Genomic DNA, 72,089 nt, shown 5'->3' on the forward strand with positions numbered 1-72,089 from the left:
ATCAGTCGTCAGTTCTAGCCGTGGTAGGGGCCAGCGAATGCGTCTGATATATTTTATGAAGCTGTGAATTTCCAGAAAAAATACTGTATCGAAATCGGAATAGCTCGACTCAGTAACTTTTGTTAATGGTCATAGATCTTGGCTTTCTGACTGCCAAGCGGCTTCGCAATACCAGCGTCTCTGAAGAAATTCGAATCGACCATCAGCGATACGAATTTCAATATTGTTCTTCACTTAAGACTCAGGGGCAACGGCCTTGCCGCAGTGGATACACAGTCACGACAGGGAGAGCGGTGTGCTGACCGCGCGCCCCTCCTATCTGCATCCTCAACTGAGGACAACACGGCGGTCGGATGATCCCGATGGGCCACTTGTGGCCTGAAGACGGAGAGCCAACTTCAGACTCACATGCAAGGGTGATAAGTATGAAGGAAATGAACCTCTTGATTAGTATAGGGCCTCTATGCTAAATTTCCACAGTAGCAATTCGGAACTCCCTGCAGACGTTTGCTGATAGCGGCTCTAGCAACTTACTTATTCTCTGGGTAGTTCCAAATATGGGCAATTTAGTCGCCTTAAATCCAATTGAATATTTTAAATATCACTTGTGACCAGCGTTCACTTTGCCATTAATTAAGGAATAGACCTCAAACCAAGGAATTTGCGTGAATAGCTATAGAGCAAGTTCTGATGGGTATTGACACAATCTTTTGCGTCCATTTACAATAGTTAATCAAAGAAAGAAATCAAACACATTACATTGCATTTACTCTCTGTGCTTGAATAACACATATGAATCCATGACAATAATAAATATTTAGGAACCTTCCGTGAAAGAAAAAAGAACAGAATGTGTCTCTTTAATTGTAGTGCACTGGATCAGAAACAATGAAATTAATTCTGTGCCACATTGATGTATTGCATTCTAGTGTAATAAAATAGTTATCAAATAAAAACGGTTTTTTGCCTCCTTTGCTATCAAGAGTGAAACACAAATCGTAGACAGATTTTATGGGTCATCACTCAACAACATTACAGCATTTTACACGGTCGAGAGTGCGGAGTGGAGCAGACGTTGTCGGCAAAAGGCGAGACAATGCAGTGCCTCAGCTCCCGCCGGTAGGCAGTAAACGAGTCCCAGAGATCTCAGACACATGCGGTGCTCAGAGGCAGATGAGCGGCAAAGAAATCTTTCGCTAAAACATTGTTGGACCAAACTATTATTACCAGTGTGACAGTAAGCGAAATCTATTGTAGATTAGCTTGAATTACACTCATAACGTCAGCACCGAGAGGAGAGGGCGGATAAAAACTTTGTCGACGTGTGCCTTTAGTTACCAGACGTCGTATTAGCTAGTCTCGCGTTTTACCTGAAGACTACGGTCATAGTCAAGAATAAAGTTCTAAGACTGAAGTCAAGACTTCCTCTGGGAAGTTTCGCAGTCTACAATGTTGCCAGATAGAGCATATTGCCGGACATAGGATTCTGACAGGAGCACGACTGTATTGCCCACCTTACATGAACGACTCGGCGGTCAATTTTTTGCTCTAAGACTGTATCTGCAACACATATTGCACGCTGAAGACCCAGAAGAATTAAAAAACAAAAGTAGTTTATGAGAGCAAAGTTAACTACGGCGTTCAAAGTATTCATAGTATTGTATACGTGTGTGTAAACGCCTTCCAATGCCCACTCAAGGAAGACAGGGATACACAGTCTAGCTTCAATATTATAAATTAGCCTCAGATTGTGTATGAACTCAGACTTAGGTTGATAATCATTCTGAATATTTAGCAGTACTGTACCCATTGGTATTAAACTCGTTTTCAACCAATGATTCCAATAGCTACAGGAACACTACTTGTGATACCTCATAGACAAAACACTTACGAAGTGCAATCTGACGAAAAGATCAACCTTCCACAAACTGTGGGAAGTTTGTTTTACAACCTTCGTACCTGGATAATGGGCTTTTTACTATTTGAGATGTCTGTGAACATTGCTCCTTTAGACGATTTAAGACGAAACTAAATTCCTTCAGCTTCGACAATCTTTAAAGAAATCGTCTTAATGGTACAAAATCTTGGTTTGTGAATCGTTTACCGGCCGTACTATGCTGTATTTCGCTGGTTGGAAGGCAGAAAGCTTACTGACAAATTTCAGAAAAGGAAAAAGGGGAAGAGACGTCTCCTACTGGAAGGTCATGTTGTTTTATTTAAATGATTACAAAATCAGGTAATACGAACAGTCAGGTTGTCAGTATAAGCACATTACTGTTGTCAGTATGATGTTGCACTGCCCAGGGCCTGTAGTGATAGTTCAAATGGCTCTGAGCACTATGGGACTTAACATCTATGGTCATTAGTCCCCTAGAACTTAGAACTACTTAAACGTAACTAACCTAAGGACAGCACACAACACCCAGCCATCACGAGGCAAAGAAAATCCCTCACCCCGCCGCGAATCGAGCCCGGGAACCCGGGCGTGGGAAGCGTGGGCCTGTAGTGATAAAGGGCCCGGTTAGGTCAGGCATATTGTATACAGAAGTGGAAGAGAGAGCACCACTAAATTCTAATCCGTATGCATTGCATACACACAGAAATTACGGTTACAGTGTACTTATGGAGCCCAATGAGTGAATTGCGTATTTTCCGATGAGAAAGAGCACTAGCAAACAGTCTTCGCTACAGTAGGTTACTCAATGTGGCGTAACTCTGAGCTAGAATTTATGGTCAGCGACTAAGTGTAAGGTCAATGAGTCGGATGCGAATTTGCCACTTTGAAATACTTTCCTACATTATAGAAGCGAATACCAAATTTCAACTAATGTTGCGAAAATTTTGTACTTGGATAGCTTAGAATGCAAATCCTTGGTTTATTGCAAAGGAAAACAATTGATTTTCGAAAACGTTGCCTGTCATACACAACTAGAAACAGGTCATGTCGACCAAATCATATGGAAGAACTGACAGCCACGTATATCGGAAGGCAGTAAGATCCCTAGAATTTTGGTTTGGCAGCATTCGACTGCCATTTCTAGACGCAAGTAAATGAAGAAAGACAGCGCGTTTTTACTATCTAGTAACGGCTTCATCAATTACTTTAGTTTTAATTAACATGAAAAAGATTCCGTAGACAGGGAAAGAACCTGTCCTTGAGAAATTACTTCTATAGTGACCAAAGGCATCAAATGATTTTCAAGTACAGTGTTCCAGCAGCGGTATGAAGAAAATGATAGTAATAATGACGGTAATAATCGAATTATCTTGTAATTTCACACTTCCCAGTGGATTTTCTCTAAGAAATTTGATAAATTTGTGAATTTAGTTAACAATCCGATTACGTGTTGGGTTCGTGTCTCTGTCACAGAACTTCACATCATGTACTTCATGTTTAAATGCATGCACACTTTGTTACTTCAGAATAGAGGTATATCAGACATCTTTCGTGGTTAGTTAACAGGGGCGGAAGGGTCTTGATAGAAGCCCCGGTTTATTACAAAAACTGTCGTCTTATATTTTCAAGTTTAGATTTGGTTACTGGTATTAGCAAAACTTTCGGTTATTCATGACCCTTCTTGGGTAATCACACCACACACACACACACACACACACACACACACACACACACACACACTTTCCTTTTTTATTTTTATTTGTTTGTTGTGCTCGACTGTCTGCGAGGCACGAAAACGTCTCTGAATGAGTTTCTTAGTTTTGAGTACACTTACGAAAGAAATATAAAAAACATTTATGAGAATTACTGCTTTATGACACTTAGTTTGCCGTCAGTTACGAGTATCATTAGCTATTATGCCCCAGTCCCTGAACCTAGTTACAGAAATGAGAATCAGACGCATTACGAATTATAGGCCAGAGAAGCCGTGACTTGGAGACACCAGCTATGCTGGCTTCCCAGCCCGCTGTAAGATCACATCGATTCATCTTCTTCCTGCTGGTATTGCGACTGAGATTTGGCAACAAGGCAATGTATGTTTGGCAATTCTGTGATCGACGAGTTACTTCCTGGTGTGCACGGAATTAAGTCTTAAAGTTCACTTGATTTTACCTGTCATTTCCATTGAATAATCTGATGTGTAACAAAAGATTGTAAATTTACGGTTTTGCAGCCCAGGAAAGTCGTTGCACTTGGAAATCCCAACTAATCTCGTCCTTCAAATAGCGGTTTACGAGTTCTAGCCACTATTGATCTCGTAGGAGGAAGCTAAAGCACATACGTCTCCGCCAACTCTGTGGTTACGTGCTGACATGTGAAAAATCGTCTGTTATGGTTTGCAGTGACAGTCTCAGTGAGTGTAGCGTTTTTATCCCTTCTGTGAAATAGCTACAAACAGTCAGATCATACATCGATAAGGAAATCGCAAGAAAATACTTTCGGCTCATAGTGCAATGGTGAAAAACTTACAATGCTGCACAACAGGTAACGCCTCTTTCCGCTGCTGACAAGCAAATTTTCGGTTTCTAGGTACACATTACTTTATTTATGAAATGCCACATTTGCATACCTCTTGAGTATGACACAGCATACCAATTAAACACAGACCTAATCAAAATCTAAGTGAGTAGTATTTTACCAATTTCTGACGATAGAGGCACGATTGTGAACCGATACTCAGTTTTATTAATACAGACTTTCGTCGTAAGGTTGTCGTGGGTGGTTGTATTTCATTTTTTATAATACAGTTCACGATTTTCGTAAAGTTTCCTTTATTGGTGTTAAAACAATAGTAAACATGAGAGAGAAATTAATCGTCAGTGATATATGCGAATTATCTGGTGTTATCTATCACCGTCTGAAAATGCACGTGAAGTTAATTGATTACATGCATGTAGAAAACTTGTTCTGAGTTAAAGCTGTCAAACATAGTTTCAAGAAGAATAAAATGCCACTACCAGACGACAGCTAATGTAGAAAATACTTTTCCAACGTATTTTGGCACGATGCGCTCTCCCCTAACGTAATACAAAAGTTTCGAGATGCATCTACTGTCTGGCTGTCGGTTAAACATGAAATGAACAAAATGTCGCAGAACCTAGTCCTTTTTCCACATACGACTATTTTGGGTTGAGAAGTGAAGGGAATTATGTTACAAGTTCCATTACATTGATAACTTTAGTAGACAGCAGAACTGCGTTTTAAAAAATATAGTAGTGGTTGTACTCGAACTCGAGATATATAAACTACAGTGCGCGATACTTAGAATTATCCATCTAGCTGACACATAGCTACAAAAGCTGCAGATGTCAACAACTATTCGCTCAGAACTTCGGCATTCCACAGCGCTGTGGGATAATGCATATGGCCAGGTCAATACTTATGAGAGACAAACGGATATACCTTTTCTTTTGCAATGCACGAAGTTTTCAACAAACAGATAGCGCAATAGAGTAGCTCAAGTGGAAAGGAACACTACCTATTTAAATTTCTGCATCCTACACTACTGGCAGTTACATGATTTTATTTTGGTGATTACAAAATAAAGTTTAATGTATGCAGTGGGTAGCCGAGGCATCTAGTTCATGGTGATTTGGTCAACCAAGTAAATGAATTTACTGAACATGCTGCAAATTGATACAGGGAGCCTGTGTGTCAGAATTCTGAGCCAGTGTGCCAAAACGACGTTATGACAGAAAAATGAATCACTGAGAAGAGGATTTGGTGGTCTATTGGGCTGATGATAGGTTCATATATCTATGGTCTGGGTTCAAATCCAACTTTAGTCAGTGATTTTAGATAGTTAGATACAGATCCCATTCTCTTCTGGCTACACCAAGTGAAGAAGATAAAATGGCACTATGGTCTGAAATTCACTTAAAAATGATATTCCTTCTCTACCAAGTAGACGTTAGGTTGAACCACAATAAAGTCTGGAGTGGCGACGTGTAGGAACCCTATCACCAGTAACCCTTCTTATACTAATTATTTATCTCTAATTATGTAGGATCACAGGACACTTATTCCATCTTTTATCCGAGCTTCGGTATGTCGACAGAATTGGTTCTGAACTGGGAATGCAACGCAGACCGCATTTAACGCGGAATTTGTTCCCTTCGTGATAATACAGCTCGGCTACAATTTGTTGTTTGTTCAAAACTGCATATTCTTCAACATCTCCACATACTGCGCGTGCGTGGGTTCGAATCCTGGACCGAGATTAAAGATTTCATTATGTATTATGAAGCTCTACCATAAGAACACCTATCTGCTGGTGGATAAAACTTCCGATGTTTAATATATTTTCATTCGTTGTCAACACTAACGACATTTGACGTTTTTGAATGTCAGTGAGACACAGAACAATTTACGGGATCACTGTAAGTTCAAGATGTTATTCCGAGCTGCTGGTGAGGAAAAATTCGGTAGGTGATGTCTCTTTGTGTGTAGTCAACAACGATATGTGTGGGGCTCTATTCCCAGTCAGCACTGAACTCTTCGTCATATTATTTCTAGTTCAAACATGCCCGCATGTCGCTGCTGGTGCAGCAAAACTATATTTAACGTTCGTTTTCTCTAGAATAAAACAGCGATAGGTGCCGGGTTGGAGTCCTGGGAAGGAAAAAATTGATGTTTCGTCTCGTCATTTCTGTTAAAACAGCTAGCTACTGCCGAGAAAATGCGATATGTCACTGTTGCCTGTGGTTCGATATCTATCTTATTAGGTTCTGGGTTCGAACCCCTGTCCAGCTCAAAGGTTTAGCTCATGGAGTTTCAAATAAGTTACTTGTTAAGAAGCAATATTTAACATCTCTCGTAATTCGTTAACAGGGACAACAGGTGCTGGGTAGGGATTCGCGTCCCTTAAAAATGTTTGCGTTATGTAATTTAAAGTTGATATTTGCTAATTGATACTGTCTAAAATCGAGGTATATTACTCTCTGTATGCCTAATCAGGAATGACTGTTAGTTTCCGTCAGTCGCGTAATCTTTAGTACGAGACGGTTCGTCGTGTCATTCGAAGTTCATATATATTCTCAACTAGCTGCTCGTGAATAACTTAAATTGTTAATGGAATTTTGTGTAAAATAATAAGTACGGTATGTTACTTTGAATAGGAAATCATGAATACGACGAACTTACTACGTGCATTACCTATCTGACGTAATTATGAGAGTGGTAACATTTCAGTTATGTCATTTATTGTAATAAATGTGAGCTTACAAGCCTTAAGGACAGTCTTATCTGTGATAAGGTGTTCCCTGATATTTGTAGTATCGTAGTATTACTTTACATCTTGAGTTATTTCGATACAGAGTAGTGTTTTCTAGTGGTGACTTGCTGGAACCATTTTCAATTGTCAAACGACTGTACCAAGGAGCGATTAGATTACCTGCTAGACAGCTGCGAATCAGGTGAAATGCAATTCAGGTCGTTCGGATATTTTTGAGTATGATTGTACCTGCAATGACTTACCTTGCGTTTAGATTAACCTGTGATCTTGCAATATTCTTCATTTAAATATGTCACCTAGACAAATATATTCCAGAAATTTCATTAATCTACATTAATTATTTTCTGATGTGTCTATTTTTTCTCTTCCGTATATGATACATAATTCATTTCCCTCTTAGAAGGTATCTGGTAAATGTTTTGTGGATAAATTTTGCATTGAAGTGAAGCAGACGCGATTCCAGAACGAATTCATAAACTCAGAAATTAATACTGAGTGGTAAGTGAAGAAAGAAGCGTATTACAGTCGAAATGATTGAAGATACACTCCTGGAAATGGAAAAAAGAAAACATTGACACCGGTGTGTCAGACCCACCATACATGCTCCGGAAACTGCGAGAGGGCTGTACAAGCAATGATCACACGCACGGCACAGCGGACACACCAGGAACCGCGGTATTGGCCGCCGAAAGGCGCTAGCTGCGCAGCATTTGTGCACCGCCGCCGTCAGTGTCAGCCAGTTTGCCCTGGCATACGGAGCTCCATCGCAGTCTTTAACACTGGTAGCATGCCGCGACAGCGTGGACGTGAACCGTATGTGAAGTTGACGGACTTTGAGCGAGGGCGTATAGTGGGCATGCGGGAGGCCGGGTGGACGTACCACCGAATTGCTCAACACGTGGGGCGTGAGGTCTCCACAGTACATCGATGTTGTCGCCAGTGGTCGGCGGTAGGTGCACGTGCCCGTCGACCTGGGAACGGACCGAACCGACGCACGGATTCACGCCAAGACCGTAGGATCCTACGCAGTGCCGTAGGGGACCGCACCGCCACTTCCCAGCAAATTAGGGACACTGTAGCTCCTGGGGTATCGTCGAGGACCATTCGCAACCGTCTCCATGAAGCTGGGCTACGGTCCCGCACACCGTTAGGCCGTCTCCCGCTCACGCCCCAACATCGTCTAGCCCGCCTCCAGTGGTGTCGCGACAGGCGTGAATGGAGGGACGAATGGAGACGTGTCGTCTTCAGCGATGAGAGTCGCTTCTGCCTTGGTGCCAATGATGGTCGTATGCGTGTTTGGCGCCGTGCAGGTGAGCGCCACAATCAGGACTGCATACGACTGAGGCACACAGGGCCAACACCCGGCATCATGGTGTGGGGAGCGATCTCCAAACTGGCCGTACACCTCTGGTGATCGTCGAGGGGACACTGAATAGTGCACGGTACATCCAAACCGTCATCGAACCCATCGCTCTACCATTCCTAGACCGGCAAGGGAACTTGCTGTTCCAACAGGACAATGCACGTCCGCATGTATCCCGTGCCACCCAACGTGCTCTAGAAGGTGTAAGTCAACTACCCTGGCCAGCAAGATCTCCGGATCTGTCCCCCAATTGAGCATGTTTGGGACTGGATGAAGCGTCGTCTCACGCGGTCTGCACGTCCAGCACGAACGCTGGTCCAACTGAGGCGCCAGGTGGAAATGGCATGGCAAGCCGTTCCACAGGACTACATCCAGCATCTCTACGATCGTCTCCGTGGGAGAATAGCAGCCACATTGCTGCGAAAGGTGGATATACACTCTACTAGTGCCGTCATTGTGCATGCTCTGTTGCCTGTGTCTATGTGCCTGTGGTTCTGTGAGTGTGATCATGTGATGTATCTGACCCCAGGAATGTGTCAATAAAGTTTCCCCTTCCTGGGACAATGAATTCACGGTGTTCTTATTTCAATTTCCAGGAGTGTAATTTAGGCATAGGAGCTTGAGGAGAGGAGAGAAGATGGGGGTGTAAGGGCGGTTTGTGATGATTTATGTAATGGAGATAATGAAACTGAAAGGGTAGCTACAATCAATGTCTATGATATAAATGTTGAAAGTCATGAAATAGAGCAAGGAGCGAATTCAGTCCGGAATTGATTGAAACTAACGGTACCACGAATTGCGAAGAAGCACCTTGGAGAAGAAAGGACGATTTGGGCGTAAGTGAAAATATAGTATCAAACAATGTACGTGAAGGCGCTGCAGCTACAGTCTCATCAGCTGGAGATAGGAAAGTAAGTGAATTGTTCTTGGAGGAAAAGGGAAAAGGCCTATATAAATGATGAGGTGTTACGTATGGAGGCTAGAGCAACTCAGAGCCATGCGATGGAGTAGGACACTGATACCTTCTATAGCATTGAGGTAGATGCGGTGCAGGCTTTGAATCATAATATCGATTTAGATTAGAGGACAGAGGATTTAGACGATTACAGTATAGTGTACAGGAGGTTGCGTGGTAAAAGTTACAGATGTCATACGGTTTTGCGGGGATATGAAAAGATCGAGATATGTAGAGAACCTAGAATAGAGAACAAGTGAACCAGGAGTGATTGAAGTGTTCGATGAATTATTTGAAGGAGACCAAGAGATTGAAGGCTGTTCTACAGACAAGATACATGTATAGGAAGCGGAAGAAAGAGATGGGGATATCGAAAATAATCTAATAAGATACGAATTTTTGTAGAGGGATGGAGATGAAATGGTATAACCAATTATAGACATCTGGATCCACATGTATTACGAAAAGTCTGTGCTATTCTCTACTCAGGAAGCTACGTGTCTGCGGCTTCAGAAGAGTTTCTAAATAATCACAAAAATATGAATTCAATAATCTTTCCACTAAAATGTTGAAAACCCAAACTGCCACTAGTGAGCTAAGTATGTCAATAAAAAATGAAATGTTGTTAGAATTTAAGTGTGGAAGCATAATTTTAATTTGAGGTGTCTCATAGTAATTGGACTAATAAAAAATGTTTGACTGCGTATTGATATCTTGTGAAAATACAAGCGCTCACTTAATTGTGAATCAAAGTATTTTGAATTTTAGCTGGAGAATAAGAAACAGAAATTAAAATTGAAGGATATTCTAACAGGGGACGACGTGTCAACCGCACGGAATAGGTTAAAAGCTGGGATAATATGTAATTGTTGAACGTGCAGACAAAAAAAATTATTGACCCGATTGAAAATATTTCAGTTGCAGAAGAGGTAGAATTATGTAATTTATTAAATCAGTATAATAAGATCTCCCAAGACCAGTCTGATAGGGCGACTAGATTTGAGTACGTTATTAAAATGGGAATGTATGAACCAAGTTAAGTAAAGCCATTTAAAATTACAGCTGCCGATAGAGAGACTGTCAGAGCTGGTCTAGAGCAGATGTGGAAATGGATTATAGTGGGGGAGATGTACAAGTGACCACTGGAATCCCAATGTAATTATGAAGAAAAAAGATAATTCTGTAACAATGATCTTGGATGCGCGCAAACTAAATCAGATAAGTATTGGAGGATATGTTCAGTTGGTCAATATGGCAAAATTGCTGCAAAATTTTAGGCCGGTGGAACTGATTTCGAACTGGCGGGAGAAATTAAATTATATAAGTTTTGCTATTTGAAGGTTGTACCATTAGGGAGGACATGTGTCTGTAGCTGTGTCTGTGAGAGTATTCAGTCGTGTATTAGGAACACAACTAATGCTCAAGTTGTTATATAAGTTTTGCTATTTGAAGGCTGTAGCATTAGGGATGACGTGTGTCTGTTGCTGTGTCTGTGAGAGTGTTCAGTCGTGTATTAGGAACACAAATAATGCTCAAGTTGTTTGTCAATGTAGACGACCTTCTAATTGCAACTAGTTCATAGCGTGAGCACTGCGAACTATTGAAGGAAATGCTCATGGCCATCAGGTGATGGAGCATGACATTCAAGCTGTCGAAATGCAGGTTTGTCAGGGTCAAGATACAATTCTTGCGGCTTTCTTTCAGACAGAAGGTAGACTCCCGGAAGATGAAAAGTTAAAGCAATAACCGACTGTAAGCGACCTTCGACAAGAAAAATGTTGAAAACGAATTTAGAATTGTACGGGCACTATCGTAAATTCATGGGTGATGGGATCATGAACACTCCTTGCTTGTAAACCTTCTAGAAGAAGAGCACAGTGTGAAAACGGAGCGAAGAGTGCGAACGGGAATTCAAGCGAATTAAAGGCAGTTTGTGCAAGAGCAAACTACTGTGTTACCGAGATATGTCCTTGCCGTTCTGTCTTGCGACAGACAGATCAGAATAAGGTAGGGTAAGTCAGCTGTTCCAGAAAAAAGTGGTGGATGGAAAGCTGAAACATCGCAGCGGGGCTTTTGCGAGTCGGATGCTAAACAGTCACGATAGTGGATATAGTATTTCTTAGGGGACTCTGATCATAATGTGCTTGGGTACTTGTAAAACCGTAGACGGCTAAACAGCACTCATGCGATGCGAGAAGTTTCTTCAAACGTTTAAATATAAACGATCGGAAAGAAACAGTACATCTGAAAAGAGGACGTTGATTTTGATGCCAGGACGGTATATGCTACCTGGGTGATAATAGTTGCAACGTCTTCCGCCAACAGATAGCGTAGTAGCATAACTACTAGAGCGCCATCTGTGTCTACCTTTTGATAGGGAATGTTCACAGTCAGAAGGATTAGTGTGGTGCAGATGTGTGCTTCCTACAGCCACCTCAGCGACTTTGAAAAGGGTCCGAGTGGCGGTATAATCCTTTCGGAGAACTGCCACACAAGTTGGAAGTCTTGCGTCGGTTGGGCCACGATTCTAGTACCAGTCATCTCTTGAACATTCTTACACCACAGAAAAGGTTCTGGATGTCCACGCAGCGCAGACGCACGCCAGGACCGTCGTATTGTAAGGTCAGCAGTGTCAGAAGGTATAGCACCTCAACACAGGGAGCTTGTGAGCAAAGAAGTGAAAACACGATCTGTTGCGAACCGTTTATTAGCGGAAGGACTTCAGTCCTTATGGCCTGTGGTGCGGTAAGTTACCGCTCTCTTCCACCTTTGGTGTTTCTGAAGGGGACTCTGACCAAAGACTGGTATGTGCAAATGTTGTGAGACATATTAATTTGTCTTTCTTGCAACAGGAAGGAGATGCATTCTTTCAGCAGGATAATGCTGGCCCACATACTGCCCGAGAAACCCAACGTGCTCTGCAACACGTGCAGCAACTTCCCTGGCCAACACGATCTCCCGACTTGTCTCCAGTCAGGCGCCTTCGAGACATGACGGGACGAGAAGTGACAAGTGCGACTGATCATCAAATACCTCTTGCAGACCTACGTTAACACGTAGAGCAGGCGTGGCATAACTTATCACTGGACAGTATTCGCCAATTGCACGATCACCTGGATACCATAATCAGCACCAGCTCATCCGCCCGTGGATTCCACACGACATACTGATGTTGGTGTTTCGTCATTGGTCGATATCTGATACCTCAGAACCGCCTGTGTCATTGATCTGTAAATGCAGTCATTTCATTAAATCCGTATTCACTGTTGCAACAATAAGTCTTGAGTGAATTAGAAACCTGTAAAAGGGTGTAATAATTCTTTCGGTGATGGTACCAATAAATGAAAGGCTACAGCGCTATTTCATTTACCTGTTAATGAAGAGGACATTGATCAGGAGGAAGAATGCGAAGAATTCCAGCTTCTGAACATGACAGTAGCCAATCTGGAAGGCTAACAGCAAAACCTTGATTGCCAAACAGGAGTAGGACTACTTCTCTAAGATGTTAAAATCCGAGACACTGTTGTCTGACAGAGCATTGCAGTTTACTTGAGTCATGCGGAAGGAATTCATGAACAGACAAGGGATCAAGCATATCAAAATCCCATCCTCAAAATGACCTCTGCCAGCCGTATATGCATGAGGATGGACGTCTGTGCTGAAACTACACAAGAATTAAGCATTCAAGATGGACGGAATATGTCCACTCGTTTGAAGATGTCTTGAACATTGTAAAAAGCAATGCTACAAGTTACTTGCCATATGAAGTGGTGATGGTTACGAAGGCTTAGTTAACGTGGATCATTAGTTTTTCATCCAGCATAAAAATCACTTCAGAGGAAAGGGAGATATGTAGAAGAGTGTGGACGAAGAAAATGACAGCCGTCAGGGACCAGGTGTTAGTGAGGACCAAGGAAAAATCAGTTGAGGAGGACGGTGAAATTAAAGAGTTACTTGACTTGTATTATGATTCATTCGTTGTTCCAGATTATCCACAGCCGAAAGCTTACCAGCTAAGGCATCCAAAACCGAGAAAACGTCTCTGTTTGAGGACTAAGGTCGCACATAGAAAAAATTAGAGCTCGAGATATTGATATATGATTATGTATATGTGTTTTGAGTAGATAAAGATTTATTATATTGTGTAATGAGTGCAATTTGTAGGTAGTACATGTTAACAGAAGCACAAAACCCACTAATCTGTGTGCAAGGATGGATGACAATTTTGAGTCGATGCCTGCGACCTAGGTGCTTGAAAAACGGAAAATCGTGAAGAATTATTTTGAGTAGGAGTTAAATGGGATATTGTGTGCTTAATTCTTTTTGAATAATGTATTATGTCTTTTAGTGCCATATTTAGAGGGTCAGAAGTTACTGAAGTACATAAATCCTCAATTCAATAAAATTTTGTATGACTTCAAGACAGACAAAATTTTGCCTTACATTAAGAAGTTAATTATAGTTTCTTACTGGATGAACTGATATTAATATGGTGTTCTTATGAACAAATGAAAAGGGATGCTGAGAAAGTTTCACATAATCAAGCATTTACGCCAGGTAATTATGCCATTTGCATTGCCACTTATGTATATGTAATTTCACTAGGGATGGCGTTCTGTGCCTGAAATAAGGGAATTCGTTGTAATGTAATTTATTGGTAGTTACACTTTGGTCACTTTTCGACAGGTCTCACGTCTTCATTGTTGACATCTACAAGTCAGAGATATGGAGCTACAATTAATCTAATTTATATGTTTAAAATAATTGCATACTGAATGTAAACGTTACTGAATATGCCTGGGCTGAAGCACTGTAATGTCTTTAGGTGACTGATACTACCTCACACCACCTCAAGTTGTTTACGCTGTTGGTTAAGACACCAATAGTGGGTACGCTCAATGTCACTAGTTATGACAGGTGCTACTTAATATGCCATCCAGTAATCTTTAGATTATTTAGATGAGGTGGACGTATTGTAACTTAACGACTCTAGGGAGAAGCCCTTGTTGGAACTGGACGTAAGAAATTGTTAATACCTGTTGAGCAGACGAGGACGCGCTTACAATAGAAGACTATAGTTTGACGAGGCTTGGGAGAATACTGAGACTGCAGAGATACCTAACAGAGAGTTAACTGGGCCTTGAGACTGAGTAAATATGAACAGAGCTAGATTCCCGAAAATGATTTCCGATGAGTTGGTATGGAGAAGGCCTACGCTCAATGACCAGATCAGCGCGAGCGAACGACTGGGTTTTACCAGCAGGACGATTACAGGCTGGACAGCCACGATGGACTGCGGTAGTTGGACCCTAAAGTATACGACTGGCTAACGGTAGACACGTTATACGTTTAAATAACATTAAATGAGGCAGAAAAGAGTAATATAGTAAATTCAAAAACATCAACTCAATAAAGAGACGTCAAAACAGTGTATAAAATTTGGCAACTGCAATCATAACATATGTACAATTACACCATTCATTACAGCACCGATGTTTCCACTTACTGAGTGATAAATAATTTTATGTTACACAATAAATCATATGATCTGTAATGGCACTGGACCGTCGTCATCATCGGGACAAACAACGAATATTACATTTTTCTCAAATATTCTGTAATATTAAGTTTATATGTGCAAGGATGTCGAAGCAGTTCGGTCTCCATAATTAACTTGAGTAAATAGACAGTACGTAGCTATTAGTGTATCGGTTTATTAGTTCATGATGAATGATGATTATTATCTCAGTGAGGGTGCACTAGAAGCACAAGTGCAAATGGAAATAAAACCCCACGCTTCTTGACAGAGTGTAAGGGCACGATGCGGGAGACCCGTAGCGCCGTACTGCGCTGGGTCCTAATGGAGGTGGTTTGCCGTTGGCTTCCTCCGACCGTAATGGGGATGAATGATGATGATGAAGACGACACAACAGTACCCAGTCATCTCGGGGCAGGTGAAAATCCCTGAAACCGCCGGGAATCGAACTCGGGACCCCGTGCTCGGGAAGCGAGCACGGTAACGCGAGATCACCAGCGGCGGACAGGAACAGAAGTAGACCAATGTAGATAAGATACATAACTGGTTTTAGCAGACGTGTCATGACATAACCGATCAATTAGAATATGGATTTGAGTTGTATGACCACTTGTGTGGGAATGGTGGCCCATTTGCATGTAAATCAAGAACTGTATGAAGTGTCTAACTTGGTGGAGAGCTGCTCGGGCTTTCATTGACTGAAGTGTCTTGAGACTGATTAATTTTGTTAGTTGAAGAGATGCTCTCGGAAGTGGGATGGACGAAGTGCAAGGGGAACAGTTCGGGGCTCGACGGAGAAGCTAGTTTTCAGGCGTCAGAAAGCACAGCACAGTGGTGTGACTGAATTTATGTAAGGGTATCTAAGAATACAGGTGAAGTAATTTACGTCTTGAAAAAATTTGTATTTTGATCTGAGTGGGGATTCCATCACCATTCATCAGTCTAGAAAATCCAAGGGTTTTGATATATTTCAATAATTAACATTAATCAACTTAATTTACTGAGAACCTACTTGTAGGACCACCATTCGGTAGGAATTTGGAACTTGCTGAATAAACCGTCAGTTCTTAAGAGTCAAATTCTCAGCGTAACCTATGTTTATTACACGTGTTTCCCTGTTTTTTCATTAATTTACAATTAGCATAACTTGTTTTGTCTCGGTTATTCGCTCGCACGAGCACCATTTAGTTGATTACTTTGCCAATAAAGCAACTGGGAGTGAAGTAGATGACTATGACTTGTCCGTAGGACTTCTACAAGACAAGCTTTGGTTAGCATCGTACATTTGCTCCTGTGTCTTTTTAAATACAGAGCAATAACGACGCACCCCAAACATCTATAGGTTACACTGTACTTTTAAGATAATATCCTTATTACAGCAAACTGTACAGAAACTGTAAAAAACCACTATGTTGCAGTGGAAACATAAAAAATTAACCAACATTACAGCAAACATTGTGAGAATCTGCCTCATGTTACGTCGACTGTGTAACATTGTCCAGTGTTAAGCAAGGATCACCGATTCCCTGCAAGTAGTAGAATCCTACAAGAGCTCTAAGGTGGATCACAGACCGCACACAACAGATCGTTACAAGTTCTGCATCACTAATATATCAACTGTGCTGAAATGGAATCTGTTAGTAGATGAAATGTCATAGCTTTCAGAAGTACCCTGTGCTTTTACCAAAGACCTCATACCTTCAACAGCGATATCCTACTGGATTTTTCATAAGTGTCAGGTACTGTAAGGGTTGTAGGATCTATTTATAGCTCACAAGCATTCTGTCCTTGATGCGGTCAGCATGGTTGTTAGATGTCACACTGGAAGTACCAAGTTTTGGCACAAATATGGAATCACCATGCAGAATGCGTTCTTCAACATACTTTGAGGCGAGAAAGTCATGGGATACCTCTCACTATCATGTCGGATTTCCTTTTACACTGCGTAATGCTGCAACTCGATGTGGTGTGGTCTCAATAAGTTGTTCAAAGTCCCGTTCATAAATATTGCGTCACGCTACTTTTATAATCGTCTATAACTACGAACAAGTTACTGGTGCAGAACTTTGTGCACAAACTGGCCTCTCGATTATGTTCTGTATTTTCGATGAGAATCACTTCAGGCGATCTGAGAGGAGAAATCATTCGCTGTTACCGTGCAGAATGATCTTCGTATGAATCGCTAACAGTTGTGGCCTGATGACATGGCTCATTGTCATCCACAAAAATTCAATGTTTCTTATGTTGAAAACGGTACCCATGTGGCCAAACAAAATCATATCCCGTCAATGATCGGTACAGCAGGGCCAGAGGACTCAGTCCACTCCATGTAAGCACCTTGTGTCCATGGCTTCGTGGGGTGCGCTGCACACGAGAACCCTATCATTACCTCTTACCATCTGAAATTTGGACTCATCCGACCAGGTCACGGTTTTCCAGCCGTCTGGAATCCAACCAATATATTCACGAGCCCTGGAGAGGCGCTGCAGGTGATTCGTGCTATTAGAAAAGTCAATCGCGATGATTCCCTGCTACCGTAGCGCACACTGATCCCTGTGGTTACTTCAGGCAGTGTTGCTTGTATGTTAGCCCTGACAACTCTACGCAGACGCCGTTGATCTCGGTCGTTAAGTGAATGCTGTCCTCCACTTTGATTTCCGTAGAGATGGACTAGCACATTGCATTCAAAGTCTGTGAAATCCCAGTGTTTTGCATGCATCACGTAAGTTCAAATGATAGCTACATCAATACATCACCCGTTTGTACCTTGTGTACGCGATACTACCGTCTTCTGCATATGTGCTCATCACCATTCCATGACTTTTTCCACATCAGTGTTAATGCACATGCTAACCAATCCTGTAGGTCGCTGTCTTTTATTTGCTCACGGACAGTAGCTGTACACTTGTATGGAAATGCTGAAAATATTAGTCTTGGGGAGAACAATGTTAGATGATGTTGTGAGTACGTTATGTCGGAGCTAAGTAATGTCGAACATCGGCAAATTGCTGGTGCTCTTATGGTTGGTCCTTCGGCAAGCAAGGCTGCCAAAGCTTTTGGTGTTTCAAGAATTACCATATCAAAGTTTTGTACCTGGCACAGCAAAGCAGAAGACCACGATGCGCTAAGTTACGCTGCAGAAGCTAGTTTGTGATCTCATCTCGTGAATCCTACCAGCGCCATAAAGCATTAAGGGAGCTCTGTATACTGAGAACTGCAGGCAGAGCTGGAATCGTGATCATTTTGGTTGATCTAATCAATCACATGTTACAACGTTCGTTCCGCAATGGTCGTACTATGTTGCAACAGGATGGAGTCCCTATTCACACAGCTTGCATCGTCAAGGGCTGTTTTTTTTGAGGATGGAGATGAAATGCATCTTCCCTGGCCGCAACAGTCATCAAATCTCAGTATTATTAAGTCTTGGTGGTCTACTTCGGGGAGATATATGCATAATCGTTATAAGTCTCTGTCATAGTTACGCAAATTTGTCGTTGCAAATACTGGTGAAGTTCAGTATCTTATGCCTTCCTTTTCTTTTCATCATTCACTCACCAGGTAAAGTCGATAGTCATGTTCAGTACACCCTAACGAATGCTTTATAATCATGAAGCATCCTCCGACATCTGCCTCTTCCAGACGGAAAAAACTTACTTACACTCGTGAGTGTAAGTGGTAACCACATCCAAAAGCTTATTATTATTATTAATATTGTGGTACGGTACAGAGACTGCGCTACCATAGGAAAGTTGGCAACGCGAATCGATATCACAGAAACTAGCGAGGACTGACTGCAACCTGCAATACAAGTGGGACACCCTGTTGAAGACCACGCCTCCTCCCTCAGAGTAGCAGCACCCTCATGACAAGGTCAATATAGTGTCGAGCAAGCAAGAGCTCTGTCCCAGGTCGAGAACTCAGCCACAACAATCTGCATCACTAAGTAGCACAATGACAGTTAAAGTTTCTGAACTTATAATGTGGTCAATACCGAATACTGGACCTCAAGAGAACAGTTTGGTAATTAGTGCGTCAAGTGAAGCTTTTTTAGACAATGACAGTTGTAAATTATCGACTACTCCTGTGCCAAAGAAGTGCGCCAGAGTTAAGTAAATTCATTTATGAGGTAAACAGAACAATTATTTCATATGTTCTTGTATGATGAGACTTCTTCAAGAGTAATCAAATAACCCACAGCTTTGGCTTGACGAGTGTAGTTTCGCTTGGTCACAACAATTACTGTTATTAATATTATTATCATAGAGCAAAACGAGGATAATGGAATGTAGTCGAATTAAGTCTGGTGATGCTGAGGGAATTAGATTAGGAAATGAGACACTTAAAGTAGTAAAGGAATTTTGCTATTTGGGGAGCAAAATAACTGATGATGGTCGAAGTAGAGAGGATATAAAATGCAAGGAAAGCGTTTCTGAAGAAGAGATATTTGTTAACATCGAGTCTAGATTTAAGTGTCAGGATGAAGTAGAGAGGATATAAAATGCAAGGAAAGCGTTTCTGAAGAAGAGAAATTTGTTAACATCGAGTCTAGATTTAAGTGTCAGGAAGTTATTTCTGAAAGTATTTGTATGGAGTGTAGCCATGTATTGAAGTGAAACATGGACGATAAATAGTTTGGACAAGAAGAGAATAGAAGCTTTCGAAATGTGGTGCTACAGAAGAATGCTGAAGATTAGATGGGTAGATCACATAACTAATGAGGAAGTATTGAATAGGATTGGGGAGAAGAGAAGTTTGTGGCACAACTTGACCAGAAGAAGGGATCGGTTGGTAGGACATGTTCTGAGGCATCAAGGGATCACCAATTTAGTATTGGAGGGCAGCGTAGAGGGTAAAAATCGTAGAGGGAGACCAACAGATGACTACACGAAGCAGATTCAGAAGGATGTGGGTTGCAGTGGTTTCTAGGAAACGAAGAAGCTTGCACAGGATAGAGTAGCATGGAGAGCTGCATCAAACCAGTCTTAGGACTGAAGACCACAACAACAACAACAACAACAACATTATTATTTTTATTTCTATAATTAATTGAGTGTATGTATGTGCTTTGTATGATTTTCATTTATATCTCCCTCAGTGCAAGATCTCTCTGACATAACAGATGCAGCGTCTGTTATCTGAGCATCAACAGAAATCAAGTCAGCACGCTGAAATGTTTCCAGACTTCGAATTTCCACTACCATCATCAACTACACTGCTCATAAAATTGCTAGCGTTACATGGTGCACCTATGAATGTTGTGTTATTCCCTACAATGTACCAGCTGAGTGTGAGTTAGAGTAAAAGGATTGTTGCATGCATGGCGTCAGATCACGTGTTCAATGTAGTGCAGTCTCGTATCCTCCTACAGATATTTTGTATGGTTTAAGTGTTGAATATTAATTTATTGAGCAGTCATATTCCACACACATTTGGCTGATCTAACAATGAACTGGTGAGCCCAACAATAACTCGAAAACGTACGAACTGTTAACCCATTAAGTACCAGCGTCCTATTTTGAGGACAGAGCACATATTTATTTATATATTTGCAAATATTACTGTTCTACGCCATTTGTTGATGCTTTTTATAGCAAATGTATCCTAACAGGAAATTAAAATCAATAAATCCTACCATTAATTGATTATTGAATACTAAGGCACACTTTGAGTTATTACAGGTATTTACTTTAGCGACAATTTAGTAATATTTGAAATATGTGGCAATGTTCTTTTTGTGATTATTTATAGTCAACAATGAGTCTTTTAAACTACTTGCATTATTAGCTCAATTGGAGTTATATTCATTGTTTTCCATTGTTATAAAAATTGGTGTACTCGAAATAGGACACTTGGCTATAAGTTGTGGTCTCTTTGTGGAGAATGTGGCTACTGTTTCAAATTTGATTGACTCTGTGGAAAGGATCCAGAAGATACTGCAAGGGATGACCTACTGTTGGGATCAAGAGTAGTCCTGAACATTCTGGGCTGCATTGAGAAACCTGAGAATCATTGTGTGTACTTTGACAATTTCTTCACTAGTAGAGATCTTCTAATTCATCTGAGAAATTTGCGTTTTCGAGCAACTGGGACCGTTAGGGAGAATCGATTTGGTGACTGTCCACTACTGAGCAGCAACGAACTGAAAAAGACAGTTCGAGGAAACTATGACTACCAGTTCGGCAGGAATGGTGAAGTCTTATTTGTTCGATGGCACGACAACAGATGCGTTACAATTGGCACAAATTGTGACAAAGTTGAACCTTTGGGAGCAGCTACGCGGTACAGTAGACAAGCAAGTAAGAAGACACAAGTACAACAACCTGCCGTTTTGAAGTCGTGTAACGCGTACATGGGAGGTGTTGACCACCATGACTGGTTAGCTGGAAAATATGCGACGGTAATTAGAGGGAAAAAATGGTGCTGGGTCCTATTTACACGTATGCTGGAAATGGCCCTCGTAAATGCCTGGCTCTTCTACAGACTAGTACATGGGGAAAATGCACTGGATTTACGACGTGCTGTTACAGTTACATACCTGAAATTGGACCTAGAAGACCGAATATTGGACATCCAATGGAATACCCATCAAGTCAGTTGAGAGTGTACAAGACATTAGGATTGATGGAATTGGTCACATGATTGGCAAAAGAAGCACGCAAAGAAGATGTGTAAGAGCTAAATGCAACGGGAAACCCAAAACATATTGTGTTAAATGACGTGTAACACTGTGTGTGAAATGTTTTGTACCATTTCACAAGAAATAAATAGTTAAGACTTGAATCCAGTTTAGTATGCTATACGATACTGTTAGATCCCAGCGTCCTACTTTGTGGTTGGCCATTATTATCAGCATGTATAAATATTCTTCGGCTATTTTTGTACTTATTGTGGTTCATACACTATGTACATTATAATTAAGGAATAAAAAATTCAATTTAAGAAAAATAATTTGGGACTTAATGGGTTAAATCTCTTACTCTCTCTCACATTGGATCAACTGAAGTTTCATTTTATGTAAAAATGTACCCCTTGATAAAGCAATGACTTTGACTATAAAGAGGTATATTCTTTTGCTTTTACACTTGTTTAGCAGTGGATGTCTGAGGCTCTCTTCCACAATCTCGGGAAGCAACCGTTCTTTAGGCAGTTGGTGTATAAAGCGGTAATACAGTTGGGAAAGACAGTATAAAATCGACGAAGGATCTTACTAGTAACACTATTTTCACCAGAAGTCTTCTTTGCTGTCAAGTTCGTTATTATTTCCTCTATTTCTGTCAGTATAAAAGCTACGTCATCTACCGTTCCGTTGGGTCGTAGTGTTTGAGATCTTGTTCTTTTACGGTATTCCGTGTGTTGTGTCTGATCGTCCTCAGTCAGTCGAACATACAGGTGGTAGTTTCAGTTAAATCCGTTGTTGTCGTATTGTCACTTTTCCTTGGAGTTGTCATGAGAGTAACATTTCAGATACGATTCGACGAACTGCGTTCTAAGTTCTAATTGAATAGGGCAAGCTGAAGTATTGCTTCGTGGACTGAGATTTGATTTCTGTACAGCTGCGCTGTATTCGTTCTCTTTGCAATATTGTTGCCTACGTAACTCTATCCGCTGCTATCTGTCCTTTGTACTTTGATAAATTCGCCTTAATCCACTTTTTTTCGCAGTGCTGTTAATTCAGATGTCCTCCAGGGGATAGATTTTTTCCCAGTTGTGTACTTCACCTGGTATTATATCTGGAACACCTTAGTGCATGGGCGTATCTATAACTTCTTCAAATTCTGTGATCAGAGATCCAGGATATGTTAAAGCTTCAATTTATCTTGCCAAATTCTGGCCTATTTCTTTTGAGAAGTGTAAGTCGTTGTTTGGTAAATGGATTTGCGTTAGTTCTTCCAACAAGTACTAGGTCAAAGTCTCTCAGCTTTTTGTCTCTAACAATAAATTATTTAGTTTGAATTATACTTCCAGCATATACCTTTCGGCACACTCCTATCTTTAATGTAATAATATTGTGGTCGAAGCAACGCTCTTCTTCACCACGCGTCCATTGGCTTAGCATCAACAGTATATGAGAGGTGGTCACAGTTAAGAAATATTGGTCTTTCCTTTACTATTTTGAAAAGTTGGTCCATGATCCCCTCGATCAGTAGGTACAGATTACTGGAAACCAAAAATTCTTCCACATCCTGTCCTCTGGAGTTTGTTACTGTATTATGCCCCATGCCAGATCTTGCTTTGCTGTCCATAGCAATTACGAAACCAACTCCATTATTGAGGGTAATCATGTCGTCAGTTTGTCTCAGGACACCTTTGATGGATTCTGTTATTTCAAAATACACGCGAGATATGAAGAATCGCAAGTTTTCTTTTCCTAAATCTTCGTCGGACAAGTGGCAGAACATTACGGTAACACTATCTTTGCTGATTATCAGTATTGCTGCCCTTTTGTTTGTGTCACCTGCGCTAAATATCTTGTAGCCTCTAATGATTAAACCTATGTTCTGCCGACAACAATATGGTTCCTATATGAAAGCAATGCCACTCTGATATTGCACAATAAGCCGCATTAGATTAGTTGCTGCTGCTATGGAGTGCTGTAGATTTATTTACATATACTTGATTGTTTTCAAAGAGACCAGGTGTTTGGCTTATTTGCTGTGGGCGCTAGTAATAATCAGTGTTCAGTTTCGTCGTGTACTGTTTACTTCGGACGTATCCACCCTACTGCACTGGTATTGCCCGATCACAAAGGTGACGAAAACGTATCTCATTTAGCGGCTGTTTCTTTTCTTAACTCGCCGTAGGTGACAATGTTCGTCGATCGCTTGAGTTTCTGTAAGCGATTTATCAATTAATTGTGTCACAGCTACACAGCATTATTTCCTTAATTCTGGTCGGTTTCGAAAAGGCTTTGAATTCTTTTGGAGACATTAGGTAATCTTTAGGGCTATCTTCTGCCAGATGCGCACCGCTCATTGAGGAATCAAATACTGACGACTCACATTCAGATTCCGTATTTATCATGTCATCTTTTTGTTGTATATCATCAGATGCAGGCAGTGAATCAGTAGAAGCTGCTGCACCTCACACTATGTAAGCTTTAGTATTAGATTCAGCAGTCTAACTAAATTCACATAAGTTGTCATTTAGGAAGGACACTGACAGTTTCATTTCAGAGATTTTTAACGTAGTTTTCATTGGAAGAAATATTGTTATTAGTGACGATGAACTGTTGATAGTATCCTTATTAAATATGTAAATCAAATAGACATCTTTTAGTGTGTTTAGGAGATATTTCTGGGAAAGTAGCTCCATAGATAGATGTATGTTGTTGCTCTTTTCTAGACCGTGTGGTAGGAAGAGGAATTTTAGGAACTACTTCTTTTACCAATTGTGACATTTGTATTACTGCAGTTGAAGTGTCAGATGTATGTTGCTCTTTTCCACAGTGTGCTTGAGCCTGAGGAATTTTTAGAGCCGATTTTTAAAACAGTGGTACGGACTTTTGTGTAGCAGAATTATATACGTTAGCAGGAATTTTACTTTCGCGATTCGGTATAGTCAGTAACTGGGAGCAATATTTCTTGATATGACCACCACCATTGCACTGACGACATACAACGTCATCCATTGTAATATACACAGTGAAATAATTTCCTTCATAGGGAATCTGTATCATGGATGGTACGCTGCTTAAATCGTCGAATATGTATTGAGCAGTACGACAAAATCATTTTACACGAGAGCATCCCTGAACCATGGGGTAAGGTTTGAATATCTCTGACATGTCTAAGTATACGTCCCGATTTATTCATTTTGTTAACTATTACAACATAACTAATAAATGGAAATACATTAGAAAAACAACTCGTACACGCACATTACCTTTTTAACACAGAAATTATCCTATTATACTATAAGCGAGAGCAATGCGTAGTATTCATACAAGAAACTGGGTCAGCTTCTTCTGGTGAGATCTCAGTTTCAGGACAACCAGAAGATTGCAATTTTGCTGGCGCAGCTGGTGTCTGCTGAGACGATTCAGTTGTGGAAGTTTCAGTAGTGTGTCCATTTCCCCCCACATTCTTAGCTACGGAAGTAGACAACTGACAGTAGCTGCGCGCTGTAACCGTTCGAGGAGCTCACCATGCCGACGAAGCTGCCCTGTTTACCTCGACTACACAGGAATCGCATCCACCGTGCTGAAACGAATTAGGCTACAGTGATTCTTGTAAATTAGATTGCACCACAGCAAAGATCAGGAACTGAAACAGTTGTTTTAAAGCACTCTTCGAAAGATTTTTCCAACAACAAACATTCTCTCTTCTTTACGATATCTATTTGATTTACAGTACCTCACACGCTAGTGCTACACTCTCTACTCATAACTATATTAAAATAAATAGCTAATTTTATGATTCATGATGATATTTTGCTACAGTTAGTAATAAGTAATTTAGGTCAAAGTAAATTTTATACAAAAAATAACGAAACGGATTTGTCAATTATTGATTCCTGGGTATAAATTCGAAGACAATTTTTTTATGATAAGTCATGGGAGCATTTTCAACTACGGAACAGAGAAGTGAAAAAACAAGAATTGACACAACACGACGTGGCATGGACTCAACTAATGTCCGAAGCAGCGCTGGAGGGAACTGACACCATGAAACCTGCAGGGCTGTCTATAAATTCGTAACAATACGAAGGTGTGGAGATCTCTTCTGAACAGCACGTTGCAAGGCATCCCATATATGCTCAATAATGTTCATTTATGGGGAGCCTGGTGGCCAGCGGAAGTGTTTAAACTCAGAAGAGTGATCCTCGTGCCACTCTGTAGCAATTATGTAAGTATGGGATGTCGATTGTCCTGCTGGAGTTGCCCTAGTCCGTCGGAATGCACAATGGACATGAATGGATGCAGATGATCAGGTACGGTTCCTACGTACGTGCCAACTGTCAGAGTCGTATCTAGACGTATTAGGAGTCCTAATCACTCCAACAGCAAACTCCCCACTCCATTACAGAACCTCCACCAGCTTGAACAGTCCCCTGCTGACATGAAGGGTCCATACGAATAGATTTATGAGGTTGCCTCCATACACAAACACATCCATCCGCTCGATACAATATGAAACGAGACTCCTCCGACCAGACAACATGTTTCCATTCGTCAACAGTGGCCTTCGGTTGCGAAAGCCCATATCGATGATGTTTGATGTTTCGTTGAATGGTTCTCACGCTGACACTTGTTGATGACCCAGCATCGAAATCAGCAGCAATTTGCGGAAGGTTTGCACCTCTGTCATGTTGAACGATTCTCTTCAGTCGTCATTGGTCCCGTTCTTGCAGAACATTTTTGTGACCGTAACGATGTCTGAGATTTAATGTTTTACCGGATTCCTGATATTCATGGTACACTCGTGGAATGGTCGTATTGGAAAATCCGCACTTCACCGCTACCTTGGAGATGCTGTGTCCCATCACTCGTGCACCGACTATAACACAAAGTTCAAACTCACTTAAATCTTGATAACCGCCCAGTTTAGCAGCATTAACCGATCTAAAAACTGCCCAGACACTTGTTATCTCGGTGTTGCCAAGCACAGGGCCGTACTCTGCCTGTTTACAGATCTCGATATTGGAATACGGATTCTTGTACCAGTTTCTTTGACGCTTCAGTGTAAGATCATTTTAACACTATGTAGAAGTCGACACAGTGGTGCATGCAACTGTTAATAACTAGTTACTGAATTTAGTACTCCAGAGGCTTTGATTATGAACCTACTTAATGTTTGACCTAATGAAGCAATGTTGTATTTTGCTTCTAATTCTTTAATTAAAAACAAACCCACTGGGAAATAGATAAACAGAATGAGTTCACCAAACCATAAAGAATATCACGAGTCACTATGTGATAAGTCATCATAATGACGGGGATATTCTATTAACTTACGTTGTTGCAGCTTAGGACTCGAAGACTGATGAGAACAAAGGTTCATCACCATAGAATTTAGAATATCTGTGGTAGACACCATCACCATTAGAGATAGTGAAACACAGTTTGGGTAAAAACAGGAAATCAATACAGAATAACATGAAGATTTTAAAGATTCTGTGGTTCCAATAGAAAACTCAAATACAACGCTTCTGGAACGATGGGAGGAAAAGGGTCAATGGAATACTAAGTTAACCAAATTTGGTATAGTGTAGCAGATGATGCTGACGAGCGCTAACACCTCAAAAGGTGAATTTTTTTGCACAGTCATCCGTGTTTGGGGTATGTGAACCTTTCAGGGCACACTTGAGGCTTTGCCACTATCACTGGCGTCAGTCCCAACAACGGGGGAAGAAGGAAGCAAAGATGACACAGCAGAGTGAGCAAGCAGGTCGTGTGTAGCCTATGTGTGTATTATAATATGCGTTAAGACCTAGAGTTAAACCAGTGTAAAGAAGAGAAATGGAGAGAGATGTAAAAGTCATAAACAGAGAGACAGAATAATTATAGTTTAAGAGCTCGAACAGTCCATGGGTGTACTGCCGGTCCATAGTGCCCATTGGACACTATGAACTGGCAGTACACCCGTGGACTAATCGAGCAAGAAATACGCCTGGAGAAACTGAAGGACCACACAATTTAAGAGGATTAAATTTGACTGAAGGAACAGCAGTAAGATCTGTATCCTTATAGCTCACTCAATAGGAAACATAAGTTATTGAGTAGGAAGAAGGAAGCTCTAAGTTGCTTGTTTTGTATACAGCTGAATCTGTAATTAACTGTTGGAAAATTGCACCATGACTGATCAGGGGAGTAACACAGCTGTACTTCGTGAAGAAACGTTAATGCAAGGAATAAATTCTGGATGGAAAATGTTGTATTTTAGGGTAATTATGTAAGTTGTGGATTTAGATGGAACAATGGTAAGGAAACTAACCCCCAGTTTGCGTGCCGTGTAGCACTGAAGAGCCTGTGGTAGTTGAATGGTCCAGGTGATTTTTGCATGTGTTCTTTTCAGAGCAGAGCAGACAGATATTCGAGCTTCATCGTTATGTAGTCACCAGAACAGCTGTAATTATGGTAGAGGAATAAATTTACAATACGCCCCTCCATGGTAGTCCAAACTCTCAGTGGGATATGCGAGGTTTGACTGTTCCTAGTGTGAAAAGGCACAGGAGGATGTTCACGGGACGTCGACACAATCAGTCCATATTTTCGTAACATAGGACTACATTGAAGGTACCCAGTGTAAGACACACTTGTAGTTGTCGTAACGTGTTATGTGCAGTGACACTAAGGAGGTATGTATTGACTGAAATTACAGAACAGCGGGATACTACTAAAAGTGTCGCAATGTGTAATCTTGGGACAAACATCTCAGATTCCAGCAACAATAACACAATTTACATATTTGAATTTAATGTATAATATGGTGTATCAACCCAATAATCATTACAAAATTCTGCCACCCAAGATGATAACCTACCAGAATAATATCCTTGGCACCATCATATATACGAGGGTCACTCCAAAAGAAATGCACACAATTTTTTTTAATCAAACTTTTATTCTACAGGTTTAAAAGTTGTACAGTGTTTAGATACATCCGTTGGAACAATATTTTCATTTTTCTACACAATTGCCATCCCTCTCAACTGCCTTACGCCATCTTGGATCCAGCACCTGTATACACGCACGGTAAAATTCTGGACCAATCTGTTGGAGACAGTGTTTGGCAGCGTGCACAAGGGAGTCACCATCTTCAAACCTTGTTCCACGAAGGGAGTATTTCAGTTTCCTAAAGAGATGATAGTCTCATGGAGCCAGGTTAGGATTGTAAGGCGGGTGTTTCAGTGTTGTCTATCCACGTTTTGTGATCGCTTCCATGGTTTTTTGACTGACATGTGGCCGTGCATAGTCGTGCAACAGCAAAACATCCTACTTTTGCCGATGTGGTCGAACAAGACTCAGTGGAGCTTGAAGTTTCTTCAGCGTCGTCACATATATGAGAATTTAAGGTGGTTCCACTTGGCATGATGTCCACAAGCAAGAGTCCTTCGGAATCGAAAAACACCGTAGCCATAACTTTTCCAGCAGAAGGCGTGGTTTTGAAATTTTTTTCTTGGGTGAATTTGCATGATGCCACTCTTCGACTCTAGTGAAAAATGATGGAGCCATGTTTCATCACCTGTCACAATTCTTCCAAGAAATTCATATCCACCGTTCTCGTACTGTTCCAAAAGTACGCTGCGTACCGTTTTTCTTGTTTCTTTGTGACCCACCGTCAACATCCTGGGAACCCACCTGGCGCAAACCTTTTTTAACGCCAACACTTTCAGTATTCTGCAAACACTTGCTTCCCCTATCCCAACGTATCGTGACAATTCGTTCACTGTGATGTGTCTGACAGCAGTCACCAATTCGTTAACTCTCTGCACATTGTCTGGAGTGTGGTACTGTGATAGACAGCAGCATCTCCATACACATTTTTCTACCTCTTGTGGATGTGTCTCACTGTCTCGTTTTCACAGCTCAGGAATTCTATGACAGCACGTTGCTTCTACCGAACGTCAAGTGTAGCAGCCATCTTGAAAACATGCTGTGACGGCGCCACTTACGGTAACAGATTGAACTAAGTTTGAAAACAAGCGGGAGGGATGTATCTACACACTGTAAAACTTTCACATATGCAGAATGAAAATTGTATTTTTACAAAAATAGTGTGCATTTCTATTGGAGTAACCCTCGTAGTTCTCTCAATAAGCTCATATCGACACAGAATGCGTACGTCAGGGCACAGCAGATGTTACAGCACATTCGAAAATACCGTAGTGGGTACCAGCATCGGTATATGGTAATGGGAATTTCGTACTTATGCCACAAGGATCTAGACCAGGATTAAGAAATTTGCTATATCCATCATCGGTGCAGAGCTGTCCCCCCTCCCAGCTGTCCTCCCAGTCCATTCCCTACCAACCAGTGGACTGGCAACAAAGTTTGAACATTTTGCGTTTGCCAGTCTCCGGTTACCGTGTGATGGAGTATGCTGGGGAAATGAATAACCAATGTAAAAATTGTGAATAAGGGTGCAAGATGGAAGGCACCACAGGAGCAGGGAAGAATGTAGACGAATATAGACTCACCAACATCATGGAGTTTTAATGGCTCATTATATCAGCAGTAGCCTGCAATTTGAAGAACTGAACTCTACTCAGGAGAAAGAAAATATTGTGGCATTAGCAACAAGCATGACTTTGCAACCAGCTGAGGGGTGTGCAGGGTCACCACCGACAATATCCTACAGCTGGGTGCTAAAATAACTATTACTAGCATTCTTTAACACGACAGAAATGGACTGAGTTACTTTATGCCGTGGCACAACGCTGTACTTCCACAGAGATCTATATGATGGGAAATGTGCTCCTGGCCAAGCGTCAATGCTCCCTACTCAGCCGTTAGCAGCAGTTGATCTGAACTTCTGACGTCTACATGCACAGTGACGATCTTCACATCCATCGACTAATGTGTGGCCCAGCCGCCACACCCTCACCGAGCAGCGTGTTCAGCTGGATAAAACTACTAGTCATCAGCTAGATCCAAGGTAGTGGGGCTCGAACTGTTACCGCCGATAGCAGGCCTCTCCCTGGGTGTCATCGTCCGACACTCCAGGTGACAGTAAGAGTCCAAGGTTTCATACGAAGTTCTTGCTCTCTCTTGTAGGGCGTCTCTGGCTGTCTACAGTAAATGCAGAGCCGAGCTCCAAGCTTGTGAACCGCCAACCTGACTCTAGTCTGGCGCCATCAAGGCCACGACGTCGCTTGCCGTGTTTTGCTGTGGCAGCAACCCACTACTTCGGAGTACATACTCGCCGCCGTTGAGCCACGGCAGGTTTCCGGATGCGGACATAGACTTCTTGTACGGAAGCAGTGCTTACTTGAGAATGATGTCATCCACTGCGCATAATTAACTCCTTACTCTTCGATGTACTGGAAAATCACATCCAACAATTCTACAGACGCCCTTCTGTGACATATGTGGCAGTCCTGGCCAGTACTGACGTCGTCTATGGGAGTCGCTTCACCACGCCTTTCCAGTCAGAGAACTATTGCATACAGGATATCTCTTACTCTTCGCAATATCGCTACATCTACAGGCTATGTGCCATCTACGTAAAATGTTTCATGATCTCGCCTTCCCCGCCCCTACACACGCGCTTCGAAATGCACGCTCACGAAGTTCTGCCCTCACTGCCTTACTCTGGTGCTAATTGTTAAGCGACATTGCATATTCATGTTTAACATTTATCGTCACAATTCAGCATTCTATTATTTATTTATTTATCTGTAGGTTCCTTGGGATCATGTGATCCAAAGATACATGGTTTTTGCACGAGTCAGTAAATAGTAAACAAAATAATGTTTAGAAAGTTTGTAAACAAATGAAATAATAAATTACGAAAAAATTGTGAGAGTATGGTAGTAAATAGCAGCTTGATCTTGAGTATATGGTGCTCTGCAGTGGCGTGACACAATGCCTACCAGTCTTGCATATTGCCGTAAACTGTAGCTTAGTAAATACTCTAGGAAAAATAGAAATGTTTACTTGTAAAACATTCAGACATTATATTGAACCAACAGGCAGAGCTAAAAACAAAAAATTCGTTAAAAATTAGGCTTATATAATGATTTTCTTTGTTCTGCTAACAGCTACTGTATCTAAATCATATAATTATATGATTACATGATTATTATGTAATATTGTCACTAGCATACACTAGAGAGAGTTAAATGAAAATCAAGTCACATAACGGTGAATTGAGAAATCTTATATGAGTAAGACATTACAATGTGAGTCACATATTGTAAGAAATATTTGTCATTTTTTGAATTACAGATACTATGATGATGGGCAATCCCCAAAACTATTACGATAAAATAAAATACTACCAACAAAATGTTTCTTTCAAACACTTAATTACTACTGTGACATATCTATAATAAATAACCCATAGAAGAGAAAGTTTCTCATCTGTTATGTAAAACTCCTGTAGATATTTGGATTCTGCCACAAGGAAAACGTCCAGGTTACATACGAATATTTGGTATTTATCATTCAGTTCTATCAGTTCTGTTCGAAACATGTCAAAATGAAACCTGCTGAATAATGCACAAATCTTTCTGTAAAATTTTTATGGAAGTGTTTTTCAAGGGTCCGCAGCTCGTGGTATAGGCACGAGTAATGAAATACAGAAATATGTAAACAGGCAGAATAGTTGTCAGATCGGTTAGTACTGCTACACAGGGAGGTAATCAAGATTTAAGTGAGTTTGGACGAAGTGTTATAGTCGGTGCACGAGCGATGGGACACAGCATCTCTGAGGTAACTATGAAGTGGGGATTTTCCATTTCATGAGTGTACCATGAATATCAGGAACCCTCTAGAACAGCAAATCTCCGACATCGTTGCAGCCGGAAAAAGATCCTGAAAGAACGGGACCAATGACGAATGAAGTGAATCGTTAAACGTGTCAGAAGTACAACCCTGCCCGAAATTTGTGCAGATTTCGATGCTTGGGCCAGTGTCAGCGTGCGAACCATTCAACAAAACATCATCGATACAGGCTTTTGGAGCTGAAGGCCCACACGTCTACCCTTCATGACTGCACGACACAAAGCTTGACGCCTCGCCTGACCCAGTCAATACCGAAATTGGACTGTTGATGACTGGAAACACGCTGTGTGGTCGGACAACTGCTAGCTTCCATCTATCAATTGCAAGCAAGTCTTTAATAAAAATGGCAAAGGTAATGTTCATCAGAACATTGAGGAGTTGTGGTCTAAGTAACAATTGATTTATTCATTCTTAACATTGCTTGACAAAAGATGGCTAAAGAAACGCCACACAAACATTTTTTATTTGACAAATGCTTTCAATGTTATGGGGTCTATGGTGTACAAAGTGATCAGCTGGGGATCAACACACGGCACTAACCAGAACTGATCGCTTTACATGACTTCATACATTTTGAATCCGTGGTATGGCCCAAAAACTACGCTACTATCAAGCATCTATCCTCTACTGTTCCATAAAAAAATACGGTTCCAAAGAACAGGGTGCTCAGAAGGATGTATTGGAGCTCCACGCTGTAGCAGCGAATACTTCATCCTTCTGCTGGTCTGGGCGGCACACGACGAGGCGCTCGCCGACAGCGACAATCTGTTATTAAAAGCACGCGCCAGGAAGTATGCAAATACGCGGTCTCGCTTTCGGCTAATTCGGAACGCAGGTACTTCCCTATGAGCCTTTGAAACCCCGGTGGATTCCAGTGCGCAGGTGGACCCGTTTGCTGGTCCGCCAAACCAATTTGACTCCGAGACACGACTATGCATGACGGAATATGTCAAATGTTTAGACGGCAGACTCAAAACATACAAGTACACACACGCAATACTCGTTGTGTGCGTGATGCAAGAAGCAGTACCTCTGACGGTTCACAGAGTGACTGGCACAGGCTCTAAGTGGCACACTAGCAAAGGACTCAAGTATCACCAGTTAAGTGCTGTTTTTGTACTAACAAAGCGCCTGTACCAGAGTGTCTTCTTCCCTTTCTCTCAGTTTTCTTTGCCAGCTCGGTAGCATAGCACATTTACATCTGAGACTACTCCTAATTTATCACAAGCTGGAGCACAATATTCGAAGCTGGGAGACCGCCCCTGCTCTGCATACACAGAATTGACCAACCAATTACTTTAAAAATTAACTGGCAGAAAAGGAAAAAAGATTCACCTTCGCGGCCTCCTTCCCACGCATTTACGCCATGTCTTTACCAAAAGCATGATCTGGATGGAACCAAAGCCCCCCATAAATATCGTTATCTCCCCTGTTGCGTCCATTTCGAACTTTCCAAAGAATGGCCATTTCCTGGACTTCCTACCTAAGAAGGGGCCCTCCTCTGCTTTGTCGCCAGTCATCAATGCTCTGCCTATAGCTGCAGCGACTCCTCGGCACTAGTCAGTCTACCTGGGCGTGGCCAAAGACTGACCGGCGCCATCCAATGAGTCTGCACAATGAGACTGAGGCAACGGGCAGTCCACAAACGTTTTCACCCAGGTTCCGCAGTAAAAAGGCTCTCCTCGTCCCTCAGCCACCGTACACTTTTACTGCAGTCAATTGACCCGGCATCCTCCTCCTTTGAGCGCAGGTAAAGCCTACCCTATTCCTTCACTACAGCATACAAACGTTAACTACTGCCAACCATTTCTTCATATGAATGAAGTCAGATCATATCCAGTATACCAATCAAGTAATAAAGAACATCTTCCCTAAGAACATTATGTAGCATAAGACCGTGTCAGAAGTGAGAGTACCCTGCAATCTCTCACAACCTCATAAATCCATGGACCCGGCATGTCAGCTGGGGACTGTTCGAGCTGGTGGAGACTCTGTAATGGTGTGGGGCGTGTGCATTTGGAGTGATATGGGACCATTGAAACGTCTGGATACGACTCTGACAGGTGACATGCACGTAAGCATTGTGTCTGATCACCTGGATCCATTCATGTCCATTTTGCAATACGACGGATCTAGGCAATTGCAGCAGTACCATGCGACATCTCACTGTCCAGAATTGCTACAGAGTGGTTCCAGGAACGGACAGAGAAAGGAGAAGGGGAAACGGAAGAGAGGTAACAGAAGGGGATAGTCAGATAGAGAAGGAAGGAGGAACTGGACTAATAGAATTGAAATAAACACATGACAGCGGAACGGCCGGTATTCAGCTGGTTTTAAATAAAGTAAGACTTAGCACTTATTAATTTCTGCAGTCATTATAATATTTTTCGAACAGTCAGACTGCTTTACTGATCAAAACTTCCTACGTAGAAATTGTTGGAATTACAGTGAACTAAATTTAAGAATTTACATTTGATTGAAGTTGAAATCTTGTAGTTCTACTCATCGATATTCACAGCTTGGCTACAGAAGAACCACGATGTAAATACCTCACGCTGCTGCTTATGGAGTGTAATTTCTTCCAGTCCTTTGATGCATCAGTGACAGTTGTTCAGTTGTTCAGCTTGAACGTTAAGACTATAATATTAACGCAGGTTAAAGATCTCTTCATATATTCCTTTGCGCTATGGAAGTGTGCTTGGTGCCTACTTTCGTGAACGGGAGTTACATCATTTATGAGTAAAATTTCTGCAGAAGGTGAATATTTTTATAGTATTACTACAAAAGTCATACGTGCTATGCACTCAGGTCAGAGTCTAACAGGCTTTAGCAAGCTGTCAATGTATTATGTCAAGATCGCCTAATTGCTACGCATATTCACATTACTGGTTTTGGAAATTTATTGCTGGCTTCAGATATGTTAACTGATCAGAGAAAAAGTTTTATTGTGATATACAGCCTTAGGTTATATGCATTTTGATCCCCAATAAATTGTACAAAACACGAGAAAACAATTTCATTTCGTTCAAAATGCGTGTAGCTTGAGTATATAATCATTGATTAATTACCACACATGAAGATAGCAATAGCTTGTCGAAATCGGTAATCTGTATATCTGTAGCAGTCAGGCTATTTTGATATAATACATTACTTAATCCGTTAAATTTTTATTAGACGTAAAATTACATAAATTTGTAGGTTGTCAGCTCAGCTGAATGCCTATGAATTATAATTAGCAACGACTTAAACGCTAATCATCACATAGATACTATTGTGGGAAAGAGGAACCAGAGACTACGTTTCTTTGGCATAACAGTACAAAGATGTTCAGATATAAGCTGGTGAAGAGGCAATCTAGAAAACACGGACGAGAACTTTTCACGAAATTTTAACCACCAGATCTCCCCTCAGAGAGACAAAATATTTCTTGAACTCCCACCTACACTGGAAGAAATGAGCATCGTAATAATGTAACAGAAGTCAGAGCTCGTATGAGAAGATCTAGGTCTTAATTTTCACAACGTGCTATTCGGGAGTGTGAAAAGATTTAAAGTAATGCTATACAAGCTCTGCCAAACACTTTTAAGTGTGAATTACAGGGTAATCACGCAGAGGTGGCCGTGCATGTGTAAGGATTTCCTAGATGCTACAAAAGAACGGAACACTTACGCAGTACTGACCATTTCCTCAACCAAGCCAACAACATCAAAGTACTTTTGCATCATAGGGTTGTGGTTTTGGTTACGTGATGGAATATTGTAGACTTTTATCACTGTCGTGAAAATATTTTAATATACAGAAGGGTTCCCTCTATCAAACTACAGAGGAAATACCCTTAAACATCTTCCAAATTTTGTCAGTGGTACTCGGGTTTAACCTGTACGAAAAAACTTCGTATTATCTTTGAAGGTGACTTAACCCGACGTCACTATTCTGCACCAAGGAAAAACATTCAGGCGGAAATAACAAGCCACCACCACACACTTTGCATACTGTAGTATTTCAGTGGACTTAAAAACGTTCCTTTTATTCGCATAAACAAGTAATGACAGACAGCATCGGAAGCCACTGCTGTAGAATAACCCTTACGTTGTGTCGAAAGTAAACTTATGTGCAAATATTACTAATTTCTGTACAAGGAGTAAGAAATGGAAGTCAGACTAACTGAGATAACACATGCAATTTAGGTGCAAACAGGAGTTTACACCTAATAGCAAGACGCAAGAATCACGAAAGAACCAGCTCTCGATGTTTTCAGGACTACAACAAGTGTTGCGAAGTTCTCTGTAGCTCAAACAAACCTTATATTGGCTGAAAATTGCGTGTAAAAGAAACAAAAACATTATCTGCCGCAAGCAGGGTAGAAGATTATTAATTTAGCTGCAGGCAGCCTGTTTCGAACAAGCAGTAATCGTATCGGCAAGTGGAGCTTATGGGTGCTCAACGGCGAAGTTATCAGCGTACCGGCAACTGAATAACGGACAAATGAGCACATTTACATTTAACATGAAAGTCAGAAGACTTTTAAATAGTTCCAACAGGAAAATAATTAAGGATGGACTTGAGATTAATTCCGCATCCAAGTTCACAAGCAGTAGGTACGAGGGCCAGTCAAATGAAATCATTAAATTTGTAACAACAAATCGAAATTTCGCGCCGTTATCCTGTAAGTCGGTAAGCGTGCTACAAACAGCGTGCAGAATGGCCTGTAGATGGCAGTATAGTGCAGATGCACACATACCGTCGTAGTATCAGTATAAAGATGGCCGCCCCACTTGCGATTTGCACCAGGGAAGAACCGCGTTCTGTTATTCGGTTTTTGCTTATTGAATGTGTGAAACCTATTGAAATTCGTCGATGAATGAAGGTTCAGTACGGTGATGCATGTTTGTCACAGCACCAAGTCTACGAATGGAGTAAGAAGTTCGCAAATGGTGTGACTTCAGTGGAAGATGCTCCTCGTCCAGGTCAGGCACAACGAGTTGTGACTCCACAGAACAGTGCAGCAGCTGAAGCCATAGTGAAGGAAAACCGTCGAGTGATACTGAATGACATTGCAGCATGTTTACAGATTAGTCGTGGGTCAGCACACCACATTGTGCAATATGTGCTCCAGTTTCACAAAGTGTATGCAAGATCGGTGCCATGGCAGCTGGGTCCTGAAATGAGAGAACGACATGTTGATGCTTGTGAAGAAATTCTTCGGAACTTTGAACGAGAAGGTGATGGCTTCCTTGCATGAATCGTTACTGGGGACTAAACCTGGGTTCACTTCCACCAACCGGAAACGAAGAGAGCGAGTAAGGAATGGCGCCATTCCTCATCACCAAAACCAAAGAAGTTTCGAACATAACCATCAGCAGGGAAGGTTTTTCTGAATATCTTTTGGGACGAAAAAGGTATCATTTTGGAGCGTTACTTGCCTAGAGGGACCACTGTCAACAGTGCATCATACACAGATCTCCTAAAAATCATCTGCGGCCTGCAATCAAATCAAAGCGACGTAGATTGCTGTCAGCAGGTGTCCTTTTACAACATGAAAATGAAAGGCCCCACACTGCCCGTACAACAGTTGCAACAATCACAGACCTGCATTTTGAGTGTCTTCCTCATCCACCATACTCACCAGACTTTGCCCCAAGTGATTTCCATATGTTTGGACCACTCAAAGAGGCAGTGGGAGGAAAGAAGTTCCGTTCTGATAAAGAGGTACGCCACGCGGTGCATGACTGGTTGCGCGGACTACCAGAAGATTTTTTTTTCTAAAGGAATTAACGCACTTTGTAAGCGCTGGAGGACTTGCATTGAGCGTGGGGGAGATTATCTTGAAAAGTGATACAGCTTTGTACAACTTCTGCACAATAAATAATATTTAAAAAAATATTTAAGGGGTTCATTTGATTCACCCTCGTACATATGTCACCCAAAGAAACAAGTCGAAATACGAGGGTCGGTCAAAAAGTAATGCCTCCCATTTTTTTTCTACTTAAAAAAATTAAGTTAAGTGAAAAATTTGAATTTGGCGCCATTCCTCAAACCTTCTTCTGCAATCCACTGCAGTAGTAACTTTCTGTGTCAACAGGTGGCAGCACAGCAGAAGTTTGTAAGATAGCCGACATCGATGTTCGTTTGAGACAGCGTTGTGTGATTGAATTCTTGAATGCAGAAGGTGAAACGCCCATACGCATTCATGAAACACTGCAGAAGGTGTATGGTGTTGTGACAGTGGATGTCAGCACTGTTAGACGATGGGTTCGTCGTTGTAAGGAAGCTGAAGGGCAAACACCGTTGACTGACGAAAAGCGGAGCGGCAGGCCGGTGAGTGCAGTGACTCCACACAACATTCAGCAAGTTGATGACATCATTCGTGGTGACCGTCAGGTGACTGCAGATGAAGTGTGTCGCATTATTTCTCTTAGTAAAGGCAGTGTGATCACGATTATTAAACAATTGGGGTACTCAAAAGTTTTTGCACGGTGGGTTCCAAGAATGTTAACCGATCAGAATAAAGAGGCAAGGAAAACAATAGCCTCCCAACACTTGCAGCGCTTCCGTTTGGAGGGAGATGAGTTTCTGAAAAAAATTGTGACCGGGGACGAAACATGGGTGCATTTTTTTGAACCCGAATCAAAGAGGCAGTCAATGGAGTGGCGTCACGCAAGCTCGCCGAGGAAGAAAAAATTCAAAACTGTGCGATCGGCAGGGAAAGTTATGGCAACAGTTTTCTGGAATACAGAGGGTGTGATTCTGGTTGATGTTTTGGAGCAGGGATGCACAATAAATTCTGTTCAATACGTCACAACCCTCAAAAAACTTAAAGCACGTCTTCAGTGAGTTCGCCCAACAAAATCAGTGGCAGATGTTCTTCTTTTGCATGACAATGCAAGACCACACACCAGTCGTCACACCTCTGACGAGATTGTCAAAATTGGATGGGAAGTTTTGCCTCATCCCCCATACAGCCCTGACCTGGCACCATCAGACTTCCATCTGTTCGGGCCACTAAAAGAAGCTCATCGTGGGATTCATTTTGAAGATGAGGAGGCTGTCAAAACATCCGTGCGTCAATGGCTTAGGAAGCAGAGCTGTGATTTTTACCGTGCTGGGATACATGCCCTTATTCAAAGACGGACCAAAACTGTAGAGATGGGCGGAGATTACATTGAAAAATGACAAAATGATCCTCAATGTTGTGGTTCTCAACCTATGTAATTGCATTTAAATTTCCTGACAATTAAACGTAGAAAAAAAAATAGGAGGCATTACTTTTTGACTGACCCTCGTACAATACCAAATATTCTCGATAGCATAATATTTAACTCACGTGCCTTCAAGTTCTCGTAATACGGTTTACTGAATGAGAAAGTAAAATGTAAAGCGATAAATACCTGCAGATGGCTCATCCAGAAGTAGATACTAATACTCGTTTAACCAGACATAGACGCATACTAGACGAAGTTTATCATTAAAACACATCTGCATACCTAAAAGGCAAAATTACACCAATACAACTATATCAATCAATGCACTCACCAGAAATCCTGAGTAGCGGAGGTTAGAGATGAGTGATTTTAGGTGCTGCAGGCGACGACCACGGGAAGAAGCAGAGGAAAACCAAGTGTTAACCACATGGACCTATTCGTACTGAATCTAACAAACTAGATATCTGATCCTGTTTGGCAGTTCTCCGCACTCACAGTACCGCTTGCAGACATGGTTAACTACGCAACTTAAGACGAGACTTCCCTACCAGTTGACAGTGTTGAATAAACAGTCAATGAGTCAGGTGAGTGACTCACAACTCTTGTATCTTTACACAATATGGAAAACGCTTCGTTATTTATTTATTTCTAGTGTTCTAAGGCATGACGTCAGCAACTGTATTGCATACCAAATCATTCAATAAATTGCAGAGAGCCGTCCAAATAGCAATATTACATTTCTTTATTACTTGACGACTAGCTCCGGGTCTAAGCTCAATATCAAACCATCCCAAAAACAGAAACCATGTACTAAGTATTTTGTACATTACAAAAGCGGTGCCGCAATGCAAGATTAACGGATAACAATGGGTACACAGCAGTAAGTTATGCAACAACATCAGTCACGACAGCCACATGTCTGTACGTTCCCGTTAAACACATATTGTAAATTAGCGCAGGACTGAACTTCAGTCAACTAACGCAGACATCTCAGTGTGGAAGGTATTAGGAAGACTGGGATGGGGGGCGCTTATCGGAACTGCGCCGCCTAAAATCAACTATTTTGTACATACTTTATTTTTGCATAGTTTCGTAAATATGTTTCTAACAGAGCTGTTTTAGAATTAAGACGCTGATGTACGAATTATTGCAATAACCAATAAGTTCTGACTAAGTGCCCAGCCGTCAAAATAGCTATATGCCAGAGGCAAACACTAGTAGAACAATATTCAGTACTTCCACTAACTAGTCTGCTGAATAGTTGGTACTAAAAATAGCTTAATCTAGCTTAAAACAGACTGTCAACGTAATTGAGAAAATACACAAATACGTCAGCTATGTTCTCTAGAATTAGACACCAGTCACTGATAATCAATGTCCACTATAGATGAGAGGCTTTAGAGTTTGGTGCAACCAAAAGTCAACAATAATATAATTTACCGATCCACACTGTTGCCATGGCGTCGTAGAGAACACGTCCACTGGTACTAGTCTGTGGCGCAGTAGTAGCCCCAGCAGGACGACCCGGCTACGTACCGGCGATAAATTGCGACATGTGTCCCAGGGTGCGACGAAGAAAGTACCTTACTGAGGAAGAGCTGTTGTTGTCGGCGCCTGGCACAGTGGCTTAATCGCCGAGGATTGCCTTCTGCGGTCTTGCAAGGGCTTCATTTGGCTAACCGTGGCATAATACTCTGGACAGTATTTCTGATCACGTGTCTGTGCGCAATAAACTAGTTTGAGTAAGCTGGACCTCTAGTGGCGTGTCTGATGCATTCTGGAGGCCGGCAGTGTGACCTGGCCTCTCCTTGGTGGCCGACAGGCTGGCCCCTACACAGTCAAGGACTCTGTTGTGTAGGTGGCCGCGCCGCATAGGCACTCGGCCAAGATACAAGGGCTATTCGAAAAGTAATTTCCGATCGGTCGCGAAATGGAAACCACTGCGATAATCAAAACTGTTTTTTTCGCCATAGTTAGCTACACGTTACAGCTACTTCTCCACACAATCGCCACTCCGACTTAGGCTTTTTTCGTAGCGTTGTACTTACTCTCCAATACCCTCGTCACAGGAGGCAGCCGCAAATGCTTTCCGCCAATTCTCTAGGGTCGTCTACAGATCGCTGTCGGTGCCAGAAAGTTGTCTTCATAGCCAGCGGTTCATGCGAGCAAGGATGAAACACAGGATGCGACTATTACGGGCTGTGTTGTGGTTGTACAGACGCTTCCCATCGAAAAATCAGCAGAAGTATCTTCATTGCCCCTGCAGAGTGCGGTGGAAAACTGTCATGAAGAACGAAACGCGTGACTGTTATTTTATGTGGGCTGCAGGCCATTAGGCGAATTCTCTCACCAGTGTCCCATTCTTGGCGGGAGGCACTATTTACTAAGAATCTATGGATTCTTACCTTACGCTCAGAATTGAAAAGAGCGGTATGCAGCGATCAAGAGAAATACTGGAGACAAAAATGGCTCTGAGCACTATGCGACTGAACTTCTGAGGTCATCAGTCGCCTAGAGCTTAGGAGTAATTAAACCTAACTAACCTAAGGACATCACACACATCCCCATGACCGAGGCAGGATTCGAACCTGCGACCATACCCGTCACTCGGTTCCAGACTGTAGCGCCTAGAACCGCACAGCCAGTCCGGCCGGCAACACTGGAGACGTTAAGCAACATATCTGTGCAAAACTTCATCGGAGCTCACTTTTCGAATAGCCCTCGTATGTCACTGTAATCTCTTTCTGCCACTCTCTTTGTCTATCTGCTACCCCCCCCCCCCCCTCCCATTTGTTCCTCCTTCTTCTATCTGTCAATCTGAGACCCCCCCCCACCTATTCTTACCTCCTCCTTCCCCTTCTGTCTTTTCCGTTTATCTACGTGTACGTTTACACCCCACCCTTTCTATGTCCAAATCCTTCTTCTAACATGTCTGTGCCCATCTCCTTCTTTCCCCTCTCTGTCAATCCACCTCTTCCTCCCGCCTTCTCTTTCCACGCTATCACCCCAACCACAATGGTAGGTTGCTGGTTCTTACATCCACAGATAACAAGTGCAATGTGTACAAAGTCTGGCTGAAATCGATCGAAAGTTTTATGAGGAGTTTGTTACCCGCAGCTTTAATGCTTACACACAAGTGACATATACTTAACATATATTTAAAATAATTTACAATATTTGTACACATATTCCAATTTAAGACATTTTATACTTATCTGTACACATATTATCCCTCTATATGTTGCGAATTTCGCCATGCAGTTTCGTTTTCATAATGGTCATCGGTTATAAAATTATGTATCCAGAATTATTTGTCGCACAATGGTACAATTTCTCAGCTGCATCGAACGGCATAGGCGGACAGGGTCTGCAAAATGTATTGCAAATAGAATTGTAGGTAAGAAATAATAAATTAAAACATTATGCATGAGAAGGCAGTTTTCCCCACTTCATCGCTACCTCAGAAGTGCTGTGTCCCATCGCTCGTGCGCCGACTATAACACCATGTTCAATTTCACTTAAATCTTGATAACCTGCCATTGTAGCAGCAGTAACAGATCAAACAACTACGCTAAACATTTGTGTTGTCTAGCGTTGCCGACCGCAGCGCCGTATTTTGGCTGTTTAGGTATTTGTGTATTTGAATATGCATACCTATACCACTTTCTTTGGCGCTTCAGCGTATTTCACCATTGTCTCTGAAAGTACTATGATTCCATATACACCAGAGATCCAGTCGATAATCAATAGTGCCAAGGCTCAGCTCAAATTCCTCTCCCGCCGTTAGCTTGAAGGAGGTATGTTCGAGTCAAGCACACACGATGCATTAGCATAGGAGCATATTATAGCGGAACGTCGCCACTGTCGGAGGACTTTGTTTAATGTTCTTATGTGTGATGATGTGAGCCGCTTCAATACCCAATGCGGTATAGGGTCTGCCCTCCATGCCTATTATCTTATGCTGTACTATGAACGTCTGCCCCCGGTAGCTGAGTGGAGCCGCCACGGCAGCTCAGCGTGTTCGGTCAGAGAGGTGGTTGGCCTCTGTCATAAAAAACTGAGTGAAACGATGAACAACGAACCTGAACGGATGTCATACGACGTCCGCAACAACCAAACACAACGATCAACAACTAACAAAACGAAAAAAAAGTGATCAGCGGGACAGAATGTCAATCCTAAGGGTCCGGGTTCGATTCCCGGCTGTGTCGGAGATTTTTTCCGCTCAGAGACTGGTTGTTGTGTTGTCCTAATCATCATCATTTCATCCCCATTGACGCGCGAGTCGCTGAAGCGACGTCAAATCGAAAGAATGGCACCCGGCGAAAGGTCTACCCGACGGGAAGCACTAGGCACACGACATTATTATTATGTACTACGAACAAAGTCACCACACTGACAACATTAGAGCAGTCTCCAGACTCTCCATTGGATCGGTTCCTGGGGATGCAACAATGGATCGGCTTGCCGACATCACGGATGATGTTATCCAGGTGGGTTATAGAAACAAGTCGCCTGGTCCTGACGGCGTCCCACTGGAGTTTTATCGGACATTTCGTCCTCTATTGGCGCCATTGTGGACCTAAATTTATCGCGATGTTACGTCACCTCTCGTGGAGATCTCAGACGGTTTCCTCGTTGGTGTCCTCATTCCCATCCTCAAGCCAGGGTGTGCCTCAGGGATATGCGAGTGCCGCCCTTTGACGTTGCTCAGAAATGTCAAAAATACCTTTATCCAGCTGTTGGCTGCGTAGCTTAAACGAACGGCCTGGTAGGTGGTTTCCTTTGATTACATTTTCTTGGGAGATCTGGACTTCAGCCAGGCGTTCGATGGTGTCGATCACAAGTACATGGATGGAGTGCTCCGTAATATGGGAAGTCGTGATACCAGCATCGACGCCGTAATACGCCTCATTTGTGGAGCTACGTCCCATTTACTCTACAGTGGCCGTCTCTTCCCTTCTTGGTCTACCGTTCGGTGCTTCAAGGCTGCCCACTCTCTACCCCGTTGTATGCTTTGGCCTTGGAAACATTGCTCTGCGGACTCCGTCAACTCCTGTCTGGGATGTCTCTCAGTGGTTATGTATGCAGCTGCAGTGCTTATGTGGACGATCTCGCCATCGTTTACATTGCACTGCTGAGGTCAGAGAGTCATTGGCATGGATCACCACCTAAAACAAAACTTCTGGTAGCTGCCTTAACGGCCTAAAATCTACAGCGATGGCTGTAAGATATATATTTGGCGTCACGTATCCCCCACGTGGCGCAGACACTTCCTAATCCGCCGTCCATGGTCCGCCGCATGTTGGGTTCAAATGTTTGCCACGGGTTGATGTTTAAGATAAAGTACGAGACACTCACTCTCCCATATTATAGGGGTTGATTAGGTATAAATCATGAACCTGATAGTGCGATAGCACTTTTCGTCAGGTCTCAAATGGCGCATGGCGCTGTCGCGCCGTTGCCCTACGTGCCTTACCAGGCTATGGCTGGAGGCACTTGCACAACACACTCTCTCAGGAAGTACCATGCATTTGGACGCCCCGAAGCGCTTCTTTTACTTCCGCCACCTTTTTCTCGAACTGAGCCATGTCTGTACTGCGATACCGCCAACTCGCTTGACATCAAGGAAGGCGATCTATGGCTTTCGTCACCCGGACAGTTCACCGAAGGGATTCCAACTCCGTTCACATTCGAACCCAACATTGACAGTCACTATCAACACTAAAAACTGTGTAGATCTACATTACACAGTTACAGGAAGTTATAGACTGTACTAAAGAAGCGCATTTGCTGTGCTATGTAGACCGAACTACAGAAGCACACAGACTATGCTAAGCATGTTTGGTTCACCGTGTCCTTGGAGGTGAGTTTGTTTTAAGGTGTCAACTGAGAACTTATTTTGTTTTTAAACTATGATTATTCTATAGTCATTACACTGCAAACAATAGGAACTGGGTTCAACAGCAGTATACTTTTGATTAATTTAAAACCTCTTCACTTGGGGTAAGACCGGATACGTGAAGTGAGGCAAGACCGAGATTATTAGTTAAAAGAAAAGAAACAAATGCATGAGAAAACGATACCAAGGAAGAGAAAGTTGTTTCCTGGAGACTCAGAAAAGCAGATAAGGACGTCATCAAACCGAATCAACCCAAAATGGTACCTTGTGAAGAACCAATATAGAAAGGAGTGCCATCAAAAATTTCTCAACCTTTCAAGAATTATGCTATGAATGAAGATGAGAAAAACAATTGAGACCTCAACTGCTTGCGTTATGACAACGCACATTGACGGAAAAGAAATCGCAGCACCAAGAAGGAGTAGTACAACATACAGGAATGATGGTAAGCGTATTCGTACATCTGAAATATGAAGTCCATCCCAATTTCGTGCCAGTCGCATAAGAGTGGCGTACCAAGAAGGAGTTGTACAACATGCAGGAATGATGGTAAGCGTATTCGTACATCTGAAATATGAAGTCCATCCCAATTTCGTACCAGTCGCATAAGAGTGGCGTTAGTACCACCACTATAAGGATACCAATCAGGTTAGCTTTAATCACACACTGTGAGAGTTGGCAATACTCTCTTAGGATTTAATGGTTGGCAACAGCGTGCAAACACAAGCTCTGGAATCTAAGATGTTGTTGTCGCGCTTCGCAGCGCACGGATTAAGTAGTGACAATTTGGAGGCCAGTGTAGGAGCCCGCCTGCTGTGGTGCGCACATGTGTTGGGCGAGGGGGTCGTCGTCGAGCTGCCGTGCTGCCGTGTCCGCCAGCAGCGACACAAGATTTGGTATTTAGCTGATTTTTTTTTATAATTTGCAGCGCGCTTATTAATTTAAAGAAAACGGTTTGTGTATGTGCGTAGCAGCAGACGGTAATTTTGATAATGATAGGAGTTGAATTCTTAAGGGAAACCATTGTTAGATTAAGTATTGATTTTTGTCATTGATTTCTTTAGTAATTGTCAGGGAATTGTTTCACTATGTATTTAATTGAGAAGTATTTCTGTCTGTCTAAAGAGTTTGATTAATTTGCAATATTGCTTTAATGCCACTGGAGGCAGATTTACATATGAAGCGATAGTTCAAAGAGCTTCTAGCATTTTGAATTGAATTAGTTTTGGAAAAAAGAAGAATTATGTGTTTGCTTTATCATTTATCGAGTTTAGATTTGACCAAATCCTTTCTCTTGAATTATATGTAGTTGTAGTAAGCAGCAGCAGCCGCCATGCAGAACATGCATTGCACTCAGCATGAATAACAGTTTTTTTAATGTTTCTGTTAAATAATGGAATGCAGCAGATCAAGCAGTGGCAGCAGAAAGACCAAGTAAGTTATTTGTTGTGCACAGGACCAATAAAATAAAATAGAGTTCAGGCGATCTCTGTAATAGCATAGTTAACGAGAGTACAAGCACGAGACTTTCTGTAGAAAACACGAGATAAGAAGACAGAGCTCGCGACTTTCAACTGTAACGGTCGTGAACGTTAGCTACCTTTGAGATTGGAGGTGGTGAGATGGCGCCAGTCAAGAATGCCTTTAAGGCGACAAAGACACCTTTATCAACTCCTCACTGAGCTTCAGCGAGGTTGTGTGATAGGGCTATAAGAAGCTCGATGTTAGTTCTGCAATATTGCAGAAAGACCTAGGTCGTGGAACGTACGGTCGCGGGGGGTCTGGGCTCCGGACGGCCACGTGGCACTACCGAGAGGGAAGACCATCGTATACGGCTTGTTGCTCCGGCCCATCGTACTGCATCTGCAGTAGCAACCTGAGCCGCAGTTGGAACCACAGTGACACAAAGAACCGTAACAAATCTTTACTTCAACGACAGCTCCGAGCCAGACGCCCTGTAGCCTGCATTCCACTTAACCCAGACTACCGTCATTTGTGGCTTCAGTGGATCAAGCGAGAGCTCACTGGAGGGTAGGGTGGAAGACTTGTGTATTTTCTGATGAACTCTGGTTCAGCCTCGTTGCCAGTGAACGCTGTGTGTTGATTAGGAGGAGGACAGTTTAGGTCCTGCAATCAAACTGTTTTGATGCTAGGCACCCTGGAGCTTGATCTACAGTTATGGCCTGGGGTGCGATTTCGTATGACAGCAGTAACACTATCGTGTCCATCACACGCACCGTTACTGCAAATTTATACGTGAATCTGATGATTCGATCTTTTGAGCTGCCATTCGTGAAAAACTTTGCAGAGGGTGTTTTCCAACAGGATAACGCTCGTCCACGTACAGCTGTTGTAAGCCAATAAGCTCTATAGAGTGTCGACGTGTTGCCTTGGTCTGCTAATATGTCTCCAATCGAGCACATATGTTACATCATCGGACAACAACTTCATTGTAATCCACAAACGTTTTTAATCGCCCCTCTACTGGCCGACCAAGGGAATTTTATCCTACAAACTAACATCCGACACCTGTACAGCACAATGCAGGCGCTTTTGCATGCTGGCATTCAATATTCTCGCGGCTATTAATGTACCGTCATTCTACATTTGCAATGGCTTATCACGTTCTTATATTAACCTGTGATCTTGCAATTTTAATCACTTAAGTACGTTACCCACACAGATGTTATCGAGAAATTAGTTATTTGTTCGTGTTGTAATTTTCTTCTGGCAGCATATTTTCAAACACACAAGAAGGAGAAGGCTATATTAAACGTGGAAAAGGTCTTTGTTGGTCCACTAAATCTGCAGTGGAGCGGGTGATATGGACTGTGACTTTACATATGAATTTTGTGACTAATATTGTTAGTTAAATTATATTTCCCTACACGTTTCTGCGGATTTTCCACTGAAAATCTTATTTCTCCGTATTCCCTTATACTTAGTATGTGTACATACATACATACATCAAACCTTGTTCGATAGATCATGAATACGACATTTCGTAATAATGTGGAACGTGTCACTTTAACATAAGTTCTCTTTACACAAAATAACCAATTTATCTGTCAGACTTCTGTTATTATTTTGCAAACTACCAAAGATTTTTGTGGCGGTAACATTCACTGCTTTCTATGCCAAAGTGAGATTTAATCCAGAATAGTGAAGGTCGTCCTTTTCTTCTAGTGTTTGTAGCAATGCACTTCGCTATTATTTTTGAATTGGGATGGGTTATTAATAACAAATTCCATAAGCGAATATATATATATATATATATATATATATATATATATATATATATATATATATATGTGTGTGTGTGTGTGTGTGTGTGTGTGTGTGAAACCGGGTCTCTTAATTATTAAGCAGATGCGCCGACTACGACTTGCTCTTACTCCGCTAGTGTGGTAAGACTGGGTGATTCGACTTAGAAAACTTCTCATTAAAAAAGTACTTAAGATATTACTTGTCGGGAATAATATACTGTATCCATATAAACAATGATCACTTTTACGAAATCTGACAGTCTGTAGGTTAAATAGTTTACCTTCAAAGGGCCTTGGAGTATTAGCCACCCGATCTTACCCCACTTTGACCTAGTGAATGCAACCTTGAGGGTGAAAAATAAAGTGTCTATTACTGTTGCTAACTGCAAGTACCGTGAGTGAATGGAACAAGTTTGTTTCCAAACAATACAGACAATAAAGACCACGAAATTCCCTCTGTTTTTAGATATTTTCAGCCCAATGTAGATAAAAAACACGTTGGGGTAGCAGTTCATGTGAAATGTAGTAACTCTGTACGTATCCGTCGGAGACCAAGGGTTCCTTACATCAAAGTATTCAGATAATATCTCTGGCAATCGATGCCTATGGATTTGCGTTCACACTGTAGAGGAGGCAGAAGACAATGTAAGTGGACGTCGGAAATAAGCATTTGGTAATACATCAGCATAGCGGTTCAAGTGGGGTAGTGACGCTCAAAATGTTGCTTTACGCAAGTGAAGGTCACTTAGCCTCTCCTCTTCATTTCCTTCTCTCACCTCCAAGTTGGTGAACCCCGGGAACTTGAACAATCCTGTCGAAGATGGGATACCCAGCCTCAGTATGAAATGGGTCAGGGCAGACGAGAGCAGGACGAATGGTCCTCCGAAGAATAGGAGGTCGGGCGAAGGGCTAACAACCCATACCCGAAAAAGAGACTTATTACGGAAGCTGAATGAAATACAGACAGACGGACCCTAAGGCAAACATATGGCAAAGTAACAAGGAATATGACAACTGGATCGTGGAATATACAGACTTTGTATAGGATTGGAGCCTTGGAAGCGCGATTAAAACAGTGAAAATATACAAGGCGGATACCTTGGTAATGCAAGAGATAAGCCGGACTGGACAAGGTAATTCCAGAAACAGCAGTATTCTATGTGCTACAGGGGCCACAATACAGAACACATATTCGCTATGGGATTTATAGTCAACCAAAGCCCTGAACAACTAGTGATAGGATTTAAAGCAATAACTTCAGGATATTTTATATTCGAACAAGGGAAATTATTCAAATACAGTCCCCTAAACGCACGTGACCCTGCTGAGAAGAAGACAGCAGAAAAGAAGAAGGAAATCTTCTATGAGAAACTCTAGCAATATTATCGACAGTGTCCAAAAAATATATGAAAATGGCGATAGGAGATACAAATGTTAAAGTAGATCAGGAGGGGGTCTCCTCCCTTACCGTTGGTAAATACAGCCTCCACGAAGAGATTAGTAACAGTAGACTTGGTCTGATAAATTTTGCAGCATCACTTAACACGGCAGTTTGTAGCTCGAGGTTCCAGCCTAAGAATATCCATAAAATGACCTGAGACGTCACCAGACAACAATAACAGGAACCGAATTGATCAAATATTAATAGACACCAGACATGGCCCTGATGTACTAGACTGCCGTAGTTTCAGAGGTTCTAATGTGGACTCCGATCATTACCTCCTCATAGCAAAAATTAGAGGGAGACTTTGAAATGCAGATCAGGTCAAAGGAGAAATACAAAATAGGTACAGTATCTCTGGATTTAAAGGCCCAAGGAAGTTAGAACATCTAGTTATTAATTTGTAAAATAGACTGACCACAATCCTGCGTAACTATATTCATAACATAAATGAGCAGTGGAATAAAATCAGAAACCAAATACAGGCTGCTGCAAAGGAAGTGCTAGGTACGGAAGAACAGACCAAAAGGAATTAATGAAATGACAAAGCGTTTGAGAAGGCAACAAGAACAAAGAATGAAGCATATAAAAAGATGCAGGCCAGAAGAACAAAAATGCTTGCGTATGGCTATAAAGAAAACTGGCGTTCTGGAAACAAGGAAGAGAAGCTTTTTCGAAAGACATTTGCAGGACATCGAATCACTGAATAACAATAGTGAAAGAAGGAAATTTAACAGAAAGGACAATAACCTTAGAAAGAAATTTCAACCAAAAGCAACACAGCTTAGACGAAAAATGGGGAAATAATAGCATCACAGGAACGAGTGTTACATAGTTGGTCTGAGTACAGGAATTATAATACTCAGAGAATGCTCAAACATGAGAACTAACTGAAAACCAACAAGTGGAAGAAGAGGAAATTGGGATGCCCTCGATGCAAGAGGTTCGGTTAGTAATAAAGAAACTAGAAAACAATACGTAACCTAACAATGACAACCAGCTGAGCTTATTAAGTTTGATTGATAACATTTGATTCGATGCATGCACGCCCTGATCTCAGATATACGGAGACAGAAAATCCCAGATGATTGGAATATTAGTGTGCTATTTGTAAGAAAGAGGACGTTCTAGAATGTACTGACTACAGGGGAATTACATTATTGAACATCGCATATAAATAATTTTCCTCCGTGCTTTGTAGCCTTGTAACATCTTTTGCAGAAAAAGCAGTTGGGAGACATGGGGCAGGCGTTAGATCTGGTAAATTAACTATTGACCGAATACCCATCTTTACGCAGATATTGAAAAAAGCAAGGGAATGCAATATAGGAACACATTTTATATTTGTTGATTTTGAAGCTGCATTTGACACCATAAAAAGAAATACGCATACTGAAGCCATGACTTAACTGGGCATACCATAACATTTAAGACGCCTCGTAAGCTTGACAATTGAAAAATATGTAAGGTGCTGATACAAGGAAAGTTAACACCAAATTTCTAAACTAACTGTGAATCGAGGCAAGGGGATGGACTCTGATGTATACTTCCTAGCATAGCACTAGGGAAGGTAACGAGGACAGATGAAATCGACACAACAGGGACAATATACAACAGGATGGTGCAGCTTCTGGCTTATGCAAATTAAGTGGATGTTATGCCAGAACAGAACTAGCTACTAAAGGCCCATATAGGGCACTGGTGGTAGCAGCAATAGACAGGACATGCACATCAATAAAACCAAATACATGCGAATAATAAGACCAAAACTAAGTACACTGTTAGAAACTGACAAGGCGCAGATGGAATCTCTTACTGAATTTGTCTATCTGGGAATACTGGTGACATCACAGAATGACGTTAATATGGAAGTAAAGCGGCGCATCAACCTAGCTAATAAATGCTACTCTCGGCTTGCCCGGTAAGCTATGTCCAGAAATTTATCCAGAAGAATTAAGTGTCAGCTGCACAAAATCTTAATACGTCCAGTATTAACATATCGCCCAGATACCTGCACATTGACAAAACGGTGTGTGAGGTAAGAAAATATTTTGAGCTGCACAAAGCTTTACTACGTCCAGTATTAACGCATGGCTCAGAAATCCGGACACTAAGACAACTGTGTGAAGATATAATTGGACATTTTTCAACGAAAGCTGTCACGCAAAATCTATGAGTAAGTAATGAATTTGGAACAGGACGCAGACGATATAATTTTCAACTTTACAGATCATACAAAGCTCTTGAAATCAGATGGCTCATTAACACAAACCGCCCGAAATGGGTCAGCCATATTTTTAGCATAAAACATTAGAACCCAACACAAACAGCTCTGCCGGAAAATTCAATGGGGTGAAGAAGCAGGGGAAGACGAAGACTTCGATTCCTGGATGACACAGCAGAAGATATAAAAATTATTGGTTTCAGAGGATGTAGGAGCAAGACACTGGCCAGGGACGAAGATAATGATGTCCTAGAAGGATCATAAAGGGCTGTAGAGCAAGGAAGAAGAAAAAGAAGAATGTTAGCATAATAATAGTTTCCAAGTAGCAGTTGACAATTAGCATAATAATAGTTTCCAAGTAGCAGTTGACAAGGTGCAGTCTTACAGAGCGTAAGATTTCACATCTCGCCTGTGCTAGCGGGCTTCAAGAACGTTTATAAGGGAGCAGTCGAGACATTATTTTCTCTTCATAAGCTCATTTCAGGAGCTGCGTTGCTTTTCAGACGATATGTCACGGCCAGTGTTCAGAGGCATTACGACGATGACATATCGACTGAGCTGTAGGCGGCAAACGAGCAGTGTCGGAGTTCCAGCCGCCTGCATGTAATTATGATGGGCGGCGGGCCCGAATTCCGGCGCCTGCGATTTACAGCCCATTCATCCGAATGCGTAATTAACGCGCCGCTAATTCCGGCGACGCAGCGGATGCAGATGTGTGTCATTTTTGTCTCCCGCTCGCATTTGCACGCCAATTGCATCCGTGTGCCACTGGCCGTATCGATGCATTCCGCGTCGACTGACGACTTCGAGCTGAAACTGATGGCCAATGCGGCATTTGAAGCTTCTGCACTGGGTGGCAGTCGAATGAAGGCTTTTGAATACATTGGCACGACTTCATTCGGCTCAGTTTCTCTGGAATCCCCATTTCATCCACATTTCTTCTGTTGCGACGTCCGTAACTCTACTGAGGAAACACAGTAGATGCACTGTTGCAGGAGAGCAACTTCATGTATTGTTAAGAGCTGAAGAACATTGACGTTCTTCACTAAGATTGTGTGAGACTTCTTGGTTATAATCCAGTGATATATTTTGTTTATCTAATTCTATTGTGTTTCAATAAGAGTACTCAGTAGTATTTTTACAAGGAGTTTCAGAATGACGTTTTTAAATTTTGAAAACAGGTTCCTTACACCAATGCAAGAGAAAAGTCAATGAAATATGGCCCCTAAAACGCATATCTCAAGAGCTGTGAGCACTGGTTCATTATGAAATACATCTCTTGTCTTGCAAGCTCTGTACTTGCCATGTTGGAAATCATTAAAAGAAAGGCGTTTTGCGTAGCGACGGAATCTTCTCACGAAATTCAAATCACCAACTTTCTCCTCCGAATGCGAAAATATTTTGTTGACACCGACCTACATAGGACCGAACGATCACCACGATAAAATAAGGGATATCAGAGCCCGTACGGAAAGATATAGATGTTCATTCTTTCTGCCCGCTATACTAGATTGGAATAATAGAGAAATGTGAAGGTGGTTCGATGAACCCTCTGCCAGGCACTTAAATGTGATTTGCAGAGTATCCATGTAGATGTAGATGTAAATGTGTTGGGAGGAGGTGGTCCGACCATAACAAAAAAGAAGTGCCTAGTAAGCGTGAGTTCTGAAGTGCACTTGTTCATCTTCACTACTGTGAAACACATTTCTTCTACTGAACAAGTACTCACAGCTTTTAAGATATGTATGTTAGGGCCAATATTACTGAACTTTTTTTTCATGTTTTGGTGTAAGGGATCTGTCAGCAAATTTTAAAAAGGTCATTCTCAAACACTTTGATATCCTTTGCATTTTACAAGGCAATATTAAGTCATCTAAATGAATAAATTTCTGCATTTATTTTGTTCTAATACTAACTAGGAAAAATGAACTTTACGTCTGTATCCTACATGTAAACGTAAACAGATAATCTTTATCTTTTGAACGGCACTAAGCGAAACGAGAATTGTTATTCACATGAAAGAATAGTTTCATTTTGCCAGCGTTATGTCAGATTTTCGGAATGACCCTTGACAGGTACCACTCATTAACCCAGTTTTTTCCTATGGTGACTTCACTGAATGCGCAGTAGCGTTACCTACAATGTGCATACAGTGGTCGAATAGTATTCGGTCACTCTGCTTAGTAATTCCCTTTTTGTCTAGAAAACTTCTGCAGAGAATTCTTCCTCGTGTATATTATTATCAGTTGTTGATGAAGAAACCTAAATGAAGATATAAGAATGAAAAGTTAAGTAAATGTCTTTCGTAGCACTACTGAAGATGTTCCACTGGAGACTTACACTTTTCTGTTTACTTATGAGAATATTTTTGAGATGGTCATCCTTGTATATCTCGGCATTTCGAATACAGATATCAACATTATTGAAGGAATTTTCGTTCTTGAAACAGTACAAAAATGCGTGATTTTTTTCACCAAAGGCATTCCGATTTATTGAGGTAAACAAAGATCAGTGGTCTGTTATTAAGCTGTTTACGTTTGATTTGCTTTTAGATCGAAATATAGTTCATTAAGGCAAATTGATTTCTACTTACCGTGATTTTCGGTTGATTTCTCGCTGACACCGGGAAATACCGTCAGCCAGCACATCGTTGTTTTTCTGCGTCAGACACTGATAAATTTGGTCTAACTTTTATTTTGTTCTATAGAACTATAAAAGTTCGTTGTGAAAAACATAAGAAATGCATAGCGCTGCAGAAAACTAAAAATTAGACCAGAGTTATCAGTGTCTAACACAGAAAAACAACCATGTGATAGCAGACAGCTCTTCCCTACGTACGCGAGAAATCAATCAAAAATCACCGTAAGTACAAATCAACTTATTCTAAAAGAACTGTTCTTAGACCTAAAACCGAATCAAAATGTACATAAACTTAATTACAGACCAGTGACGATGCTGTACCTCAATAAAGCAAACTCGTCTGGTGGAAAAAATCGCCCATTTTTGTAATTGCAAACGACAGAACAAAAATAACCTCAGGGATTATAAAACAACTACGGACACCATGGAAACACAAATGAAGAATTTAGCTATCAACATGATTTTTCATTTTTCTGAGAAGGACTACATTTCTTTTTTTAATATTATTTATTTGACCTCAGATAATCAACTATTAATACAAACTCTGCAAACAAAGAATTTCCGTTAAGATAACATATTTAAACATTTACATGAGAGTAATTTGAGCTACATAACAGCCAGAACCTTAATAACATTCAGTTTCACACATTAAAATGACACAGCCACATTTTAATTTTCTCACTAAAAATATATCCAAAAATAATATCGTACATTTGTGGATTATCGCTCCATAGGATAGAGTTGATGGAAGTTGGTTGAGCAACGTTGATCTTCATAAGTTTATGAAAAAAAATTTGAAATTCCAGTCTTGTTACCATGCAGAATGCTCTCTTCCTAACAAGGCGGTAAAACTTCGCGTAAGGCGTTTAAATATCAATAATAATCATATGCGAGTAGTCTCCTAAGCCAGCCCATCATCTTGTTCTCTCGCTTCGATGGCAGATGGTGCTTTAATCCAAACGAGCGCGATGATTTATCTACAGTTAATACACTCGTCTAACATTTGCAGTTAATCAAAATAAATGTAATTACGGTACTGGTAACAGGAAAAGCTTTGTATCAGACTCTTCTTCTTGTGGGCATTAAGTAATTCAGTTGTCGGATCAATCTTTTCTTTCTTTTCCTTTTTTCGAAAAAGAAAAAAAAAGAAAAAGAAATGGCAGCACAACACCTTACAAAAATTACTTCATAAGAGTACTTCAGAAACAGCTTTTAAAAGTATGTGGTTGTACTTTCAGAGGTTAGTCAGTATTTCGAAGTAAACTATATAGGCTCGAGCATATAATCTTCGACGCAAAGTTAATGCACCGAAGGAGGCGCTAATGCTTATTCTATGCACAACTCGGAGCACGTTATTAGAAGAATGCTTGCCAGTTGAGACAATGGCTACCCGCTGCTGCCTTTTAATGAGAAAGTTTGCAGCACGCCCGGGACTCCGGCCCTGGCTTGCCCGTAACGACCGACACGACGTCGAACTCGAGAGAAGCACCACAAAATCCTATTAGGCGGCATACCCAAGTGAGGCTCATTATTAGCAGCCATTTATGGATTGAATAACGTCAACAAAGTTAGTAATTGCTATCCATACCCTACGTTACGGCCACGGTCCCTTCCGCACCACGCACTCTGTTTTCACGAGAGTGTATGGGCAACGCTTATTTTAGTATAACACGACCGTCTGCAGCACTTTAGATACTATTTCAGCTCTTCACTTAAAGGATCGTTTTGAACTCAGATTTGGACAAAGATAGATAACAAATACAATTAACATAAATATACGTAGAGAAACGAGATCAGTGTTACAAGCAATGGAGGATATAGGTCTCGTCGACAGCGCAAACGTAGAAGACGAGGTACCAACACAAATTTCGGATATTTGTGATGAAATCATCCGAGAATTAAAATAAAAAACGAGCATCCAAATAAAACTACACAATGAAACTACAGGTACTTAAATTCCCATGGCGGACAAAGATTTGGACTACAGTCTTACCGAACTCAGTCTGGGCTTCAGTCACTTAGACTTAGGGTACTTAGGGTACAAATAATTGAAACGTACACGTTTTACGCTGAGGCTTTTTTCACTAAATTCCAATCTCCAACCACCTCTGCTGAATGCCACGATATTTTGTTTACCCAACATACATAGGAGGCATGACTAATTGTGATAAGGGACATCACTGCTTGCATGGTAAAGTTTATGTATTCACTGTCTAAAAGCGCTGTTTGAGAGTGGAATGGCGGAGAAATAATGTGACAGGGGCTCAAACAACCCCTGCCAAGCACATCATGTAGATGTGGATGCTGAGGCCAAGGGAGGAGTAACAGGAAGTAGGGGAAGGGGCGGGGGGAATCTATACTGAAGCACCAAAGAAACTGGTATAGGCATGCGCATTCAAATACAGAGATATGTAAACAGGCAGAATATGACGCAGCGGTCGGCAGTTCCCATATAAGACAACAAGTGTCTGGCACAGTTATCAGCTCAGTTACTGCTGCTACAATGGCAGGTTGTCAGGATTTAAGTGAGTTTGAACGTGTTGTTATAGTCGGCTCACGAGCGATGCGTCACAGCAAATTCGAAAAAAATGGCTCTGAGCACCATGGGACTTAACATCTATGGTCATCAGTCAACTAGAACTTAGAACTACTTAAACCTAACTAACCTAAGGACATCACACAACACCCAGCCATCACGAGGCAGCGTAAATCCCTGACCCCGCAAGGAATAGAACCCGGGAACCCGGGCGTAGGAAGCGAGAACGCTACCGCACGACCACGAGATGCGGGCAAGCATATTCGAGGTGGCGATGAAGTAGGATCTTTTCCATACGACCATTTCACGAGTGTACCATGAATATCAATAATCCGCTAAAACATGAAATCTCCGACATTGCTGCAGTGGGAAAAAGATCCTGCAAGAACGGGACCAGCAACGACTGAAGAGAATCTTTGAGCGTGTCTGAAGTGCACCCCTTCCGCTAATTGCTGCAGATTTCAATGCTGGCGCCGGCAGCTGTGGTCGAGCGGTTGTAGGCGCTTCAATTCGGGACCGCGTCCCTGCTCCGGTCGCAGGTTAGAATCCTGCCTCGGTCATGGATATGTGTGATATCCTTAGGTTAGTTAGGTTTAAGTAGTTCTAAGTTATAGGGGACTGATGACCTCAGATATTAAGTCACATAGTGCTCAGAGCCATTTGAACCATTTTCAATGCTGGCACATCAACAAGTGTCAGCGTGCGAACCATTGAACGAAAACATCAACAATATGGGATGTCGGATCCGAATCCCCACTTTAAGGCTGCGCGACACAAGGTTATAGGCCTTGCCTGCGTCCGTCAACACCGACACTGAACTGTTGATAACCGGAAACTTGTTGCCTGGTTGGACGACTCTCGTTTCAAATTGTAACGAGTGGACGGACGTGCACTGGTATGGAGACAACCTCATGAATCCACGGAACCTGCATGACAGCAGGGAAATTTTCAAGCTGGTGGAGGCTCTGTAATGGCGTGGGACGTGCGCTGTTGGAGTGATATGGGACCCCTGATACGTCTAGATATGACTCTGACAGGTCACACGTACGTAAGCACCATGTCTCATCACCTGCATCCATTCATGTCCATTGTGGATTCCGACAGCCTTCGGCAATTCCAGTAGGGCAGTATGATATCCAACACGTCCAGAATTGATAGAGAGTGGCTCCAGGAACACTCTTCTGCGTTTAAACACTTCCGCCAGCCACCAAACCCCCCCATAAATGAACAATATTGAGCATATCTGGTCTGCCTTGCAACGTGCTGTTCAGAAGAGATCTCCACCCCATCGTACTCTTACGGATTTGTTTACAGCCCTGTAGGATTAGACGTGTGAATTCCCTCCAGTACTACTTCGGACATTAGTCAAGTGCATTCGAAGTCGTGTTACCGCACTTCTGCTTGCATGCGGGGGCCTTACACGATATTAGGGAGGTGTCCCAATTTCTTTGGTTCTTCATTGTAAGAATAGATTCCGTAGTGCAAAATAAAAGAGTGAAAAGCTTGAAAAGTATTCCTTGCTCAAGTGCGTGCCACAGTTCGTTTTATCTTAGGACGGAGGAAAAAGAATAATTGTTTTCAGAACGAATAATGGATTGTTGGTAAGAGGATATGAAAAGATACGGTTTCATAGGTTTTGAGAAGGATAATAGAGGGCAGTACAGAAACCAGAAATTAAACGAGGAAGTGTAGTTACACTGGAAACCACTAGTTTTGTTTACAACTTTTTGGAATAGTGTAGTAGAAGTGAAATTGAGGTGGTAATGTAAGAGAGGCTAGAGAGGCAATAGAAGAGAAATTAACAATGGATCAATGTAAGACGAAATCGCTTGCATAATTTTGGAGAACGGTTGATGTATTAATGGATGGAGGGGAAGACAGAGATGTATTTGAAATAACACAAAGTATTACAACAACTTTTTCTTGGAACTCTTCCATCTTGGCCCGTGTTTTTGATATATCTGATATTGTTGTAAACACAAAATTGTTTTAAAGCGTCCATTTAACGTCATTTCTTTGTATGTATCAGCGTATAAATGAAAAAAGGTTATTAAACAAACTGTATATTCAACAGAAATTCACTTCAATTAAAAAGACAACTGAAAGGAAAAATAACTCAAATTTTACTTTATCTGTAGCCGAGTGATCGTCCACTTGCTCTCAATGAGGGAAAATTAAGACAAACCTTTTTAAGGGCTTCAATATTTTATCGAGAATCGCACATTATTTTGCACTTCTGCCATGCGTCTTGGCAGAGAGTCCATTAGCCGACAGGCTTAATAGCCTGAAGAAGCAATTTCGTCCCTGTCTTCAAGAACGCAGTCCCAAAGAACGTAAGTAGTGGTTGATTGGTTTCCTGTTCAGTTCTCTCTTAACACTGTAACGACCTCAGCCCACATGTTTTCCATAGGGTTCATATCTGCAGTCCTTGGTGGTCGGTCCATGGCGATGACGCCAATCCTGGATAACTGCCGCTGAGCGAAAGCAAACTTGTGAACCCGAAAATGGTCCTCTTGCAATGTGACGACACCTTCTCCATACAAAATTCGCACTGACGAAAGCATCACTTTTTCCGGTTTATCGGTGTACTGATCGCAGTCGACAGTTCCTTCTATCCTGTGAAGAGTTCCTGCTCCTTTTGTAGTAACCCATTCCCATCAGGAAACAGGTAGCCGCTCAGTTGTTTTCATCGTACGTACACTTTGACGTCGATGTCCAGTCGCTTGAGGCCTGTAGACAACTCTTGGACCGTCGTTAAAGGTGGGAAACACCTTCTCGTCGCTGGAAATGATGTTCTCCCACGACGCACTCACACGGTTCTCCGCAAATGCCAGCCAATATAAAAAATTGTCTTCGCTGAGCTCTTGTTTCACGGCGGATCGTCGTGCGTGCAGTCCAGGGAAGCTAGTCTCCCACCGCAAATGCATCGCTTTCAGAAAGGGATTTTCTGTATTCTGAGACACTCGCTCCCTGTTCTCCTGCTGTGAGCTCACTCTATTCCTACCTGAGCCAGGAGCACTTTTCGTTTTACCACCGTTAAGGTAGTTCCTCGACCACCTCGTTGCAATGGTATGTGGCACGCCATAGCTTCCGCCAGCTTCTCTGATGTAACATCCACCTTCAACAATAAGAGCGATCACTTTATCTCGGGTTGATCTCTCCCACTGAGCCGTTCCAACAGGTGGCCTAATGTGTATTCCCACTCGGTGATCTTATACTGATCCAAGGAAAAAAAATGGCTCTGAGCAGTATGGGACTCAACTGCTGTGGTCATCAGTCCCATAGACCTTAGAACTACTTAAACCTAACTAACCTAAGGACATCACACACATCCATGCCCGAGGCAGGATTCGAACCTGCGACAGTAGCAGTCGCACGGTTCCGGACTGCGCGCCTAGAACCGCGAGACCACCGCGGCCGGCGATCCACGGAGAGGAAGTAAAGATATTTAAGTGAAATTTAAGTGGAAAGGAGCAGCAGAGGCAGATCCATCTGCTGCAGGTGCGTTTGGCCTGTACTCGTTGGCGTCCGGGGAAGGGGGGGGGGGGGGGGCTGTTGGTCCTTTGGCCTGCCACTGCCTTCTCTCTCGCTTCAGTCGCGCCTCGGCACCCGAGTTTAGATGGCGGGCCACACTGTCAGCTGTCCGGTCTGGCTGGCCTATAGCTCGCAAGCGGCGGCTGTTACAGGCCCAGGCTGTAGATCCAGACTCACCCCTTTTCAAATATTTCTTCTACTCTACCCAAGTCTGTAGTAGAAACTAATGCAGGTAGAGTTATTTTGCTATAGCATGAACAGGAACGTCCACTTTCGACACTTCATTCAAATATTTGACGAAAAATAAGTTAAAGAGTATACTCTTGATAAACGTAGTTACCACAAAATATTTCAACTAGCTACAAATCACTCGACGCGGGAAACTATTTTTTCTTATAAGCGTTCTACATTAGGTCTCGGCTTAAGAAATGTGTTTTCTACCAAGACAAGTAAGCGGATTGTAAAAGTAAACAGTTTTGGTGACAAACTAGTCAAATAATTGTGTACACGTATTATATTAGTCACACTCAGAGCACTTATAAAGTGTGCTCAGTGTCTCTGTAACAGTAAGTGCTGCACGACGGAAATTATATTTTACTGACGCACTTCATTTATATTGCAATGATTCACGATTCTTCTGTAATCGACAGTTAAGTGCTACGTAAAGGGTTCAGAGAATCGCTTGAGTTTCTCGACTGTTCAATTCATGTAGAAAGCTCGCGAAAAACGCAGTTTCTCGACTGTTCAATTCATGTAGAAAGCTCGCGAAAAACGAACAACAAGTCTTTATGCGCGAGTCCTAATTTCTCTTACGTTGTTACAGTTGCAATATCACCCTTTCCACGAAGGTGACAACAAAAGCTGTTTTAGCATTCGGAGGAGAAAGATGTTGGCTCAAATGTCACAGCAATAACGAGCAGCAGTGAAATAACGTTTGTCATAATACTGTGTCACGAACTCTTCACCCCGCCCCCTCAGACCTCAGAGAAAAAAAGAGGAAAACATTCGTGATACTCTGTAGCAATACTACAAAATCAGATGCCGTCTTTCAACGTTTTCGATGTCTCCCATCGATCCCATCTGGTAATGATAGTACAGTGCTCAGCATTATTCCAGAAGAAGTCGAACAACTGTCGTGCTCCCACTTTCTTTTGCAGACTTCCTGGATCTTCAGAGAGTTGTGGCAATAACCCACCATTTGTTTCACCTTCGCCACAACATATGGTGTTTCACTGTTATGTTGTTAATATTTGGAGTCCATAGGATTTTCGTTAGATATATAACCCTCTAAATTGTTTTACTTGCCGATTTCTCGAACCTTGATGACGCTTCTTAGTAATGAGGTGGAGAACCTCACACATTTTATTGTTCAGAGTCAACTGTCACGTTAAGCACCGTGAAGATACTTTTTCAACATAATTTTGCAATTCGATTTGCTCTTTTGAGGAGTTTACTAAACAGCACCATTACCTGCCACAAATATAAGACAAATATTCTAACTATATATATATATATATATATATATATATATATATATATATATATATATATATATATATATATATATAAGAAATAGCAGAGGATCTACATCACTTTACTTGCAGAATCACAATCATTACTTCCGTTTCACTAGCTAACGTCCCACCAGTTACTGCGAACCGTGATATTTCAGGCAGGAAATCACGAATCCAGTCATACAACTCAGACGATAATCCATAGGAAAGCGATGTGGTAGGATGCCGCTTTTGAGGAATGATATCTAAAGCCTTTTTCGAACTCTGTAAATAAGGAATCAATTATAGAGCCCCAGCACGCAGCACATCGTGCGAGTATAGTGCCAGCTGTGTTCCACAAGAGTAATATTTCCTAAATCCATGCTGGTTTGACGTCAATATGTAATATGTTTTGGGGTATCTCATGACGTTGGAACAAAGTATTTGTTCACACGTCCCACTACAAGTTGACATCAGTGAAATGGATCTGTTATTCTGTGGATTAAGTTTATTTAGTTTAATATGTATTTCGGGATCTGTGCCACTTTCCATTCTTCTCCGTCACGATAAATACTGGATTACTCGTCATGACGTCGTAGGTAAAGTAATTAAGTCGCAACATTGTTGATGAGCAAGATACACTCCAAAATTGTTTGCTAACTCAATAAAGATATTGCCTGTAGAAACACAATCTAGGTTCTAAAAATCTTAAATCAAGTACCTAAAATAGATAGTGTCACTTACAAAAATATATTATGAAAGTCAGAGAATAGGTGACCTATGTGTGACATTTTATTGTCTATTAAGATAAATAGATTGACAAAAATCCACATTATATTATTGTCCATATCTATAATAATAGTCGCAGTAAATAACTAACACTTTCTCCATATCTTCCGTTGAGAAACTGCATCTCTTGTCGGTTAATAGCATCTTATATGCCGAGAATGAGCGTTCCACGTCCACAGATCTGACCGGAGCATATGTAAATGACGGTATTAGGCGCAATTGGCGAGCACATTGATGTTCTGTTGATATACCTGATAAGATGTGAACCACTATGCAGAGGGTTGTCAGTCCTGGGCTTTTTGTAGGATTATCTTTAGTTTCTCACTAACTTTTATACCAACAGAACCTGGGACCAAATTTTTTTTTCTGTCAACCGCAGTTGCATGTAGACTGGTTTCCCTGAACAGTCTAGAGCCTTAATAATAGGGACAAAAAATGCATAATGACATGTTTTACATGCAATGTCGTTGGAAAGTTTTGGGTCCTTTAGAAGATATTCAGCTGAAGTAATGCTGTCGGCGTCTGACTCACGATTGGCGTACACCTGCAAAGAAACCAGTTACCATTCAGTTACTGTTTTCTACCTAGCCCGGAAGACCAGAAAAGTAGTTTTAGACATACAAATTTTAACATGATATTAGGAAATTATAGGATTTTTAAAAATGAGGTACAATCAGGTTCTAATATGAATTGAGGTATTTTAGGTGCTATAAAATTACAGTTTTCGATAAAATATTTGGGTAATTCTTAGCAGGGAAAACCACGAGAGAACGTTATAATAATTTTTATTTCATTTAATTTTTAAATCTTAGGTACAATGATTTACTAGCCTTAAATTGGGTATATTTAGGTGGTATAAAACTAGCGTTTTTGATCATAAATTGGCGTAATTCGTGTATGTCCATCTTTTATTGCTTTTAAATAATGAGGAAAAAATTGGTTTTTACCTAAAATCTGAGATCTAGTCATTACAACAAAGTGGATAATGTCTTGCGACGCTCTAATAGTTTATGTTACTTCCTGGAATCACAGAGAATTATCTTGCAAGACTCACTTGATACATCGTCTTATACCGATTAAAGATTTTGAAGGAATGCCACTTTGGTGTGTCATCAACTTCTCAAATATATGTTTATAGACAGGAGAGATTACTTTCACACAACAAAAACAACTAATCTTGTTACCTACATTGCGAATTATCTGTATCAACCATCACAAGGGCAGTGAGGAGGCGATGGACGCTGTAGTTGATCGCTTGCTCCACGAAAAAAGGCAGTTGCTTTCAATTCCACACTGGCGTCAGAGTAACATTTTACCTTCTCTTTGACAGATCTAAAAACAGCTTTATCGATCTCAGTACAACATTTTTAGATATTTTCTCATCATCAGACTTCTCGATACGTTCAGTAACCAGTAGATCTAGCGATACACACACACTGCCCGAACAGGCCAAGAGAGGCCTAACGGTACTCACCGGTCACCGCTTCCTCAGCCCACAGGCGGATATGGAAGGCAAGTGGTCAACACACCGGTCCCCCGACCATATGCCAGATTACGAGATCGGAGTTGCTACTTCTCAAACAAGTAGCTCCTCAGTATAGCTTAGAAGGGCTAGGTGCACGCCGCTTGCCAATAACGCTCGACAGACCAGACGGTCACCCATCCAAGTACTAGCCCAGCTCGACAGTGTTTAACTTCGGTGATCTGACGGGAACCGGTGTTACCGCTGCGGCAACGCCATTGGCAGATCTACAGATAAGAACCATAAAATACCGCGAACTGCTAGTCAAAAGACACAAATTCGTTAACTATGTCTCATTCAGCAACTACTCCCACAGCCACATTGCCGTATTTGCGTTGTAGTCCGATAAAGCCACTAAAGCATGACAAAGGACTTCATGTTTAATTTAGATGCATCTTTATTGTATGGTTTTGTGCTGATACACCAGTTGTATTAGTGTAGCGCATATTAATAGCGTTTCCCTTTGGGTTAATGAACAAAAAAGACTGCCTCAGAAATCAAAAATTTAAGCTCAGGAGTTACGTTCACGTCTTGTCCCACCAAGTAACTATCGTACAGTTTATGCGCAGGCTCAAGGTATTGTGTCCGCCTACGCGGGCCTCATGACGCTACGGTTAGTCCCAGTACAGCCCTCGTGGCTGCCGCATCGCGGTCGCGAACTGGGGCCGAGGCAGTGTCAGATAAGTTATACATTCTGACGATAATTTATGGATTTGTAGTTTTAGCTTGACGATGTCCACTGTGGACAAACAATAGATACTGTTATTCTGAAGTAGGTTGGGTTATCCCGACTGAAACCTAAGTAAATTTCTATGTAAATGGTGCAACTGAGGCTGTTCATCATTAAAATTAAAATTAATATCGTCATTTATTTCCAGGTTCTATCACTCGCCCTTGCAAACTTATACTGGTGAAAAGTCTATATATTATGTTTCTTTCTGTCTAGTCGAGAGTCGATCAGACATGCAAGCATTGTGTGTTTAACAGTGGGCTCAAATTCGGATCACGAAACAGAACTCGTCATATCATTTAATGAGTGTGATAAGTCATCGGTAGTGTCAATTACTGAAATGAATTTTAATTCACAAGCATTAAGGACTGGCTCATCTTTGGTAACCAGTCTTCTAATCCTTGTTGTAGAACGGTTTTATATTACACATGGACTGACTCCCATAGCAAGCATTGCTTCTAGTAGTCTCTTGTGGTGCCCATTGTGCATAGTCGATAGTACTGCAGAGGATTTATAGGACCTGCGACCCAGCTATGCCAGTTAGTTGCATACAGTCTCGTGCGACCTACACACTGGAATGTAGGAGTGGCTCGCTTTTTGCGCTGTCGATTGAACTTTTTTTATTATAATAAGGTTCAAGTAGGCCGTTTTAATGATAATTACAGTGACAAAAGACACTTAAAATTGTATAACAAGTCAGTGATGAGTAGCATTTATCTGTTTCATCAGAAATTCAATAGGATTAGAAATAAGATGGGTGAACTTTTCCTGTGTTTGAAAGGCATGCAGTGTCATAAAAAGGTACATATTCCACTGCCTGACAGAACATCATGAAAGTACAGAACGAAGTAGTTCACTGGAAGTGGTTGCATGTTCTCCATTTTTTAGTGTATATGGGAATAAAATGATAGTTATCATTTCTGTATAGGAGGCTCATAAGTTTAGAGAAATTAAAATAATTAAACTTTACAAAGATGATGACTTAAAAGTCTGTGCTTTTGGTATGATTTCGAAAAGTATCTAATCTATGCTCATACCTACAGACAGATCCTCGCTGGGAAACTGTGAGCTGTTTACCAGATATCCTGATCTCTTCTTACGCCTTGTTGGAGAAAAGAAGAAGAAAATAGTATTGAGTTGTAATTTCGATGTAGGTTTACTTAGGGATTATGAAATTGCAACTTATCTGACTTCATAAGCTATAATACTTTCTTCCACACTTGAGAGTCATTAGCCAACGTAGTACCTAAGAACTGGTGTGAGAGGCAGACAATAGATGGTACAGTGAGTATCAGTTCCGTGAGAAATGGCACTAGTTGAGTTGCAGCATAATCTCATTGTCTGCCACCACAAGAGCCACCGTACCAAATCCCTAATTTTCGGTTATGAATATTTTGTAACATGCAGCTTAGATATTATTCACCCCGGGTCCGCAAAAACCGTTACTAGGAAATAGGCATACCAATCCTTGTACTTCTGTAGCCGTAACAGTTTTGTGTGTCCATCTTGGAAGTATTGCCAGTAATCCAGGACGTTCAGTAAGTTCATACATGTGTCTCTATAGATGTAATGGACCGTCATACCTGTGATCCACGCCACTGCGTTCGTCTTATGACGCGGAAAATACGTTTCCTCTGGAAAAAATACTTTGTCAGAACAGACTGCCGTATAGATAGTGCGCCGCATGAACGCTATTATCTTCCTTGCGAGAGTCCAGACAGCCAATGCCTCGCCGCAGACCAGCCGATGGTCGTCCGTATCCAGCAAGCCGCTTGGCTCACACAATGGCGAATCTGCCAAATGTATTGCGTACTTTTTATCATTGGTAGGGTATTTTCGGTTCACGACAATATACCATGTTGATCTGACTGATGTAGGTAGGTGGGGGTGGTGGGCCGTGCGCCACTTCACTTGCCAATTAACAGCTGGATGTTTGCGTTCCACCCTATTCCGGGCGATCTGTCGAAGAAGCAGATGGTACACGTCCTTCGATGTCGACTGTCGGGTCGTTGGTAAACGTTCTCGAACGTAACTGTATTCCACGATGAACGTGCGCACATACGTTAAAGGGGGCGATATATGGCCAATACTGACTGGAGGAATATGCGATGTTGGTACGAGTCCTTCGATGATCGTCCCCGTAAGCGAGTGATTCCTGTTGCGGCACCGTTTGAGCCTAGTATTAATATACATGGCACGCGCCTTATCGTGAACGTTCACTAAACCAACGCCCCCCTCTCGCCCTGGGAGGGTAAGCGTGTTGTACTGTACCTTAAAGAGTTGTCCTAGGCATACATAGTACGCAATAGCCGCCTGCATCCTCATAGCCATCGTGCGCGGCAAGGGGAGAAGGTGTGTCAGGTGGCACATCATGGACGCGAGATAAAGATTGACGAGTAACACTCGCTGCAGCATATTCATCGACCGTAGGGCGTTTAGTCGTACTGCCGTGCGGACTCTGAGTGACAGTCTTCGGTAGTTGCCCGCAGCCGTTGTCGCTGTCTCCTTATGAAAGGTGATACCCAAACAGCGCAGGGTTTCCACCGCAGGTAAGGGTCCTTCCGTTCCTGGTTCTAGTCCACGCCCAACATGCATGAATTGTGATTTTCAGTAGTTGACCACATTTCCAGCTGCCATCCCATACGTCTGTAGCCAATCCAGTGCTGTTTGATTCTCCCTCTCATTCCGTACGAGGAACACAATATCATCCGCGTATGCTCTACATTTGAATGACAAATGCCGTAGGGAGATCCCGGTAAGACGGCGGCGAAGGCCTGCGAGGCACGGTTCTAAGGCGATCGCATAAAGGAGGATCGACGAGGGGCAACCCTGATCTTAAGATCTTAAAATAATCAGTACTCCCTCCGTTGACCACCATCGCTGATCTGGCGCCGTGCAACAGCCTCATCACAGCATTGGTCAATAATGGCGAGACACCCATCCTGTTCATCACCGCCGCGGGGTACACATAATCCACGCGATCAAAAGCATGATAGAAATCTACTGTAACCATCGCCCCCCGAAGGCGGCATGCAGCCGCGAGGGCGACGGCGTCACGATAGTCTCCCAAGGCTGTGTGGATATTACTGATGCCGCCAAGACAAGTCTGATCGGCATGTATTCGATTCTCCAGCGACTTTTTGATACGACTTCCCAGGATGCGCATGAAGATCTTGTAGTCACTATTAAGGAGGGTCACGGGGCGATAAGCACAAGGCCGTTTGCCACCACGGGGCTTCGGTACCGGTATCATGAGCCCTTCCTAGAATTGAATGTGAACCGGTACTTCTTGCCGCAAAAGCTCATTAAACATACATAGCCACATCGATGTCATAATGGTCACAAAGGCACGGTAAAATTCCAACGGGAATCCGTCTGGACCTGGAGACTTGTTGCAAGCTCCTCATGTAATTGCTTCCTCCAGCTCTTCACACGTAATTTCAGATAACCCGTCCGCTTCCCCGTTCACATTCGTCGCGTCTGGGATCTCTTCCAAGACGTTCCCCAGCTCCCTCTGACCCTCCACGTTGCTCGCATAGAATCTGCTAAAATGATCCGTGAACGCCTGTGCTATGCCGCTTTGTGTTGTAAAACGACGGCCATCGCCGAGATCGATCTCATGTACTAAATTCCTGCATCTTCTTCGTCTTTCCTCTATCACATAATCCATCGAGTGAACCTCGTTGGGCAGGAAATCCTGCGACCTCGCGCGTATCATCGTACCTGCCATCTTCTGCGTCGCAAGTTGTACCAGCTTCGCCTTAACTCGGTGGACGGCCGTCTGGCGTTCTGGTGTAGGTGGATGAGCTAATAGTTCCCGGAGAGCCGTAAAGTAAAACTCAGTGGCCATTGAGAAACCTCCTTCCCGTAACCTATTATCATCCTCCGGAAAGCTGGCTTCGCGCACTCGATCCACCACTGCAGGACAGAACCGAAAGTATTTCGTCGACGGAGGCAGCCATGCCACGCGTCCTCCATCATGCGTCGGCATTCTGCATCTCGCAGGTGGGAGACGTTGATCTTCCAATTACCCCTCCGTCTCCATACCTGCTGTCTATCGAGGTTAACCGTACAAATATATGCCTTGTGGTCTGTAAACGCTGTCGGCCATATTTCTGCGTCCACCGTCGACATTGCTAACGCCCTTGAAACGTAAATCCGGTCCAAACGGCCCGCGGAGTGGCTAGTAAAAAATGTATATCCTGGTTGGTTGCGATACTTCAGGTCCCATGTATCGACTAATTCCATCCCGTTGACCAGCTCCCTAAGTTCTTGGCTAGTAGTATAGTTAGGTTGTTGGTCCTTTCTGTCGAGCACACAATTAAAATCTCCGCCGAGTATGCAACCATCGTATCGTCCTTGGAACAACGGTGTAACCTCATGAGCGTAAAAATCTGCTCTGTCCCTTATCTTATCCGAGCCTGACGGTGCGTATATGTTGATCAAACGTATTCCACCTATGGTCACGGCCGCACCACGGGCAGAAGGCAAATACTCTACTTCGTCTGCACGTATCCCTTCCTTTAATAGTATAGCTGTGCCAACGCCTCTCTCGTCGCACGGGGAAGAGTAAATGTCGTAACCGTAAAAGTCCGAGGGGGGAAGTACCCGAACTTCTTGTAATAGTGCTACGTCTAAATCCGCAGCCTTTATCATGTCACTGAGCATCTTGATTTTTACCGGCGTCCCAATGCTATTGATGTTAACAGACCCTATCCGATAAGCTTGTTGCATGGCGGTCAACGTAGATAGGGTACCGTACGGTCACAAATTTTGCCGAACATAGGCTGCTGTCGGACTAACGTCCCCCGCCGTCCCCTCAAATGGTCTGCCATTATTCCGTGCACTCTGCTGGTCTTACACCGGGAGAGTGCGTAGGAGGAGTTCCTCCGGCATCAACTGTTCCCCACGGGGGTGGCTCTCTGACCAGTCCCCTAGTGTCCCATCGTTGTCGTGCGGTGCAGGCGCCGTAGCCTCCTCAGTAGCCTGTTGCCGTCTATCGAGCTCCTTCGCTGTGTCTGGAGCATCGTCAGCGGTAGGTCGTGCCGCCGTCCCGCTAGACACCGTTGCATCCACGCTAGGCAGTTCTTCTGTATCCATGGTCGTCTGTTCTGTAACCGTAAACTTCTCAAAATTGTCTGCTAGATCAGAGTGGTCGTTCTCCACCGTGAGGCGGCGCTTCTTCCGGCGTTTTGGTGATCGCTGTTTGCGTTGTCGGGCCTCGGAATCAGAGGTCAGCATGGTCTCCAGTTGTCCGTGGGGGACGTCGGAATCATGCGCCGTCGTATTATCGACGTCTCCAAGTGCCTTATCTGAAGGGGCCGCAGGCAGAACCGAAGAGAGGGCGTCCTGTGTCTGCTGCATGCGGCCCAGCGCAACGTCGTCTTTCTGTGGCTCCCCACTATCCGCCGCTGCCTGTGTGTTCTGGTACGCGTCTGTCTCGCGGCCCACGTCATCGCGTAATGCGGCTACGTAAATCATGGGGAGCACAGTCGGATGCGGCGTGAGGGGTGGATCATCCCGTGGCAGTTGTAATAATCTTCGTTGAGCACACTCAGAACGTATGTGTCCCTCCTTCCCATATCCAGAGCACGTCCTTGGTTGTCCGTCGTAAATGACAATCGCCCTACACCCGGCGATGTATAGGTATGACGGGACGTGTTTTCGGAGTTCGATCCGTATTTGTCTGACGCCATTGAGGACAGGATACGTCTTGAAACTCGCCCATTTTTCAGCCACGTGGGATAGGACAGTTCCGTAAGGACGCAGGGCGTCTGTCACCAATTCTTCTGGCACTTCGAATGGAAGCTCAAAGACGCGGATCGTTCGGAGGCCCATGCCGGCGTGTTCAACTGTTACCGCTCCAACATTGCCGTCCGAATGACAAAAAACGAAGTCCTTGTCGGTGTCGAAGTAGGAGTTCGTCACATGCCTCTTCATTTATGAGCTTGACATAGACCACGCTGCTGACTATAGATAAGTGTATTCCAACTAGAACGGCAGGTTCGATTTTCACCTCGTCCCGTAAATAACGTTCGATCTCGTAAGCCTTCGGTCGAGCATATTCGTTAACAAAACTAAATTTCAGTGTCCATTTGTGGAACGACAAGGCCATGATTCGTTCTATGTATACCGCGACACACCGCTACACACGTAACGTAAACACCTCTCGCGCAGACGTGCGGCAGGGACGTAAACACCGTTCGAACCGCTGCGCCACCGAAGGCTGACTGAGCCATCGAGGACACAGAGCATAGTGCGACTGCAGGAACTTATCTCTGGCACGCTTCCCGTGAGGCCCAAATTTTCGGCTTTCTGTC

Source organism: Schistocerca gregaria, chromosome X, assembly GCF_023897955.1.
Source record: "Schistocerca gregaria isolate iqSchGreg1 chromosome X, iqSchGreg1.2, whole genome shotgun sequence".
NCBI classification, from domain to species: Eukaryota; Metazoa; Arthropoda; class Insecta; order Orthoptera; family Acrididae; genus Schistocerca; species Schistocerca gregaria.